Source organism: Ischnura elegans, chromosome X, assembly GCF_921293095.1.
Source record: "Ischnura elegans chromosome X, ioIscEleg1.1, whole genome shotgun sequence".
Taxonomy (NCBI): domain Eukaryota; kingdom Metazoa; phylum Arthropoda; class Insecta; order Odonata; family Coenagrionidae; genus Ischnura; species Ischnura elegans.
The window spans coordinates 44,355,710-44,427,798 of NC_060259.1; the positions used below are offsets into that span (position 1 = coordinate 44,355,710).

The window sequence follows — 72,089 nt, forward strand, 5'->3', positions numbered from 1 at the left end:
AATCAGGCAATCATACCATCATGAACCATATGATGTGATATTGTTCCATTTCCAACTTGGTCGTGTGTGCAGGAAAAAACAATCCAGAAATAGCTCTTCTTTGTATTTCCTCTGTGGGTTCAACAATAAAGCATCATTTTCGAGACAATAACCCCTTGTTGGCCTCTTAGCTACTCCCTTATTAGTCCATTGAACGTTTGCACTTTGGTGTTAAAACCGGTCATGCGAAAAATAGCGAGGAATAATGTGAAGCATTTAGTTATTGGGCTTTAATATTATCGCAATGGGCGCCACAGATAGAATGCTCGGCGTAATTCCTCAGGATCGTGGGCTAGGGGAATCCATAAAGGAGGCAACATTCTATTCCGAAGAAGCTTTATCTATACTGCATATCTATGCTGAAACACTATGACGCTTTTTAATCGGCTTTCAAAAATTTCCGCCTCATAGTGTTTGCTGTCGCGGGGAACAGAATTGAAAATTCACCAGTTTGATGGATTATATCATCGTGGATATAAATATAGATCAACAGCCTTTTTATCTCATGCCCTCGTGAAGTCTGGTGCAGAAATACTTAATCCATGAACTTAACGAAATACAAAGGAATGCTGCGCGATTCGTCAAAAACTTCTGCGTAGGTTCAGAAAGCGTTACACAGATGTTAAACGAATTAAGCCGTGAGCCGCTGGACACACGGAGGATGCGCGCTAGACTTAAATTGCTTGAGCGGTTGAGAATAGGTATCTCTAAGGGCGACAGTGAGGAAATCAATTCAGAACCCCTTTACATTTCCAGGTGCGACAGAAACGATAAATGAAGAGAGATAATTTTCTGAACGGATAGGTATGGGAATTCTTTTATCTTCGAGCAATAAAAGAATTTTATGAATGCTAAGCGTAATTTCTTTAGAGCATATCCTTTATTATTTGCTGATTTTTCCTTTAATATTTCCAGCCCGCACGACCCGCAGCACTGAAACTTTAAACCAGCCCAAATTCTGGCTATAAATTTCCTGAGGATCCCTTTTGTACCGATAACCTTCTTTTTTCAATTCCCTATCAAATATATCTTCTCTTGACATCTTTGCCTACTGCGCCAGTTTCAACAGTCAACCGCAAAAACTTTCATTCTGATACTCACCTTTTTGTATGCGTTGCAAGTGTTAAACATCATTGTCATTCTTTTTACATCATATTTTTATTGTATTCAAATAATTTATTATTGCTTATAAAACCCATTATAAAGGCCTCTGTGCTGCTTTTGGCGTTAAATGAATAAATAACGCCTGGTGACCTAACAACCCCGGCAACGCATTTATTGAGGCGGCTTGCGGGGTAGCATTTAAATGTAGATGAAGCCCGGATCGCTGTGGCACTCAATTTGGTGAATCCATTTAAGTGTGCGGTGGATGAATACACGACAAGCGGCCCGCTGGAGAATCCTTTATTTTAATACTCGCGATCGTGGGTTTATTTTCCTCGTCGTGTTGTTTCAATGTGGCTGGGTAAACAAAGATGACCTTTTACAATGAAGGGTGATTTATCCCACGAAAGGAGTTGGACCTCGACAGGTTGGACGGGTTTCCGTGCTCCAATGAATCATTGAGCTTCGCTGCTGGGAGCAATGATAATTGATCACGTTATTGCCGCCAACGGAAGGCAATGCAGATGAGTCGTGCGATAGCCTTCCTCGATCAAGGGCACGTTTTCTTAATATTCAGGCAGCCATCATTCTCACCATTCTTTCACAGTTTATTACGGCAGCGAAGGGTTTTGTTCTCGCTACGCGAAACGAATCTCTCATTTAATTTGTTGGCTTTGAAAGACAATGAGGAGCGGGGAGTTGTGCTCTGGTAACTGTGTAAGTGATAAAGTGAAGGTAAGCGGGGACGCCGGAGTAGATAGGGGCTCATTGGCCTTGCATGCATGTTCCTTTTTTAAGAAACTAATGAAATGGGAATAGTTGGGTCGTGCGTTCTTAATGTTCATGCATTTGTGTTTTTGCGTTCATGTATTCAAATGTAATTGACAACAGGCGTGTTGTGCATGCATAGGTGGTTCGTATTGGTCGCGCGGTTCAGCCCACGCCGTCTGAATAGCTGAAGAAGTTATAAACGAACGGAAATTCTATACCGTTCGCTTGCGCTGGCAGGGGTTTAGTGACAATTCTGAGGTTAGAATTACTAGCCTTGTTTTATGATGACAGTTCATTAGATTTTTAATCCGTTTGCATCCAATGAAACTCTGGAAATTTCGTAGCTCTTATTGCTTGTGTAATAGAGAGCCATTGGGTGTGTTGTGATAAATTTCAACAAAATGAAGACCTATTTATATTTCAAATTATGAATAATTAATTATCAACCTAGGTTTCAGTACAGTAAATTATAATTGAATGAAATTTTAGCACTTCTGTTACTATTGTAGTCCCGAAAATTAGGTAGGAATTTTTGTATTTATCGCCAGAAAATTACGTCTTTAATTATGTAATGCATTTTAGAACTCATCCAAGATTATGATGGTAACTCGTAAAACTGTTCCAAATTTAATCTAGGAAATGATGCTTACTATAGTCCAAAGTTAATGAAATTAGTTTTGAAGCTTGAAATGAAATGGAAAAATATTTGTTGGCAATAGATATTTTCTCCTATGCTATCCTCATCTTTATGCTGTCCTTAATTGGGTAAGGAGTCGAGTAATTTGGATTTCTGAATTTTATAATTTTATTCTAAAATAATATTCGAATATATCACACATTCCTCTCATTCTAAGTCGAAATGTACAGAGTCCATGTTTTTCCATTCTACTTTACTAAATGCTAACTAGAGGAGAAATTTCTCAACATGCTGCCCTGACTTCTTTTTCATATCTCGCAATGACGAACGAGTTCAGTTTTACGTCTATACTGCTGTCTCGTCCAATTCTGAGTATCACTCACAGGTTGATGGATTAGACGGTTACTCTTTTGCTAACTCAATCATGGCTCCTAATCTATCGGAATCCTTTTGGTCCATTTGCACGATGCAGGTCCGTACTTGCATTCATGTCCCTTCTAAAGTAATTTATCGAGCTAACGCAGCACCGGGTGCGAATGTATTCAATATCTCACGAAGTGGATACCTCGTTCTGATTCGTGAATGCCGTGGGCTATTCTACTCGAACCAACCAGCTTGGAGTCATGAATTGAGTAATAAGCCCTTTGAATTTACTTTTCCTTTTGATTCGGGATTATAGGCATGGTGAACTGTTCAACTGTGATTGCTCTAATTTTTTGTTCATGTCTTATATTTAGGAGTGGTTTATTGAAATGCAGTTTTATCAAAGTATTCCGATTGTTAGCATCAACATCAAAAAAGTGCTAAAAAATAATATCGGAACAAAATACTAAAGTGTTAGTCATTCTACAATTTCGGAGAAATACTATATTCGGTACATTTACAGAATATTCGATATACCATACATTTGATATTACCATGTAAATTTGGAAACATTCTGTCAATCGAACCCATATGAACTGTTTCAAATCATAGCCAAACTTTTTCTTTACTATTTGTAACATCTTAACACTCTTTCGTTAATTATAAATTTAAAGGAAATAATTTTTCACTAGGAATTAGAAAAAAATCACCGCTGTTCATCATTCAGTCAAAATAAATCGGGAACAAGAGAAGAAAACAGAAAAGAGGAAATTTTGGTTGAAAATTCGGTGTTAGTGGCAGTAAAAAAGTTTAAAATATTCCTCTCCTTTGCATTCAATATTGCTACCCCTGCTTGATCGCAATTTTTTGTAACCATTGCCTTTTTATAGGAGAGATGCACAAATTCAGGCTTAATTGAGTTAAATTTTCTTTATTGGAAAATAAATCTTCCTTGAGCTTACTACAACGGTTATGTTACACCCGGATTGCACCAGTTGACATAAATTGTAGAAACCTCGGTCACCATTTTATGGGCAGTCATTGGCTTTGCATTCAGCATTCTGTGGAATTCTCATATTCTGGAATTAATATCATATTTTCCCTTCTATTTTCTGGGAACTTCTTACAATAACGCTCACACGGAAACTAGCTATCAATTATCACCTCTTCCGCAGATCATTCGTTAGTCCCTAATTTAATTCTTTTATAATTCTCATAATTTGATGTATCCAAGGTTTTCATTAGGGTTAAATATAAATAAAGTACACGAAATATTTATTTTACTCGAAATTTATTTTTGTTTATAATTTTACAAAATCGGAAAAATTCAAAGCTGATTCTTATACAACATAATCGAAATTTCAGTATTAACAGTGTTTACAAAATGACGCATTTTTTAGTTATATTTAAAAATTTTCGACGCTTAGTGAGCATGTCATAGTAAATTTTTAGAATTTTATTTTCAGTAACGAAAATCATTTATCTTTATAATTGATTCAGTTGTAAAATCCTAGAGGAGAAGATGATTTCAGTCTAGTTTTTATCACACTGGTCTGCGGACTTGAGCTCATAAGATGTCACGAACTCTTTCACAGATCTTGCCACTCCATTGTCAGGCTTCTTGAATTCGTCAACCAGTTGGCCATCATAGTCACCACATAGACCGCAGAGGCGACCCCTGAGACTTCGCTCAGCCTGAAAAAAGCAACAGGTTAGCAGGCATCATGTCTAGTAAGTAACATTTCTAGCCGGCAAAATATCTACCCAGTGTCCACCTTGTCTTTTTTGATTGGCCTCAATACATATGTAGGATAATCTTTTTTAAGTAAATGTTAGTACTCAAATATATGAGAATGAGGGTTACTTAGGGAATAACATGTAATATAATGGAAAATTACAACGTCCCTCTCTGTCTGGGAGTATATAATGGGAGAATAGAGGGGCGTTCTCACGTGTAGAATGTGCATTTTACAGTGGGGACTCTTACGCTCTATAACTGAACTCAAAACTTTTCTCACGTTCGGGACTTGTAGCCATGCATTTTCAGATACACTTCCTTTACTCCTTTACAAGGATACAAAAACAATTCAACCAAAAGTATATAGAAATTTTTCAAAACTTTTGGGGGGTCATGAGCCCTGTGACCCCTCTAAATCCGCCAATGGTTACACATGCTTTTTTATTGAATACATGAATACTCTCATCAATGCGTCTACCAGAGACCGGTTTTTGAATGCCAATGGGTTAGCCATACGTGTCGATATTCCTAACGGCACGCTTATTGTAGCCTGTCAAAACATTAAGACGCAAGAACATTTCAAGCCTCCTTCGCTGTCATCGAAGTTGGAAGAGCCCGAAATTTCCATTGGAAAGAGAGCAAAATAAATGCGTGAAAATATTACACAGGAAGAAATTCGGGTTTCCTCCTATGCTACTTCTAGTAAGAGTTGTGATATACCGTGCAATTAGATGGATCTGCGGACCTAGAGGCTGTGTTGCTCGAAGAGAACTACAAAACGAAGTGTGGGGGATATTATATTCTCAGATGAAAAACTTACGCTGGAATAAAAATCGAAGATGATAATTCCACCCCTTTATATTCGAACAAAACTAATTAATTTTTTCCATGTTAAGCTGGGAAAAGATTGATCAATATATAATCTATCTGTATTGTCTCAGAGTGTTTTGAAGAAATGGTGTGATTGGCTCTAACCCTTTCTAACCCAGCGCTGCATCAGAGAGAAATAAAATTTCAAAACTTCCCATTTTTAAAATCTGAAAATACTCTACTCAATCATAATTGTTGTGGCAGCTACAGATTTCGTCATTAAAATTCACAGCACAATAGAACACGTTGTATAAATCTTTCCTGAATAGAGCTGAAAATGCATAAATTTTTTATTTTACATTGAAGCAACATTGGTTGTAATGGGTTAATGCTCCAGTTATCAAGTGAGCAGTTTTTTAACCTGTAAAGATTTGGAAGGGGTGATAGTTGAGGTACTAGTGTGGTAGGAATTATTTAGTATGAGTATATGTATAACTATTGGTAAAAGTCATCCGAAGCACATAGCTGATTATATAGTTTGCTGAGACTCTCACTATCCAGCGGTAGAGGGAGTGGCGTGGACTTGGGGAGCGTCGCATAAAATGAGCTCCATCTTGTCAGCTCTTTCAATTTCACTGACCTCCACGCTCACGGCGTGCGTAAAACGTCAGATTGATATGATGTGTGGGGCTAGTGACCTACCACGAGTAGTGCGCCAGAATCTGCGTAAATGATGTCAAGCCCGTGGGATGGCAGCTTGACCCCGATGGCTTGGTCCACGCCTCTTGTGATGACCATGAGCGTGGTGTTGGCAAGGTCGCTGACCTCGGCCATTTTGTTCACGTCGATATCCACCGGTTGCCCATTCACTTCCGCCCTTGGGCCGGGAAGAAGCCGGAGTACCCGGTAATTATCCACATTCACCTCCAGCTCCTGTAAAAATAGCCATTTCTTAGGATAGCGAAATTGAGAAAATATTTCCACACCTGGGACAGGTTTTCCTGGTCAAGTGTCGGTCTTCGTTTTTCAATAATTTGTAATTTTAATGAAAGACGCTCGAAGGAATCCAACCCTGGAGGAGCTAGCCTCGAGCACTCGTGGTGAGCGGAGAGGCCGCAGTGTTGACTACGAGGTTTGAAGGCGTTGGATCGTCCTGGAAATGGAACTTTTCGATCTCATAATGAATGGAATATCATTTGCATGCTGAGCGTACGAAGAGCGCTTCCATTTAACGGCTGATTTCGTTGAATGGCGCACAAACGCTCTTTACATAAATAACACAGTGAATATTGAATATGCAATTGAATACAAAAATTCATCCTGTATGAGTGAAATTATATGAAAGTAAGATAAAGCTAAAACTAATTACATATATATTGAAATATCGTTTATAAAATTGGATAAAACAATGGATCCCGTAAGAATGAAGTTATATAAAAATAATATATAGTTAAAACTAATTATATATACAGTGAAATATCGTATATACTTACTATTGGATATAAATATTCATCCCGTATGAGTGAATACAGTGGGAATAATAACAAATATCTTTGAATGGAATTTCTTTTGCATAAGTTTAGATATTTTTGAGAGCAGTTGATAAGAAATAGTTTGGGTTCACAGCATTTTGGCAAAGAGTTTTGAATAAATTTTTAATCTAAATAAAATGTTCTATGCAAAATGTTCTACGCACGGCCAGATTTCTGGAATTCCCACTCTAAACTTACATTTAGATAAACATCTTTCGCTCTATTTATTATTTGTCTTTTTTTTAAAGTCAGTCAGAATTCGGATTTCTTAGAAGCTGTTTCCGAAAAACCTCCGTTGAGCCTAAATTTCACGAACTCCAGTTTCGAGGCTTATGTTTGCAGAATAGCGCGGAAAAAATTGAAACCATGCACGCTTGCACCCACCGCGAGATAGTCATTACACAAAATATTTGACTTTAGATGACGATGAAGTATTTCGCCCAATGTAATGATGTTATCATTTTCATTCTCGCACTAGCTGTGCCAAACATCTGCTGGCTCAAAATCAGTGAAAAATTACCAAGCCATTGATTTCCAATTTCATTTTTCTTTTTCGAGAAGTAAATTCGTTCCAACTAATTATGCTCTTTTATAATTAAATGTAACCATTGCTGTTGTGATTAATTACATATTTCCAACATAATAAGAGAGGATGGAGTTATTTTCATACTATTTATACAAATAATTATTGCTGAATGAACAAGATTTCTATTATAACCCCAGTCTATTGGTCTAACTGGTCATTCCGATAAAAGCTACTTTTTACCAAATTAAAGGATTGAAAGATTTAATTTTTGCAGGCCATATTCTTATTTCTGATTTTCATTACTCAATATTTCCATTAGTAAACCATTCATGGTGTAGTGATTATTCAAATATATTTTTATGAGAGTTGTATACAGGTGAAGGGAACCGTCATTATTTCTTTAGCTTTAAAATACGTGGCTACTTATTTGACCAGGAATCTTTAGATAATTACATTTTTTTATGTTCCGCGAAAATATGACGACCTTAAATTTTATTTATCTAATATAGTGCAAGATTAGAATATAAGATTCTATTTTTTCACAACTCACCGTTCCGTTGTTATTCTTTTGAACTAAAACAGCCATTCTCGATACTCCAGAGCAGTCTTTAGCCATCAGGTGCCAGCAGTTGCTCAGATGTGCTTCAAATTTCTCTCCATCAAACGTCACCAATCGTTTCTGCTCCAAACTGCATGAGGCTGAAAACGAATGACTCTCATATGTAAAGAGCTACATGTAATACGCTTTGAAAAGCTTTTATGGGAGCAGATAGATATTCTGGTTCATAGAGAGACATAGACATTAGGGCGGATCGGAAAAATCGATTTTTTTCGAATCCATATGGCCCAATGAAAAAAAGTTGTGGGTCCGATCAAAAATAAGGTCTGAAAATTTTGAGACCTCTAGGTGAACCCCTGACCCTCGCTCAAAAGCAATTTAGGGGGGAGGGTCAAAATTCGAAAAATATAATATTTTATGGTCATTTCCTATAGATTTTGCCGAGTTACTGTCCTTCCTGGGCAAATATTTCGTGCATTTTTGACGTATCTGCCACCATTTAGCTGAAAAATGCCTAATTTTGGTCCACGTCTGCGAAGAAATATTCCAACGCCCACGCAGCGTCGCGGATACAAGAGCGGCAGGCTGATCCCTTCCTCTCCCCGCTCGCTTCTCCCCCTCAAACGCCTCGAATACAGCAAAATTCATCCCGCGTATGCTGCTAGGAGGGCGTTCATCTTGGGTAATATAAATCTGAACATGGTAGAAGTTAAAAAAGGATGCGTAGTGAGACGACTTGTCCCTTATTTGGCGACTAGTCGGCGTTAAACAAATCAATATATTAGATATGTCGGCTGGTCGCCAAGCGTCAAGGGCCCCGAGCTTAGGGGCCCCCTAAAGACGCTCTTGTTTATGGTGAAGCGTATATGGAGAGTATAATATAAAAAAAGACTCGGATTACTTGAACCAAAGTTTTGATTGCAATTATAAAATTCTACGTTTGGTTACTTAATATACAACATACTGACTACAGACAATATAAAAAATAAGTAAAATTAAAGTTGTCAGAAGATAAAAGAGAACCTGATACTTTTTCGAAAGGGTTCCTCGAAAAGGTTATCATAGAGGTAGGTCTTTCAGAGTTCAGTGCTCTTTCATGGAACAAATTCACTAAATAGATAAAAGAACGATAATACATTATTAGGAACTAAAAGCAGTGAGATTTTCACTTATCAAAGTATTTTTCTTACGAAATTGCTTTTTATTAACTTTTAACTAATTTTTTTAGAGCCCGAATAGCGTAGGAATATATTTCGAGGCACACAATTTCTTAAAATTTTACGGGGCAGGACTCCTTAATCCTCCGGTGAGGAAGATCCAATGCGAGAGCACCCAATCTCAACAGACCACCTCTGATAATAATATTCATTATTATTAATCGATAACCATGCATTTCTGTGGAAATAATTCCCGAATTCACTAAAACACCTCTACTTTTAAGGAATTTAATTTTTTTAACTTTTAAATTAAGAAACATCAGCATCGTGAATAACTTATTCTAGGTGTACCACTCCCACACGCCTGTTTTTGTGGCATATTTCTTGTTTTAAACTTACGCAATAGTATTGTTATTTTCAAGTTATAAAAAGAAAACCAATTACTAATACTTGTTTTAAGTATACCGGAACTAGCCACGGTGATAACTTTAACGGGGTTCACCCGAAATTAATACTTTCTTTCATTTTAAACTTGAAAAGCTTTCATCAGTATGTTCTCGGGGGTAAAATGTTCAAATTGAGATGCAGGTGAATATTGACTAGGGTTTGCTCTACATCATATTAAATATGTGTGTTTATTATCATCATAAAGGAGGATGAACACATTTCCTCTATTTTACCTGTCTTGCATGATTGAAGGCAAATAATAAGGAAAAATACTTGCTTGTTACATAATTCTACTGCCTTTTCAAAAATGAACAACTTGTCGCCTGAATCAATTTTTTCGGTCACAAAAAAAATCGAACATTTTGACCAGAAAAACTCCTGATTTTTTCATGAACCCCCAACATAGAACCATCACTAATGAAAAGTCTTTCTCTGCTGTCAGAGCACGATTACGGAACACTATTCGAAAGGATTTGAAGGATTCTGTCTTTTGTCAGTTTTAACGGAAAGATTTTTTCGCAGCATAGGAACCCTCGAAAGTGTGTAACTTCTGTTGTTACCTCTTCTATTTTATATTCTCATGTAATTATCAAATATTCTATCCACCCATCCCTATATTTTTCCCATATAAATTTTTGTTAAGTGCCTATCATGAGATCTACTGTATTGTATAACCCCTACATCTTCTAAATGGACAAGTCCAAGAACAATTAATCATATTCTTATTATGTGCCTTGAAATTTTCAAAATATTTACTTATATAAATACTTACTTGGTATTGTGCTTCAGCGTAGATAAAAATAGCATTTCTGTTGTACATTTCTTTGAAAAAATATTTTTAACACCTATATTTACATAACATTTTATTTCAGTTACTGACAAATGATTAGCGGAACTGAAGTTACAATGGGCCATTAGATAACAACTACTACCGGATGGGTTCAAACTACTGGAAATGTGCTCATTAAAATTATATTTATGCTATAATGATTGGAAATTAAAGTGAAAAAGTGATCACTGGTGAGTTCCTGTCAATCAAGATGATCTTGCGAGCAATGCCTAGATAGGTCATTAGCATTGACTTCACTTTGTGCTTAAAAAACCAAAATCCTGTTCTAATTTGGATGTTAGTTCACCAGCAGTTTACCAGAAAGAGAGTACATATTATTACGAATAAAGTAGTGAGTTTTGATTCGTTTGATCATCGCCTAATTCTCACTATGGTCCCTTATTATGTATTGGAGAAAGGAATTCTAACATGCATACCTTCGGCGATGTGTTATACTTGTTTGACTATTTATATTGGACTTGGCATTATGTGTGGTTCCTTATGATGTTTTCTGTTCACATTGAAAGTTTTCTCTTCTCAATCTTTCTAAAAATGCAACTCAATGACGTGTAGTCTTCGGATTTATAACAATTTCGAACTTTATTCATGTAAGCGTGATGCTCCATGCTTGCTCTTCAGTAGTTTCTAATGAATCACGTCATATCATCTCGTCAATAAAGCTCCTCCCAAATAATTCTTCTCTTTGCCTCTTTTCGCAGCAATGTCATCGTACTTTGGGTATGTAAAGGCATGAACCTACCTCACTAACTGACATGATTTCCTGGACATTTTTGATCTAGCACCGGGGATGAACTTTTCATGGAAAGTAATTGTTTGCCTTATGATTAAGCGGAGGATATTGCCTAAAATGCCTATTTTTTCTTTTACTCAGGTAAACAATTTTTTGAAGTTATAATTTCATTTAGGATCATTTATAGCGAAATTAGGGCTATTTATTATTGCCTAAAAATGCCAATTTGACCTGTTTATGCCTTTTTATACATCTATTGTCTTTATATGGGCTTAAGAAGCAAACTTTTTCCAATGTCTAAAAAGTGCGGAGCTAGTCTGTTATTTCAGTTTCTTTTTTAATCCATCGGCGTAGAAATAATGTCATTAAACATATATAACGAAATATCACCCAATGAATTATTATTTAAAGGGCAGAAGAACGACTATGGTAATTTTACGTAGTGCCTACATGCGATGGTTACAATTGCCAAAAAACTTGTTTTTTAAGGCACCAATCAGTATTATGCAAACCGAGCGAGAAGAGGTACAGAGTAGATGGAAGGAATATGTGGAGGATCTGTATGACGGAAGAAACAGGCCGGACAGATTGACTTTAGAGGAGGAAAGTTCAGTGGAGGAGGATAATCTTGGGCCGGGGATATTAGATTCGGAAATAGAGAGAGCACATCGTGGTATGAAGGCTAGGAAAGCAGTAGGCGTGGACAGTATCCCGTGTGAGCTCCTGAATAATCTAGAGAAGGATAATAAGAAAAGGTTTTTGAACTAGTACGCAGGATCTATGAGGAGGGATGTTGGCCGGCGGATTTCGTGAAGGCGGTTTTAATTCCGCTACCGACAAAAGAAGAAAGCTGTGGAATGCGGAGATTTTAGGACTATCAGCCTAATACTTATCGCATGCGGCGAAAGTGGTACTGAGGATATTGAACAGGCAAATGGAGGTGAGGGCAAACGAATATTTGGGCCAAGATCAGTTTGGTTTTAGAAAAGGGAAGTCAACTCGTGATGCAATTGCAATAATGAGGTCCCTCGTGGAGAGGAACCTTGATTATGAGCAGGACGTGTATGCCTGTTTCGTGGATTTTGAAAAAAGCATTTTATAGGGTGACCTGGGTAAAGTTAATGGATATCCTCAAGAGAATAGGTGCAGATTGGAGGCAAAGACGACTAATTCGTAATCGGTATATGGCCCAGACTGCGCAATGAGGGTAGTGGAGGGAGAATCTGAGTGAGCAAGCATTGTCCGAAGTGTGAGGCAAGGCTGTCCGCTATCGCCGCTGCTTTTAACATATACGCTGAGGAGATGGTAAGAGAAGCGTGGGACGAGTTGGAAGCTGGAGTGAAAGCGGGAGGAATGATGTTTGAAGCGGTAAGGATCACGGATGATCAGGCGCTGATTAGCCAGTCAGCGAGGGGACTGCAGGCTTTAGTGGATGCGTTAGACGAGCCGTGCGAGGAGTATGGGACGAGGATTAATCACAAGAAGACTAAGGTAATGCGGTTTTATAAAGCATCGCGAGCGAGGAATGTGAGAATCAAGATAAAAGTAGGTGGGAAAACATTTGAGCAGGTAGAGAAATTCAACTATTTGGGCAGCACAGTAGAGGAAAACGGACACAGTAGCAAGGACATCAGGAAGCGAATTTCACTATCAAAGGAGGCGTATATGAATAGGAAGGGGCTTCTGAGAGGATCGTTATGCAAGAGTTTAAAGAAAAGGTTAGTGATGAGTTTGATCAGGAGTGTAGCTCTCTACGGTGCGGAAACGTGGACACTGAGGAAAGAAGACGAGAGAAGATTGGAGGCATTCGAGATGTGGGTATGGAGGAGAATGGAGAAGGTGAAATGGACGGGGAGGAAAAAGAACGACGAAATGCTGGATTTGGTTGGCGAAGAGAGGCAGCTTTTGGATGAGATGCGGAGGAGACAGAAGGTATGGATGGGAGGAGTACTTATCGGGGAGGGGATTTTAAAAATGGTGTTAGAGGGTAGAATGTTAGGGAAACGAGGGAGGGGAAGGAAAAGAATGAGATTTTCAGATAGATTAAAAGGGAGTAGGCTTTATTCTTAATTGAAGACGGCAGCGCTGGAAGGAAAGGGAGGCTCCCAAATCACTTCTTTAGTACTCCATAGAAACCTACCTTAATCGGTAGAGCACTATAATAATAATAATCAGTATTACTGAGTTTAAAAAGATTCTGCCCGAAGTTTTTCTGCCTTAACTGTCAGTATCTATACCATGGGGAGCATGGATACATACTGTATAATACTCTGATCATAAAATTATTGAAAAGCGTGAGGTATGTGAAAGGAATTATGTGCGCCTCCGATATATCAGTTCGAACTTAAAGTACACTATTGTAACCGATTTCGCTCAGCTCAGATTTTATGCTGCGTATCAACTCTGTCTATCAGAAAAAGAAGCCATCATAGTGAATGAGTAGGTTTTCTATAGGCATCAGAATATCTGGATGAAGAAAAACCAAACTGCATTGTCAAATCCAAAGCTGCAGAGTGACTGCCAAGTTCCGGGTTCTCGAGCCGCGCCTATCGTTTATAGTTGACCACAGTTTCTGAAGCCATCCTGCTTTCGTCTTCAGGTCAAAGGTGAGAAGTGTTGATTTTTCGCCGCCTCTCATGGCACTGACCGTCCTCCCCCTGTGCGCTGATTGGTCAGTACTCTTTTCCACACGTTGCTGACTGGGTAGCCATTGTCCCTGTTAATATTTGGTGTTTCATGGATTTCTTATGCTTCCCTGATCTCACCTTCGACCTGAAGACGAAAACAGGATGGCTTTTGAAACTGTAGTCAACTATAAACGACAGACGCGGCTGGACAACCCGGAACTTTGGATGTCATCATGTAGTACATACAACGGCACGGAAACCTACGCATGAATTCCAAAGCTGCGGAGTTTAATCTCGATGTTGACGCAGATCCTACGTTTATCTGATGCAATTTCGGTTAGTTAGAATTAATTACGTCGTTCTTGGAAGCAAGAGAACACCCTCTTGCAATGGATACTGAGAAAATATGAACTGTGGAGAGTGACCTTTTTGATATACAAAGTGATTTGGGAAAATCCATCGCTCAATAATTTGAAGACGTTATACAAAGAAACCCTGGATGGCAATACATTGGTTTAGGTTGAAGACATTTTATGAAGAAACAATATGGCTCTATTACTAAAGAAGAGCCCAAAAGAGCTGTCATTGCTGCTGCAATATATTACCAAAACTTTTGAATGTTTCTTACTTGGGAAATAATTTTTACGAATCTAGAAATCCATTCGGAGCTAATTATAGCGAAAAAAATCAAGTTGTAACTGAATTTAAATGCCAAGTTTATCGCTTTGCCCCTTTTAATGTTCATATTGACGATGCGAAGGTCTCAAATTGCAAGAATTGCTTACCGTCACAGATTATTTTATATTTGCGTCTATAAAAGTTGTTATATTTTTTTAATTCGTCGTACCTATTATTGCCGTTTTTCTTTCTGACCGGCGAAAAAGAACTTTCAAATTTAAATTCATTTTAATTGCAAATGAACACTTCAATGAAGCTGAGGTGTACACGTCAGGCTCTTCACTTTCATCATGATCCTCACCCCATTCTTGTACCTCGCATCGCACTACCCTGTGCAACACGACTTTCAGTTACTAGTGCATGTTATTAAAATAATTACTTTCAAGGGAAGTCCTCCAACGTCCACCAGATCTCTTTAAAATTTGGATAGAAGATAGAAAATGGATGCACACGAGGTGTATTTCTATTAGGTGCCAACGCTCAATTCTTTTCGAGATATTAGCGATTGAAAGTACCAGGGAAATTCCTAAAGTGATGCAAACCACAACACAAGAATACATTCTCTTCATCCTAGGAATGGAGTATAAGGGGCCATTGCCGCGCTGCATAGGGGCATAAGAAAGAATATCTGCATATTCGATGGCGTTACGCAGTTCATACTTACATCCCACTTTGATGTTTGGGAATGAAAAGGTCAGTGGGCTCAAGAGGGCGGTAGACGTCATGCGAGCGTTTGTTGGTACTCGATCGAAATGAATGGTGTTGTCCGGCATCCTCAGAACACCATTGACACAGTTGTTGCTTCGGCAAACGTCCACCGTAATGCTCGCTTGGTCATCGGAACCCGCTTCATCGGGCCTTACTTCTGTGATGTAAGGGTAATACCAGTATTTCAAGGCGCTCAGAACGTAGGAATTAGCCGCGGAATTGAACTGAAACAGAAGAGTTGAAATATTTTTATAACTATTTCTTACCCCTTCAACTTAGTAGATGCAGATGTCATAGAATCTTCAGCAACCGAAAGTTTATAATGATGTGATAAGGTATGGTGTTTTGAACGAGAGTTAAGTGAAATTTGTTGTTATTTTACACCATGAACTTACTCCTTCCTTCATATAAAGAGTGAAGTTGTAGCGGTCAATGGCTCCTGCTTCCTCAAATATGGCTCTGCATTCTGGCTGCAGGTTGTATCCATTTTCCATGCACTCGTGAGCCTCTCTCTTGTTGTAGAGAACAGCTGCCTTACGCGCAGATCGTACCATAGAACCCTGTCGAGGAGAAACAACACATCAGTATGGAAGGTGTATCGAGTAATCATCGACTCCAAACAGGAATTTATATCTTTCCTTACTATCCTGTTAGTATTTTAATTAGTTCCTTAATTTGCTGAATTTGTTGTTATGTAGTACATTTTGATTACCGCCGTTTAATACCTGATTTTCACCAATATTTTCGTGAAATTCCCAACAAATCGCCGATAGCCACGTGAACACTTATAAATGGGAAAACTCGACAAGAACGGAGATACTATAAATATTTACGGAGTGGCTTCAGTAGAATAATAGACTAAAACATGGGCGATCCCAAAATCACCATTGTTTATCGTTGATCGTTCAAAATCCGATCGATTACCGATCAAAATCACCGTTGATAGTTAATAGAGTATTAGCAAAGAAAAAATAAGAACATTTACCAGAATGAGACTGAATGGAGCAAATATATATTGGTCTCATGATTAAGTTATCGAGAAAGAATAACTTGTAATAGTGAGGATAACACAGATGAGTAAATTAACGTCGAGTGAAAAAACATCGGGAGATAAATGTTTCCAAAAAAACGTAAAAATATATCACCCGATGAACGAGAAGAATAAGTTATAAGTTTACCGAAAATATTAGGATAATTTCACTGATGGAAAGAAATTTATGGAGGTCTTAAATGATAACGCGAGAGTTACACATATTGCAGTGCGCATGTGGCAAAGTTTCGGCTGCTGAACTTGTATGCGATGGTTATTTTAATCCCTCATTTTTTCGAGGCAAGTTTTCATTAACTGTTGGATACTCTGTTCTCCTTGTGAAGAAATTACTCACGTGAAAAATTGTGGGCAATATTTGAGATCATATAATTTATAAATCCTCAGCGCACAAATTCTGTATTTTGAATTTGGAAAATATCAACAAATTTATTTATCAAATAATTTCCCCCTGATAGCGATAATATTATTGGTTAGCCTATTTATTCATAGCGCAGTTTCCGCTTTCATTTCTTCAAACAGTAGTCAGCCAAAACATTTAACACTGTAAAAGTGTTAGATGGAAGATGGGGCACTCTATTCCCAATCTCGCCAAATAAAGACGAATTATTATTATTAATAATAAAATTTTTTGGAAAATACGATATCTTCGTTGATAATTAGTTATGTTGCTCCACGGAATCTCTCTACAGAAAGTTGACTTAATCTGAAATAGGTGTCAGATCATACTTACTTTAATGCTAAGAGGATCGCTTCCGGATTTGGTGACGTCAACGTAGAGCCGAGAGCTAAGGTTTGAGCGCAGCATTTCCTCCAGACTCAGCAGGGGGGTGGCTGGGAAGCTCAACACTTGAGTCATTCCGAGACTTGTCTGAGGAAAAGAGAAATATGCACTGCTGAATTAAGAAGACACTAAAATTTCAGGGAAACAGTCTTCGTATGACATTGAAAATCTTAAATTAATTTATTATACATATATAATAAATAGTGGAGAATAAGTAATATAATAAACTGAGTGGAGAGGTGCGTCATACCAATCATAGGATTCATGAATTCTGTTGATGATGATAATGTTAAAGTCTTTGAATTTTTTAATTATTTCATACTCAGTGTGCAAAATAATGTTACACTGCAAATTACTATCATTATAAGCTAGGAAAAATAACAACTTTGCTTTCCATACTGTAGCATTTAATCGTAGACAAGCCTCAATACACTGCACCATTTTCATGACTAGTAACACTAATCTTGAAAATGATGCAGTGTATGGAAACTAGTCGACGATTGAATGTTTAATTTTAGCAAGCAAAGTTGTTATTTTTCCAAACTTAAAATGGAATTCTACAAATTTCATTTGAGTGCACTATCATTTTTTCTCTACTTCTAATTTTTCTCTGATTCGTGCATGCAAAGCCTTGAATTGAATAAAGACAAAAATTCATAAGCGTCGGCTGAACATAAATGCTTTACAAAAACACTCCACGAATTATGATTTTACGAGTCAAAGATAATTTTTTAAGTTTGTTATAACTCTAAAAGAAGTCAAAAAATAAAAATTTAATTTTGGAAATAAGAGCAATATCAAGTAAATAGGCCATCCCTTTTCAGTGTGAAAGGTTAAAAATAAACCCTTTCATTATATGCTCATGTCAACTGAATTTATACTTTTTTATTAAACCAATGAAAAAATGTTTCTCTATTTCTATATGGAGCATGTTTCTCTATGGCAGTGAGGCTTTGACGTTGACAAAGGCAAGGAAGTCAAGAGTGGAAGCATTAGAAATGAGATGCTACTGAATGATGATGAAGATACAATAGATCGACCGTGTAAGCAACGAGAAATTTCTAAGAAGAGTGGGAGAAAGTTCTCAAAAACTTAAGCAGAACTTAGTTGCCAATATCATGATACACGATAGCTTGGTGAAAACAATCGTCGAAGGACATGTGGAAGGGAAGAAGGGCGAAGGATGGCCTCGAATGAGTTAGCTGGGACAGATTATAAAGGATGTAAAACAGAAGAAATACGTCGCTATGAATAGGCTCGCGAAGAGGAGAGAGGAATGAAGAACTGCGTCAAACTAATCTTAAGATTGTTGACTTATGATGATGAATATATTAAAACCAAATCCCTTGATAAAACCCATATGGAGGAAGCTCATCGCCTCAATATCTATTGTCTTGTTAATATAATGCGAGTTACTTACTCCGTTAGCGTTCTTCATGAAGATGGCAACACGAGTTAACCGCCCTCCAGTCTCCCGAGCCATGCCCAAGTACATACTTGCTGATGAATTCCGTGGAGACCCTCCAGCAGATGCTTCTAATCCCACCACATAAGACCGTCCACCTGCAGATATTCAAAATTTACAATCAGATTCATCGATGTGCTGCGCTCTTCTTTATATATAGCTATTAAGTCTGTAGCGTGTCAGTCTGTCTGCATTTTGTGCAGTCACTCTTTAGGGTCTATCTCGACCGTAGCATGTTCTACAGAGATGGGGTTTGGGGCGTTCGACGCAGAATCTCTTCACGCACCTTGGTCTTAGCGCTTTTGCTCGGCATTGTGTTACATTACGGGCAAAACAACTCACAAAAGTGGGCCGAAAACAGCCTGCCTACAAAAGAGGAGACAAACAGTGGCAAGCCACAGTTGATTCCTGTCTCCCCACTGCAGTGGTTTTCTTTGCAAAACTCTAGTAATCACTAACAGGTGCAACACTAAGACAGGCAACAGCGCCACAACGGTACCACATCGAATTGATTTCATGCGTTAATATTTGAATTCTCAAAATTCGTAGAATACTCCAAGACATCGTATCAGTAGGAACTTAAAAACTGCAAATTTCTCTGAAAGGTGGCATTTAGGCGTGACCACTCATTGTAGACAGCATAATGAAAAATACATCTTGGAAAATATTTGATGCCGCAATTCTTTCTTATCTTTCTCCTTTTAGTGAAAATTTAAGCCATAAACTGTCATAACACAAGATTTGCTCATCTATTGTTAAAATACATAATATTTCACATAACAGCAGGGCACGTCCCGTTTGTTCTCTACTCATGCTGCCGTCATGAGCTCACGTGAACGTGGCCAAGGACTTCTCATTAGTATTTGGAGAGGGGGTGGAGAAGGCTATAGCTGCAGTGCTATATTTGACATTATAAGCATTGCGCCTTCAGCAGACGCCAGTTTTTGGGCTCGATTACCAATTAAGTAATGATACAATTTCCGCATCTATATCCCAGCCCAAAGTAGCATATTTTGGGAGATAACCACAGTGAAATTTAAGATCGGATGATTGCGCAACCATTGAAGCTGCTTCTTCTAGCGTCACTAAATACTAACAGCCCCATATTGTTAAAGCGCTGAGTTTACTTACTTCGAATTCCAGTCAGACTTTTCTCTAGGATATATCGGATACGGCTGCCACTGTCTGCAGCTCCGAAGACATCCATTGTTGATGCATTGAATTCTCCAACAGGACTGTCGGTGTTGATGTTGAACACTTGGAAGGCAGCAGAGGATATTTGCTGCTCTTGACTCCCTGGTCCTGGTGCCTCAATGGGAACTTCGATCGGGCTCAACGTGATTATTTGGTCAGTCGTGGTTTCAGTTGGTTCCTCAGTGGTTGAAGGCATCTCCGTCGTGGTATCTCCTACAGGGGTTGGTGTTGAGTAGGCACTTTCACCGACAGTTTCAGCTGAATTGTGACCGGTCCACTCGTGCATTTGAATACCATCAATACCATCAGGATTAGCAGATGCCCGCCCTGCATGAAAAAAGCCATTTAAAAACCTTATTAGCGAACAAATTCTTTCCAATCGGTAACTTGGTGAAAATGAAGTTGATGGAGGGTTTCAACTTTGTGGGAGTTCTGCATGCTAAAATAAAGATAATTCAAATCTGTGGCCATTATCACCTTTTACGATTAGAACATTTGAGAACCAATATGACCAGCGTTATTATGTAAATCCTAAATTCTCTCATACCGCAAGGCAATTGCGCTTGAGATTGACGGAGAACAGTAGGAAACCGGTTGCCGAGTATTAAAATAAGTGTTGAAAGTGCAAAGTGTCTTTTATTTTCGTACGTGGTGAAAAGATGTATAAACTGGACTAGTCTTAAGAACGAGTATGTTCTTAAGTGTTCAAAGTGCGGACAAAACACATTCGCCAAAATTTGAGGCAGATGGTGGGTCATTAGGTAAAAATTCTCAGAGGCCACCCAGCCATCTTAAACTTTTGCCTTTTATTTTTGCATCTATATCCTACTCACTATAAACCTCCCTCAGTTCTCTATTTTTCCTGAACCTAAAAACTCCTGCTTCATAAATAGGTCTAAATATTTTCCTCAGTACTTTGTTTTCAAAGGTTATGAGCTTTCTTTCTTGAGACTTAGCAAGTGATCAAACTTCAAGAGCCTTAGGATGTGACCTGCATCAGTTTACGAATAATAAATAAAATAAATTTATATTTTATAAATCTGTTTACGAATTATTTAACTTAATATTAGATACTTTTATCGTTATGGTTACTCGAATACCGACTATCGTACATTTCACATACCCTCAGATTGCACCAATGGCTGGCCCTACAAATCAAAGGTCCTGCATCACGTGCATTGTTGGAGCAGGATGGCAAAAGAAGGGCTGTTTGGTGATCAAATGAATGGTAATAATAAAATTTCCATCGGCTATCTGCTCAGGATAACCACTTAAGGGACCTAATATCTATTTATACTCTCCTTTGTGTATGGGCGAATGCGCTGCAGCGCGCTGATGGCCGCCGATACTTAAGAGGACGTAAACAATCTTTACCCTGAATTCAAGAGATCGGACGACGCCATTTGTGGCCAGTATCACCTTTAGCGATGAGAAAAATTGAGAACCCATATCACCAGTGTTATTCTGTCAAGCCTAAATTCTCTCGTGTATCAAATTCAAAGATTACGTCACCATCAGATAGACGGAGTAAGTCACTTGGTACGTTAATTTTTATAGATCATGAGTAGTGATCAAATTTAAACTCGTAAATGTAACAGACTTCGTTCATGATTCCGTTTAAAATCCTTATTGTGGATATTATAGTCTGCAAATTTGCCATTATTGCTCTTATATCCATAATGAAGTGATGAATTCAATGAATTACGTGGTACGGTCTGAGAAATTGAAGTGAATATCGTGCGATGTAAAAACACAATACGGATTTGAATATTTTTTCCTATTAAAATTATTGTTAAATCTCCATAAATAGTTTGGTTATTGTTTAAAATGTGCGATATCGCAAGCTCTGAGTCGGAGCTTTCTAACGGAGTTATCCTCTGGTGAATGCTATACGCAAATTTAACCTGAGATAATTCACTCACCGTGATATGGACTTGTTTCAGGATTCCATGAATATTTGCCGATAGCTTTGACTAATTAAGCGTCCTATCCCTGTCCGAAAACTGTTTCGTATGGTTTCTTAGTAAATAGGGTCATGACCCGATCAAGTCAAATGTTTCCTCGTTGACATTTCTCTCTCTCTCTATGCACTTATTTTCGTGACAAGGTATTAAAGATATAAAAGATTTAATGGAAATATATTTCTGAGGCGTGCGAAAGAGTTACCTATCACCTCTATATCATCTGATATTCTGCTTTGGGTGCTCTTCAACCGAAATGAATCCGCTGCCAATGCCAGCTCGTTCCCTGATGCGGGAAGTCACTCAAAAATCTCAACACCATCAAATAGGCATCCAGCTTTTGCGGAGTCTTCGAATCCAATAAATTGTGTCCGCGTGATTTACATTCAACTGCACCTATAATGCCTTATTTATATCGAATTTATGCTTCAATGCAATGACCAGATTCCGACGGGGATAGCCTAGAAGGAACCTTTTCTATTGTAAATCTGACTTGGCTATGCTAAAACGACAAGAAAGAAACAATCACTTAGAGTACTGGTCTCCAGTCTTCAGAAGTTTTCGGACCACCAAGTCTTACAAGAAATAACATGTGGTCCACCCTTTCTTCCCGCCTAAGCCCTACTAGTAGAGTATTTCCTCGAAAAAATCACAAAAATCGAAGGTCATTGAATCACTCAGTATTATATACCAATTCAATAATTCTTTCAGACTCCTATCGAATCCCTGATTGTCTGTTCGCTAAGCATTTCCTTACGGCTGCACATATTGCACATAAAGCTAGTATTTAAGCTAATTTCATTCTCCCAAAGCCCGTAGTGCTACTTTTGTTTGTATCCGATGCGTCTTTGCGTCGTTTTCTCATTAGCGTATTTTATGTCACGTCAAACAACTTCTGTGGTTGGATATCCTGCTGGGTAGGCGCACCTTTTGACACGCTTAAATGGTAAATGTAACTCAAAGGATTCTACACCTAATTATTAATCCTCTCGGTGCTAATCTTTTTGCTGGTGTATGAGCTCACACGACGTTATAGGTCTACGCACGTACGGACACACATAATGATCAATGTTGTGGAGCGGGTTATGTATTGATACACGGTACAATTAAGTTGGTTTTTTCAATTGTTTCCTGTTGCATTATACCATCATCATACCTACTTTGTTCCTTTACCTAAAAGTCCTGCCATGTGACCATGAATTCCACCTTCCAATATTCCCATTTCTCTGGGCACTCCTTCGCGGGCAACGCCCGGTGGCTTGCTAGTTTTTTTTATTTAGGAGTTGTTATCAAGGATGTAAAACAGAAGATGCACACGCCGGGTGGTCTGGTAGTCATAGATTATCGAGCAAAATGGAGGGTGTCTTGGTGGAGACTCACCCAATCCTATCTCCAGAGTGACTTCATCGAAGTTCTTCATTTGCAGCTCGACCGTGGAGGCAGCGAGGCTTGGCCAAAGGATCATGTGACCCATTACGAAGAGGGGATTTTGTGGGCTGAAGTTCATTTGGCCCACTGGAGACGTTTCCAGGTCACGGTTGAACTTGAAGGTAAGCGACGACATGGGCGACATCTCTCCCTACAGAAGGAGAAAAGACACATGGCAAGCGTTAACATTTACCCATATCCCAACTAAATATTCCATTCACAAATGCAGCACCAAAGGCAAGTCAAATGAATCTAAGCCGCTAATCTCGAATTGACCAAAATATCATATTTTGCAGAAATTTAGTGAAGTGGTCGCTTAATAATACATAATAGCTATTGGATTCTTTTTGTGCCACTAAACGCAATAAATCCTGAACCCCAATCACAGAGATGATTAGGGCGAGGGAAAATGGTTGCGCTACGCTACGCTGCTTTGGTAACTGTGATTAGCAGTTATTTTCTCGATATTCAGCTGTTGCTGGCAATCGACGTTTTGTCGTTAAGTGTAATCTGGCGTTATTGTGTTATTTGGCTATTTTGTGTGCATTATTGTGTAGGATGTATAATTGCTTCTTTCGGCCTATTGTATTTGAAGTGTGGGTTTTCTTTGTAATAGTTCCACAGTATTTGGAGTACAGTATTGTGTGTTCTGTTTTACGAGTGAGCAAAGGATTTTATGATGTCGTGCAGGCATTGTGTAAGTGTTTTAATGTTTAGGTTTTCGTGAATGTGAGTGTTGCGGACGTAGAATGCTTCTAATTAAAATGTACAATCTGTGACGGCCTGACGGAATGTCTGGAATCTATGAATGGAATATACCGGCATCCTGGTGGTGTTTCCATGATAACAATCGCACAGCTACGAAAAAGGCAAAAACCCTCACCCGATCGTTACCCCTGAACGTATTCGTTTTATTGATAGAAAAAAAACTTTATCTAGATCATTGTCCTTGACCAAATAAAGGTACTACAACGATATACACTATTTAATATTTAAATTGACGAAATTTTCTTACGTTTTCATGCATTCATATGGCGTTGTCTTCAAAGCCGGATACTTTTTCAGAGGAGACACTTAAGGGTGAATTATGATATAAATGCAGCTGCAACTTGCATTTTCGAGAATTCTTGAGCTTTCTTTAAGTCATCTGATCTATTGGATACCTTTTACGAAAAAATTTTATTTGAATACTCTTAACTACCCAAATACAACCCAAACAGTGTTATGAAATTTCTTATGGCTCCAAAAATCAAGGCCAGTAAACGGTGCAAGGGTGCAATTAAGATCAATCTATTTTTACGACCGGTAACCTACTGACATAGCTATAGGCTGTGAAATACGTAAATATTACTTATTAATACCTTCGAGACACTATTGAATGCATGTATTAATGGGCGTATTATATCCATCGTCTTGGGAGGTCGTTTCACTACTATTCATTGGTCTGAGAGCATTAATACTTAACGAATTCTTAACGAAGTAGGGGCTCAGAAGGTTATCCCCCAAAAGACAAAAATAGAGGAAGATTGTGTGTGAAACGTATGAGCTATGCATAACGAATTGATGCAACAAAAACTTCCATTGGGGAAATACATAAATCACTTTCTTATTCCGTATTTTCTGAGAAATCATAGATGCGATCACTTCCTCCTCCCCTTCCTGATCACTTTGGAAGTTGGTCCAAAAAAACAAAAAACCTTATCGGACATTCCGAATTCCCATTCAAAATATGACAAAAAGTGGGTAACTAAACGGGGTGTGCCTTTTGAACGGGTCAACTAACGCATATGCTATTGCATCGTAAAGTGGTTAATCCGCCAGTTTTAGGCTCACTTACACCCGTGGTGTCCTCGAAATGGATTTCCTTGGCATTTCTGTCGATTTCGGCGGCGCTTAGCTTGGAGGCATCCCTCTGCATGGTGAAAGGCCGGTTAATTTCCTTGTACACAGTCTTGGAGCGATCAAAGTTGGTCAGTGGCCACATGGACACTTTGTAGGCGTCGCCGGTTTGGTTGCGCGCTCCAGTGATTCTGGTGGAGGGTGGCGTAAACAGGCGACTACTCTGGTGAGCGGCCACGTGCTCGACGCCGTCAAATGGCGTATACACGCTCAACTCGGCGTCCAACTCCTCGCCATACCTGTTTAAATGAAGGGATAAAACCTAAGTATGGCGGAAATTGATGTATTTGCTTCTACGCTGGCGACCCTCGATGGGGTATCAGAAAACGCGAGACCTATCTTCCCTCGAGAAGGAAAGCCGGTGACTTGTTAAAGCGTGATTTGTGAGTTTGTATTTTTTCGAGGGAAAATTTTGTTTTTGACAACTTTAGGACTCAAGTTGGTGAGTAATTTCCATGCTGCGACAAAAAATTAATTTTTTAGGTTCAATTTTAATTTCTTCGTCTTCCCATTGTAAAATCAGTATTTCTCCGAGACCACGTAGCTCTAACTTTAGCAACCACGTTAAGCGCTCTATTCATGACTACCGCAGTTTTTTCCACTGTGTCGTTACTTTTTTTATTGCTTATTTAAGGGAAAGTTATTATGAATGAATTTTGATGATAGTAACATTATTAGCTTAAGGTGGATGTAAATATGTACTTTAAAATTGTTTTATCTCTCATAAACAAATGCAAATCAACTGAAGAAATACAGACGTAATTAATTGTTTCAGGCGTGACTTTATGGAATCTACTTGACATAATTAAAGGTAATGAAAACCTTGCACTTATTTATTTATTATGTGGTATTACAATGTTTTCTTTGCTTTTAATACAGACGCAACTTGGTGGTGCCTTATTCTTACGTAAAATAAAATAAAAATATTTCGTGCATTACACATAGTGCAATTTAATTTACCGGCCCGAATTTTAACTACTTACTCCGTAGACATTTTCAATTTCAACTAGTACGTAAAACTCGAGTCTGTGTATTAATTTGCATTGTGTGGTACATAAAAAGTGTTTTATTTTATTATACGTAAGGCTGCAAATGAGTTCTTGGATGCAAAGGAGAAAGAAAATTAAAATTTTCAGCAAATACTGCTGAACTTACAGGAAGGACATCTCGGCTGTGATTCTCTTTGCCTGATCTTGGTTTAAAGTTGCTTTCCCTGTGGCACGAAGCATCCAAGGGTTGTAAACCTTGAACGATACGGGGAATCCAGTTTCCGTTGTGGTGGAAAACTCTATCTCAGTGCCATACATGTGCTGCTTGTGGTAGCTTAATCCATTTTTCAGGTCTTCTGGAAGTTGCTTCGCGGCTGTAAATTAAATTTAAAAGGACGATTGGAATTAGCTTAGACGAAATTAATACAGGAACGGAAGATTATTTCATTCGAGGCGAATGTATGGAACAAATATCGGAGTTTAAGCTAGGAATAATAGCAGTTTAATATAATTTCATTTTTCGAGGATTAGTTGTTATTTCAGTGTTAAAACATTTTGAAACGCTTTTTCTCTTAAATTTGGGGTATGAAAATGGATTAGTTACCAGACCTTAGGATAGAAATGAAGACGATATTATTGTGTTAAAATACTTATCGCGGGTTCAATATCGATTATGGCTCCATTTAAGTTTTCAAAATTAATCCATTTTAAGGTAATGCATGTTTTTGATAAGTTAGATATTTTTGTGCACGTAACACTTCATCAATTCGATAGGTATGCATTATTATGATCCGAAGTTTTCATAACCAACCCTTGGTCCACTCGGCAACCTTTCCTTTGGTCAGAACAGTCATGGTTTCAACCAGCTTCTGGAGGCGCCACTGGATGTCGCCTTCCATCTTGGGCACGGCTCTTGGTGCGATCTTCAGGGTCTCGCGCAGCCAATGGGTGGCGTGATTGAGGCCTTGAATGGGGGGCCTCACCTCGGCACGGTCATCAATCGGCGAGAAGAAATGCATCATGCTCCTAATGAAAGCGTCCGGGTTTGACATCCACATGTCAGCCTGCGATAGAAAGTTCACTTCATGAAGAATCTGAGTTTTTCCCGCTGAATGACTTGAATGAATACTTCTCGGGCTACCAATAGGGCTAAGGGTCTGCATGTTGTAGGTCGACGTTTCATTGGGAGAATTTCCCAACATCTTCAGGGCACGAAGCATTGGCCCCACCGGTGATACAAAACTTACCCCAACCAGCCAGTTCACAAACGCATTTAAAAATGGCGCATTTGTAACGTTGACAGTACAATGTGGTGTTTGTGTGAAATAGGAAACTTAAAAACGAAGACATTTTCACAAATTATAAACAATACAGCAATGTATTGAATGAAACATTTATATTATACATTTGAAAATAATTTTCCAATTTTAATTATGTTTTCTTAAACCAACCTTGTTGCATTTAGTATTTTTTTATTTTTTTGAATTTTGACAATGCATAGTAATGCGGTGCTGCGAATATTGATTAACATTTACATTAATGTTGAATTTACATTAATTCTTTTTTATTTAAAAAGAAACATTTCATTTCTAATTATTAGCCTATGATTAGAAGAAGGCGAAGATATACTAAAGACCCATTGAAGATGACATGAATAGCCAGTGTAAATTGTTTACTAAGTGTCTGAAATAAATGTGTTAATAAATGCCACCAGCCTGGACGTTAAAGCAGTTTGAAGAAGTGAAAGTTGATATAGAAGGAAGGATTTTTCAGTGATACTAGTGTACCGGTGTATATACACTCCTCATTTATCTTGATGGTCCCTGATTGATCCGTACTGTTGTTGGCTTTCCCACCTTTTTTATTGTTCGATTCCAATTAAAAAAAGTGGGAAAGCCAGCAACAATACGAACGAAACAGAGACCTCCTAGGTGAAGGAGGTGTAATTATACCGGAATACTACTTACTTCGGCATCATCAGCCCTGAGGATATTGAGAAAGTTTCCCAACGAAACGTCGGCCTACAATATGCAGACCCTAACCCGGTTGTAAACCCGAGAAGAATTCATTCAAGTTCATTTCTTGTTATTGTCTTAGGCGTGGTGTTTCCTCCCCTCCATGGAACAATAACATGATTGTATTTTAGGCGATTAAGCAGATATGGGAATCGTTATTTACGTTAAATTCGGCGAAAGCTAATGGGCGCATTATCGGGGAAGGAACGCTCAGAGCTATCGCTTACCACGGGAACAGACAGCTACCAGCCAGTATCATAGCAGTAGCAGTATCCTCTGACTCCATAAATGGGGAACTTAATGGGTGCTAATAATTTATTTTACGTAACTGCAATTGTATTTAGTAGAATTTGGCTAGGCTTGCTTGCTCACAGTTGCAATGGAGTTCCACAAAGTATCGGCCACTATAGCAAATTATATCGTGTATGTTACGCCTCGAAAAACGGAAAATGGAATGCTGCACTTGAATTTCTCGCGACAATTTCACCAATTACGGATAAAATTCTGGTGAAATACACTTCCATATATGTTGTTTATTTCCACCAGCTGTGGGGGACAAGTACCCATGCCTCCGCTAAAGCATCGATTCGATAGGATTATCGCATACAAATGTTCGTACATTTCGCGGTTTTTAGGTATGATGAGCTAAATTAAACATGCGTTCCATTTGTGATCAAATCATACCATGCGTCTACGCAGTTATTAAAGGGGATGAGATTAGTGGTTATGTGAGGGATGGGATTCAATTCGTACTAATTCAATTTCCTGGAAATCCGCTTTCTCTGTCGTTATCAATGCTGCATTGGTGGTTAAATTTCACCTTTACTGTTTATCTTTGTTCTTATCCAAGTTCTGCCTCTTTCTTGGTCCTTAAAAGAAAAGTGCTGTGACAGGCCGCTTTATTATCTCTCCGTACCCTTTTCGTTCGACAAATGGAACAAGTTCAATTCCTTTCGCTTCTTTGATATCGCATAGTCAGTGCAATTTTGTGTACGAAGTTTTGGCTTTAACCAGCACAAATTTCAGAACAATTAAATTAGCTTCAATGCACTTTTTTTACATCAGCTGAAAAATTTCTGAAGGTGATTTTATAAAAATGTCATTTTTTGTTATTTTTTATTTGTGCTTGGCTACTTAGGTTATTATTCATCGTTTACCACCAGTTTATCTGGAGTCATCAACCTGTTTGTTTGGCATAAAATAATGCTTTTACGCCGAAAAAGAACAGCTGCAATGTTTGTACTATAGAATTCGTAGACGTAGGCGTTGAAATAGACGAAGACGGTGAAATCGGGTTCTTTGGAAACGAATTGTAATAGACTTAGGCCTCTGCTTTGGGCAATTACTCATTAACGTAGACGCAGAAGTATAAATAGAACAATAGAAAGATTAGCGTGCACTTTTTTTTTGAGGTTATCCCGGGGAAAATCAAATCTGAAGGAGGCCTTTCGTTTCACACTTGGTGGAAACTAAACGTATTCATTCCGGTTCGATTACTAGCCTTGCCCTTTCCCACTTCTTCGCTAAGCCCATTGATTCTCTTTAACAGTCCAGCGTGAAAATGAATTCGAGAGTTCACTCCATGGTTCCCGGGTTAGCTGCGTCGAAGTTGATTTCGGATGACGTTTCGTGGGCTATGCTGGCCACATCTTCAGATCAGGTCTGAGTTCCGGAAGATTGAAATGACCCTCTATTTAATTATCACCCTCAGGGTTACCCACCCAGTGACCGCAAAACAGGGCTCTCAAAAATAAATGCTGTGAGCAATTGGCAGTTGTGGAACATGCTTTCACTGATCCCGGTTATCAAATTATAATTGAAAAAGCAAAAGGCCTTGCCAAAGAGAAACATTATTTCCCACGCATCATTCGGGAGGTATTAAGATTGAAAAACTTACAGATTTTCAATATTGATGTTGGGCAGAGGCTTAACGCAACTTGGAAAAGACTAATTTGCATAAGCGCGCCAAATGGAGGTCCTCGACGTTAATAGGTTGCATCACTGGTAGGCCATCCTGAGGATGATACATATTGAGGGCCATTTCCATGTATCGTCACTCTGACCTGATCTGAAGATGTGGACATTATAGGCCACGAAACGTTATCAGAAATCAACTTCGACGCAGCTAACCCGGAAACCATGGAAGAGAACTGCAAACCAGCGCTGCGAAAGCCTCAAGCAGAAAGGGCATAGCTGTATAAGGCGCAGCGCGCACGATGCGACTGTTCTGCAACTACAGTTGCAAACCAGTTGAATGCGCAACTGTCTTATGACCACGAAAATGCATTGGATTTGGGAGAGGCACACGACGCGACTGGTTTTTAACGATCCCAAACCAATCTGAAACCAGTCACATACAATTGTGGGCCCGCGGTTAAATTTGCAGACTTCAATTGCGCGAGACCACGCAATGTCTTGCCAGTGTTTTGACAGCCGTATGGTGTCAATCTCAACATTAGTGATCAAGAACTCAATATGAAGCTAGTTAGAGCAGAGAAGAAGCGTATAGTTCTGTACAACTATTAACTTTATATCGTTTTCGGTATTGATAATAGTTAACAACGTCTTCTTCGTCTGAGTCGGACATAGTAAGCGCACACAGCCAAGCCAAGGCCTTAAAACCAACACGTACCGTGCTAAATAAACACTCCACTGATTCATAACCAGCCCTATTACAGCACACCCGTGTGCAAACAGAAGTTATGTTTTAGTTGGAAACTGGTTGCAGACGCAACTGATTTCCAACTGTAGTCACAAATTTGTCGCTGCGTGTGCGCTGGACCGAAGAGGGTGAAAAGTCCCCTGCCCAGGATTTTTTTCCCACTTAAGGCATCTGATTTGGGATCAAAAAGGACTAACCTCCCCACAGTTCCAGCCCGCTGGAGGTCCATTTGATCGAAAATCCTTTTTTCTCTGTTTTTTAGGTATCTCGGACAAGAAAGCATATTTTGAATGCTGTTTGCGGGATTTCTCCTTGTGCCACTGAAAATTCTTTAAAATAATTGTCGGAGCGCACATTATAAATCTGCTCCATTCAAAAATCTTTCAAATGCCGAAAACCGCATTAAAAATATGCTTTTTTGTCCGAGATATCTAAAGAAAACAGAGAAATTTGGATTTTCGAGCTAGTTGGCCTCTAGCGGATTGGAAGTGTGGGGAGGTTAGTCCTTTTTGATCCCAAATCAGATGCCTTAAATACGGAAAAAATCCCAGAGGGGGGACTTTCCTCCCTCTTATACAGCTATGCCCTGTAGTACCCTGTAGAATACCATACAGTTACTTTGCACTCGAAATTCTGGGAGAGATAAGTCCTGAAGTGTGTACATTTAACAACTACACGAAATCTACATTTGCAGCGTGAAACATATAGCATAAATATATCTTACTGTAACTCACCTCAAATTTGATCTCCGAAAATCCAGCAATGCGATTTGTTTGCCTCATGTACGCGTGGGAGCCTGTTATGCCTCCGAACAAAATTACATGATTTTGCAGCACTTCCTGTAAATCACTGATAGACTTCGAGAGCATAAAGGTGTCCATATAGTGTTTATTTTGGTACCCTGAAGGTCTTGCTAGGGGTAGAACTGCTGCAGCAGCCGCTGACCTGGGAATTCGGAAACAATGAAACATTTTAATATAATTTATGCAAAGCTGTGCCCTTGAATTTAGCAATAACTATCTTTTGGGTATCATAACGTGTAAGGTCCTCGACCATAGTTTCAATGGATGAAAAATTCATCGTTTCTTCGGCGGGGATGAATACTTTGACTTGATTTCACACTTAAAGTCATAAGGTTCACACATGCGCTAAAAATAGTTCATTATGCCGGGGAACTGTGAGTAAAATTTGAGCCTTCATCCCAAAAATAAGGTTTTAATAACAGATTCATATTGAAACTGATCTAAATCTAAATGAAGATAAGAATATAAATCAAGAAGCCAAATGAATTTTAGCGAACTATCATTAGGAGATGGACCACCAAAGTATGATAAATTTAACAGATGTAAGTTAGCCGTGATTTAAAATGGCAATACCGGTGCAAATAACTCATTTTGGTGATCATAGCTTCATACAAATGCATGATAAATGCTGCCCCTTGGTTAAAGATGAAAAAGAAGCACTATGATTTATATGCTCAAATCCATGGCTTTAACCGATTTGATGTGAACAGCGGAAATAGCAAAAATATGATCATCCAGGAAAATGGATGAACTTGAACAGTGAATCAGAATCAACTATAGCCAAACTGCCGTATCCTTTCTTACTAAAAGTTTATTATCATAACTATTAATACTATTTAAATGTATCGTCCTCTAATATTTAATGTTATCTACCATAAGACTAATCCAGTATTCTAACTGTCTAAATACACAGTACTGCATTATTCGGCCGTTGATATTTCGTTTCACTAACGCCAACATTTGACAGCCATTTCGAGATTTTTTTATTTTAAAATTATCTGTCAACGGTCATTAGCTCATTGAATATTTCCTTCCTTTTTATGAACTGAACATGATAATTTCATATCAAATTTTTCACTTCATTTTCTCTACTAGAGTATATTCAGGCTTAATTAATTTAATGGCTTGCTGTACCATAATTAAGTTTCTGATGCTATTTTCTCTCCATAATATCAAAAACGATTTGAAAAAAAGGTGAAAAACTGTAAATACAGAATAGCTCTGAAATTATTATATAGATAGATAAAAATGTCCCTTTAGTAGAAAAAATGGAATCCGCTGTCTAAAAATAATCGATTTTACGATGACTCTTGCTAGATCAGCAAAAAATATTGGCTCGTCGCAGGTAAAAGACTCAGGATCCTCGACGAATAAACCATGTTTCTCTCAAGCATAGCAGTATTTGCCAAAAGGGAATGAAATACTAACTGTTCGGCCATCATTCCGTTGGTGGAATCAGCAAATGCTTTGAGGGACGTCCAGATGAACTTCCTTATGCTAGAACTTTTCTCGAACCAAGTTCCCACCGCGATCCGATGCCAAACCGGCATGGTCGGCTTGGAGAAGAACAGCATGGACACTGCCGTCAGGCGGACCAGCTCGGGCATCTGCTTGTCGCCGTACAAGGAGAGGAGCACGGGGGCCGTGGCACGGGGTTCGCTCAACACGAGGTGCTTCATGGCCGTGATGGCCCGGGCGCGGAGGTACGGTGTGGACGATGAGTCTCTGGCGGCTGCGGTAAGGGTCGGCAGAGCCAGGAGGGAGCCAGTGTTGCCCAGGGCCATGAGCACGGCTGGTTTCAAGGCTGGGTCAGCCCTCAGCTGGCTTGCCAAGTACGGAATGTATCGAGAGGCGGAGTCGGCTGGGCACGGGTCACCGTACACGTTTGTAGGGTAGCGCATCTTGCGCTCGGCTTGGTTGACGCAAGCCACGCGCAGGACGTTGGAGAAAGCAAGGAGAGAAGCCGTACGCAGATCGTAGTCGTCTTTCGTGGCAGCGTTTCGTATCAGCTCCTGTGAATAATTAGAGAATGGCGAGAACACTTAGTGGCAAAGAATACAATGAATAGAGACGCGGGTTTCAGCCTGATCCAAAACATGGAATCCCACTATCCAAAGAATGAGTAAGTTAAGAGGAAGAAGGGGACCGAAAACGGACCAATCAGAGAAGACTCGACTGCCCCAACTGTGTATATAAACCCGGCACTAACCAGGTCCATCATTCACCCTAATGACGATGGTAGAGAAGGCTATCGAAACTTTGGTGGCATAATCCATCCTGACCCGGCAGATTTCCCGAGATGAGTTCATCAGTAAGATTCGCCGGGAAAGCACCAAATCCTTCATACTTATTGGCATTCATTCCCCCTGCAGAGGAGGCCTAAGTTCGTCCCGCAGATCCTTAATTTATTATATTATACAAGTTACAGGTTGGCTATTTGCCAGGTGGTAACAGTTAATATGTAATGAAAATGGAATTGATGAAAATTCATCACCAAAATAAAACTGGATCAGTATAATCGAAATTTTAAAATAAGCAACGAAATTAGTTTTCCGAGATCAATTTTTGCACCTCCTCTTAAAAATCTTTATGATGCTAGGATAGAGCTGAAACAGTTCTGCCAGGATTCCAATCATTAATCGTCCTGTTGAGATATGATAACTTGTTTCACATTGGTCCTTTGTTGCCGGCATTTCATCTTGTATTGGTGATATTTCGTGCCTATATAGTTGGGGTTTTCAATCTTATATCAATGCTCGCACGCTTTTTTCATCAGTTTTCAAAAATTTCCTCTGCAAGGCAATCGGCGCAGAGCGATCTATTTTTTCTCAATATTTGCAGTATAGGATTTTCATTCCTTAGAATTAAGATTGATAAGTTATGGATTTGATAGATCATATCATCACGAATATATAATTTAGATTATCAGCTCTAATTACAGCTCCTTTCCCCTTCCATTACAGTCAGCGCAGCTAGTGGTGACTATTTAGTAGGTTTGGGGTTACGGGTGCGTCGACAGCTAAGGTCATTATCATCACGCGCATTCTAATTGCATCATAATAATATATTATATTCCCAATTTAATGTATTATATAATTATTTGGGATTTTATGCATCCCAAAGATGTGTCTTCTTTCTGCCCATTTTAATGCATGGTACGTGAACATTAATCTAGTATACTAGAAGAGAGTCCTCAAATCTCTTAAGTTTGCTGACTGGGTGAGACGAAGGTCGAAAATAAATTGTACAATACGCCTCAGACAATTAATAATTATGGCTTATCAAGCATTATTATCATAAATAAAATATTCCACAGCTTATACTCAGTTCTTGACCGGTTTCGGAACATTGGTATCACCATTGAGGGACTCACAAATTCCGAGTATGGGCGTTGTCCCTATTAGTGCACTGGAAGAGGTAATTATGCTCTGATTGCTAGCGCAATATACAGAGTCACTCTCGAAATTTATTAAACAATTCATTACAATCGGTTTGGAACACAATAATAGCTATCGAATATTTTTATAGCGAAGAATTTTTGTTTTAATATCAAATCGGAGAAAATAAAAGAAAAATGGAAAAAAAGAGAGTTCTTCTAAAAACCTTCTCTAAGGAGAAGACGCGACAACCTAGTTGGCCACATTATGAGGCATGATAGCCTGATGAAAACAATCGTAGAGCATATTACAGTATTGATGTCAACCAAGTTAGCAGCCATGAATGACACAGAATGTTTTTATGTTCATCTATAGATTAAAAAGTATCTAAATCCTTACGACAAGCTGTGATTTTGGCATTTCCAAGCATCTTCGAATCTCACTTTTTGAATGATGCGCATCACATTTAGCAATACCTCCAATTATTTTCAAAATTGAATGCTTTGAAAAATTGGAAAGTAGATTTCAAGCCATGGTCGCATTTCATCTAATTGTTGATACTTATTCGCATAAATAATCTTGCAGGGCTATCAATAAAAAAGGTCATTATAAAATTTAGAAGAATGGGCTCGTTCACTAAGACCGCAATTCCTTAAAAACCGCAATTCATTTCAAGGATTAGGAAAGGAAAGGAAAAGGAAAATGAGTTACCACAGTCAAAATATCTTCCCCAGTTCACCATTCTAACTTAAGTTTAAAATAAAAAACGCCAATGCTTCCGCCCACTTTTTTCATGAGTTGGTCCCGTCATTATAGTTCAGATTCTGTAACTCGTTCAAAACGAGCTGATTATTGAGAGAGGAATCGCAGGCAAGAGTATAAACAGCAACGAAACACAAGGGGTCGATGAGCGAGGATAAGGAGCAGGGGAGAAGCGGTGACACTCGGCAAAGGCTCGTGACGTCATCCACTTATCTGCGAAAGGGTTAGGCGATCAATGTTTCACCGAAAATAGCTCATGAAGTAGGCGTCTGATCGTGCAACGGATAAATACTGGTCTCTTTATCTTTCAAACTCTCTAAGAATCGACAAGAAGAAAAATTTGGCGAACAAGCCCGTTAGGCTATTAAAAACATATAAAAACTTGAAATTCTTAAGGTTCTTGGGTTATTAACCAGGATGAAAGGGCATGAGTGTTAAGCATATATACTTATCTCGTCATGGCTAGGAATGCTACTCACATGGAATCGATCGACAGTTCTCTTGCTGGGGGCTGTCAGGTGAAGAGGCACATAGCTTATCATGTTAGCTGCTTCGTCACCTTTGACCTTTCGCTCTTCAATCCAAGAGGCAATCATTTCAAAGGCTGGGTCTGTGCCGCACATAACCATGATGTCACGAATCACCTTCCTGGAATGCATAAAATCAGAAACGTGACGGAAGGGTAAGTGCTTTATAAAGAAAACAAAGATGCTGGTAATATATATTTTGGATTAGGCCAATTATGTGCCATTGAAGAGAGAACATTCCATGATAATTTGCCCTCTGAATTTTCTTAGTTTTTTCTATGCGAATTGCTCCAGTAATCTTTATTCAAATTGAAATATTTTCCGAGTTGATTCACATACAAAGGCCATTCAAGAGAAATTATTATTCCCCATTGAGGAATAATAGATTCCTTGTGAGCTTTTGATAAGACTATAGGTTTCAGCCACGCACGAGTTGTTTGTCCGTTGTTAAAACGTTGCTTTAATTGAATGATTTTTTTTCATTTTCATCAGTTCAGCCTGGTGCCATGATGAATTTATGTGGTGAAAAGAGAATCATTTCCTTTATTATCTTTTAACCTAAAAAACTGACTCACCAACCAATTCACTCAGTTTGACATAAATTACTGGGTATTGCTAATGCAGTTGTAGAGATTGAACTTTCAGGGGAGGTTTTTATTTAAATGTTGAGTCCGACAAAAATTTCAAATCCTGACATTTTTTATATTTAGCTAGAGAACATATATGATTTCATTGCTATTAGAAATCATTGGGAGAAATGGAGGATATCCCTGCAGGGTAATTTTATTTTACTAATAAAATATAAACTATTTGATACTTTAATTTGTAGACAAAATTGAATGCAAAGTATGAATGTATTTAATTTATGCAAGGCGTTTTGGAAATCCATCGACTAGCTTAGAATTTAAAATTTATCGGGCATTGACTCTTTTTACTGCGAAGCTATTTTTCATTTTTCTTAAATAGCTTCGCTATCTAATACATGTAGATTTAGGAGAAATTAGATTCCACGCCAAGTATTCACTAGAAATGAATTAATCAATTGTTTCCGTACTCGTTCAATCAATATTGAAACCAGAAATGACTGAGGTTATTCTTTCATAATTCATAACTACCGTCATCACCGTGTAAAAGACAATCACCAATTAATCAGTTGATTAAACGAGAGTATAATTGCTAAGTATATACTAATTTATGAACAATGGTTTACACATAGAATCTTAAAAGTGGATTCCCCAGTAATGGCATGGAATACTTCCGTTTTCGCTTACCTCTCGCGCAGTGTCGCCATTGTTGATATCATGTTACGGTTCCAGTTTATTTCACTACGACATGCCAATGAAAACTGGAAAAAATTCGAAACCTACCGTAAACCACAAAAATGCAGCGCGGGATTGAGCCTTTTGTACGAGCTCCATAGCTATCTCAAATCCGACGAATATCTGTACAAAATTCTCCAATGGTTGGTCATAAACGTTTACAAGAATAATGAGCATTTTAATCCTCAAATGCATGATGGTGAAAGGAAGCAAAATATCACAATCCCAGCGTCTTATAGAATTAGTTTTTTAGCTGCATTGCATTAACATAATTCAAGTGTAATCTGTATTCATCCTCCTAGTGCCTCATTTCTATAGGCATTCTTTTATCAACATCTTCTACTACTTCATTCTACGCGTTCCTTACAATCCCTCGTTCCAATTGGCAAATAAAAAAGCAAAAACTCAAAACTCCATCCCGCGTCTTCGGCTCCTCATAAGATTCTTAAAAGCTTTTACCGTCAATGGCTTTCATCTTCCTCTCTGCTAGTCTTATGTTCTCAGAATGTCTTCGAATGTTATTGGGGTAGCTGGTGGCATACCTCTATCTCTGGCAAAAGCCACCATATCGCATTGCCTACTCTTTTATTTCTTTTTTCCTTTAATCCAGCACAGCAGTTAATTGCCTCTGAGACGCAATCGGATTCATCATTGACGCCTGTAAAGCCTTCAGAGTTCAAAAGTCTGCCATTAAACTAATACCAATCACGGCGTCTTCTAATCAATACCTCTTGGTAATACCTCGCAATCTTATATCCTCTCCTCTCGACGTAATTCTAACTTTGTCCACCATCGTTTCTTAATCCGTTATGGTGATATCATTTTCTGATATTATCTTCTAATATCGACTTTAATTCTGTCTAAAATGTAATTAGTTTTTCTTTTTTTCTCGGCACCTAAACCTCATTTACTTCTGAAGTTTTTTGACCTTCTAACGCTCCGCACTGCATCTCCCATAATATCTTCGTGCTACATTTTCCACGAAATACCACTTACTTCTCTCAAATCGAGACCATAGCTCTTGCCTACCATGAAGCTATTTTTCTTATTAGTTGATTTTATTCCTCCAGTATTTTTATCAAAGCTTGTATACTTCGAAATCATTTCTCGTTAAAATTTCGGGAGTGAAATAAATCATTTTATTATCATGTCACTTACATTTTGTTGAATTTATGTGTTATGTGTCTTAAAACCAGTATTATTACTAGTTTTTACTACTAAGTTTCGTGACAAGGCCAGTAGATTGTTTCCGATTCCCAGCGATTCACTCCCAATGGGCGCAAATATACCTATTGCGATAATTTTTCCGGCTTTTTTTTTTAGCAAATGGTGTTTAGAGGTTTGGATTATATGATTTTCAATAGAAAATAGTTCGTTCGATAGCGATCGTTCCCCATGATTCTCTGTTACTCTCGGTTTCATTCTAGGAATCATTTTAATGTAACCACAACTAATATCGACCTTTCAGCACGATTTACTGCAGGGAATCAAAGATAATACGTCTTATAGTCTCTGTGAATTTAGAATTTCGCTATAATACTTCTCGGTTACCTTCAAATATTTTCATCCAATATTTGGGCAAATCGTTTGATAGGAATTTTTTGGTAACCTTGCCAGGCTGGATTCGGACGTATCCATGATAAAAGCTGAAAATGGCAATTACCACAACTAAATTCAAAACTCAACTACTGACCATGGTTTCAACATATTATGTCATTTTCATGGTGATACAACAAGCACTCTCTCAGAATTTATACCCAGAGAAAAGTTAGGAGATAGGGGTACATAGACATGGCGTGAGGGAAGTGGGGGGAACAGTTTGGGTGAACAAATGAATGAAGCCCGATAACAGGAAACAGGCAACAATTGGGGCGTGACTGAAAGTCAAGGTTTTGTCCAAGGTTAACATTTGCAGGTTTTATCATGGATGTATCTAACTTCCTTCAAGTCAAGCCTGAAAGGATTTTATACGTGGATTCGGATTGCTGGTATATAGGGGCATACCTTTCGGGGATCATCATCCAATTGTGGCGCATATTAGGGTCCATAAGAGCTCCCACGGCGGCCTTGAGTTCGCCCAGGTTCATGTTGCGGCACACCTTGGTCGCCAGTTGTAGTTTCCTCAGCGTTGCCTTGTCCACGGTCAGTTCATGGCTTTCCAGGTCGTTGGCGATGTCGGCGACGAGGTCCCTCAGGTGTTGGCTGAGACAGGGCTTTTCACCGAACTTGCCCAGGGCCAGGGAGAGGGCGTCGAAGGGCAGAGGTTGGGGGTGGGAGCCGTCGGAGGACGGGTTCTCCCAGAGTCCCTTGGAAGGGTCCCAGTCTTCCTCGGAGCTCCCCTGGCTGCTCTCCTCGGACGAGGCCTTGGCCACCTCCTCCGACTTGCTCTTCTTCGATTGCGAATTCTTCTTCTTCGATCGGCTCTTCCTCTTGAAACGCTGCTTGTCTCTCTCCTCGTCCGAGAACTGCGCGGGCGTCTCGTCGAACGGCAGTGTCCTGTCCCTCTCCTGCTGAGGGCTCTTGGTTGCCTTGGAGCTCACGATGCAGTTACGGGTCTGCGGAAGAAAAGCAAAGTAGAGTTCTCGCGTGCAGGGGCGCAGCTAGGAATTAAGGCTAGGGGGGGGGGGTTTAGGCGCAACTAATACTTACGGGTGTGGGGGTATTCCATAACTACCAGAGTAAGCAGGAGTTGCGGGGGCCCTCCTCCAGAAAAGTTTGAAGAGTAATGGTTCAAAATGGCGAGTTTTACGGCTTTCTGAGGGACATGTGATAATTCCTATCTTTATTCTTTAAGTAATACTGATCCAGACAAGTAAAATGGATTAAACTTTAAAATTTCTCTGAGCTCTGGGGGGGGGGGTTTATCCCCAAAACCCCCCCTCGCTGCGCCACTGCTCGCGTAGATTTAATGCATGATTGTGAAAATCCGTGGGTCTTTTTAAATTGAGTCTTCTTTTCAATAGAGCTAGTATTCGTGTACTAAGAGGTTTTGTTAATAATATATGCCGAAATTGCTGGCCTCGGTAACGGCGGGGTAAAGTGCTTCCATACCAAACCGAAGGTTGCAGGCTCTAGACCCGCCCATGTAAGTTACCCTTATCCAGGGTTTGCATGGTTTTTTATGTATTATTGTTGAATGCTATAAAAAAAACCCGATCTAAGGGCCAAATAGTGCTGTTTTCGGTTGTGTGGAAATAAATAAATATACAATAGCAGGTGACGGCTCTTGGTCACCCAAGAGCCTATGATGTAGTTGCGGGTCTGCAGAAGAAACGCAGAGGCGAGTTCTCGTCAGGGGTGGATTCAGCATCAAATTTGGCGGGGGGTCATGACCTGGGTCCGGAATTCCAACTTTAATTTTGAACTTCTAGGGTGAAATTGTGAAAGCGATATTTTAAAAAAATGTAATCGAGGGGAAGATGGAAAAGGTATTTTTGGTAGCCTGAGTCAGGGCCGAAACTAAGAGTTTTGTCGGGGAGGGGGGGAAGATCAGTTTGCAGCCCCCCCCCCTCCGCTGATCCCCCTCACTACCACTCCCCCCACTACTAGAATATAATACCTCCGTAAGCTATTTTTGAGATGCGGTAGTTGAAATTACGCACCGTATGTTTGCTATTAAGAAGTTTTATTAATATTAGTATTTAAAATTCATAACTTTATAATTGTTGTTTAATAATTTAATTAGGTAAATTAAATAACTTTTTAAATAAACCTTTAAAATTTTGCCGCCCCCTAAAATCTGCCGCACGGGGCACATGCCCCGCTCTATCGGCATCAAAACGATGTGCCGCTATACGTTGCGAATTTATATCTGGGCTTCAGTGCATGCTAAAATATTGAATAATACGTTTTTTTCCATAAAATTTTATTCTAAATTCTAATTTATTTTTGTTCTGTGAACATTTCAAAAATTTAGACACGCCAGTGCAAAAGATGACTCCGCGCACCGTAAATTTAGCCGTTTTGTCAACTTCATGAACTTTGTAACTCCATCTAGGGAAAACTACTGTATATACAGCATTTATCTTCCACAATATGTTGTAAACATTATTGTAGATCAATAAATAGCTTTTTTGTACTTTAAGAATACATATTTTTTTGTTTATTAACGAAAATGTTTAAACATCATTTAGTCCTACAGTTTACCCCGAAAGAAAAAATAAAACCAGTAGTAAGTAGTTCTAGGCCTGGTACGCGTCAGTGGCGGATACATATGCGGGGCACAGGGGGCGCGCGCTCCCCTTTGCGGGGCCGCCCCCATTCCATAACATTGCCGAACCACAATTTGAACTTTTTTATATCATAAGATGGCATTGTCTTATATAAGTCTCCAACGAAATAATCTTTGGATTTTTCTCCTCATGGAAAAATCTTACAATTTCGTTGGTAAATCAAGTAATGGTTTCGCTAGTAGTGGGCCCAGTCGTCCTTCATGGTGGCGAGGGTTTTTCCCTATCCCCTCCCTTCCATTCCTATCCTCTCCCTGGAGGCGCCGACGGGCTCCTATCGCGGCGGCGCCTCCCTACTTTCTCCCTTCGCATCCATCACCCTCCCCGGATGATCGGGTGTATCAGTTGAATTACTCGCTCCCGGCCCCGAAGTGTTGTATCCTTTTAAGGGTCCCCTTTAGATCCTCATGCGATGTCTTGAATAAGTGTACACTCAGTTTAAATAAAACTTTCTTAAAATTTGCATGCGACTTATTTTTCATCATGATAAAAGTAAAGGCAGCTCAAGATATATTTTGTACCCCCCTTGAGTTTTTTCTGCATCCGCTGATGATACGATGTAGTATATATTGGAAAGTAGACAGAGAAACATAAAGGTTGGTATGATAATGACATTGTTACCACTTCTCTGCAAAGGTGTCTATGAAAAATGTGCAATCACAAATTTCACAGGAAGCAATCTGAAATCCACACCCTCAAGCTATATTCTATGTATATAGCTCAAGATATATTGTGTGCCCCCCCTTGAGGTTTTCTTTGTGTATCCGCTACTGGTCACCATATTTATCTCACCTTGGCCGTCCCTTGGGTGAACTTGTACTGGAGACGGGCGATGTTGAGCGGGTCGGACGGTGGCATCAGCTTCTTGCCCATGGAGCGCACGGAGATGAGCGTGGCATTCTGGTAGGAGTTGGCCTCGGCTCGGGTGCCGTTGTGCAGGTGCAGGTTGGCGAAGATGCGGTTGCTCGTGGTCGACTCGAGCATCAGCAAGTCGCTGCGGCTCCCGCACCCGATCGTCCTCGTCACCGTCGAACGCTGCAAGGAACGAGACCATAATTGAGGCCGTCTTACACACAGCACGTTATTGCGCAGGTTAGAACTGCATTAATTTATGTTTATGGCATGGAATTGCGCAAATGCTAGAACGGATGTAGAACAAAGGCTATTTCGCCATTCATGTCCGCATATTCTCGCATGTTTTCTAGCAATTTACCGCTTTAAACGACGAAATTTAGACTGCGCCTTCGTACACACGTCAGATGTACGAAGTGCGTGTGTAGAGTGCAATATTTCACAGGCATTATTCTATGCGCAATACGTTTCGTAGTATTCAACAACACTTGAGGCTGCACTTGGGACATCTTCACTATCATTCCATTTCTAAAGTTTAAATAGCATACTTTTACCTGTGATAGGCGCATTGTCCACCCTTAACATAACCTATCATATTAATTACTTTCCAATACAGAGTTGTGTTACGAAACAGATAAGTGCTGAAAAAACAAAGAAACGCATCGTGGGTATAATGAGCTGTTAAGGATAAAATTTTCATTTCACATATTAAAAAATAACTGAATGCAAATGAAATTTTTCATGTCCACCTCGATGTCGCCCTTTACTTATATTCATTTGGGTTCTCAATTTTAGTCTCCAATATTATCCAGTTGCACTCTACACGCCCTTTATGTCGTGGCCGATATGGCATTTCACTCACATAGTGATTCAACCCGAAGGTTGGTTTTGATAGGCGAGGGTAGAGCTCACCCCGAACATGCGTGAGAAAATCACACCTTCAGGATAGGGGGACCAGTTCCTTTCACTCGGCCACCTCAATCTTCAAGGGTTCTGTCTGGGAGTGACCTAAAGCTTCACTCAGGGTTTGAACCCGGAACCTTCGATCAGCGGCCAAGGGCTCTACCCACTAGGCTACCACGGTCCAAATTACTTGATTTTATCCTTTTTATTATTATTATTATATGGGCGGTTTTTTAAAAGGTTTAAAACATTTTCATCACCACCTTGTTTTATTCATCATTTTTTTCCCTTTCATTTTTTCCATTTTCATTTATTAATTTTTAATTATCATTTATTTGATAATTTGATTAATTATCATCATTTTAATTATCATTTATTAATTTATTAATTATTTTTATCTGCGTGAACGTTGACAGCTGCATCGGAGTGAAGATTGGAAGCATTCGAAATGTGGTGCTACCGAAGAATGATGAAGATAAAATGGATCGACCGTGAAAGTAATGAGGAAATGCAGAAAAGAGTGGGAGAAAAGAGATTTCTTCTAAAAGCCTTAGGAAGAAGACGGGATAATTTAGTTGGCCAGAATTTGAGGCATGCTGGTCTAATGAAAAAAAATGGTAGAAGAACAGATGGAAGGGAAGAAGAGCAAGGGAATTCCCCATTTGAGATGAAGTCAAGGCTCAAAGGCTTCCTACCGCGTTATGAAAATTGTAACGGGATGATAATGTAGACTAAAACTGAAAACCCAAATGAATATAAGTAAAGGGCGACTAGTGAATAGTGAATGAATGACCTGAAACGTTCGATACCGTGCTATAACTCGCATCCTGAAAAATTAATTTTAAAAACTCTCAATTTCGTCGTGAAATCTTCTGCTTATTTGAGCTACCATGGCAAGTAATTTCCTCCGTCAGCTTTCATGATATCTCAACATTCGTCCATCGATCCTGGTTTCCGTTATTAATGGATTGTATTTATCACTGTTAGATCAGCATCGAATGGAAGCATTGTTATAGCTTATTGCCATCAACACAAGCATATTTCATCCAATAACATGTTATGGCATGCCATATCTGAATGTGAAGCACATAGTTGACTCGAGTTGACAAAGTTTCATGACTCAGTACTTCACTTTTGTGGAATCATCTCTCAGGCAGCAAATGTATTTAGTTTTATAAGTATCTCATCAGTCGTAAATAATAAAGAAATTAGGCACCTGGTCAGATATTTATCAGAGATGAAGTAAAGGCTGAAAGGTTTCCCAGCGCGTTATTCAAGTAGGAACTGGATAACATTGGGGACTAGAACTGAAAAGCCAGGTCGATTTAATCAAATGGCGAAATCAAGTTTAATATAATGTAATGATTCCATCTTCTTATATCAGATATCTTATTCGGATTTATTGGAATAGGTAACAGGGATAATCGAATAGTCGTTCAATTCTCAACGGGTCTTTGAAGCGATAATCACTCAGTAAGTTACATTTTAAAGAACATCAAATATAAATGTGTAAGTCGACGCAAAAATTGATTAGAGGAAATATATCAAAACTATTTTCGGAAAAGGTTTTACAAAAAGGAAGTAATTCGTCAGTTTCATTGTCGAGCATCATCATTCCGTCTTTCCATCTCTCAACGCTCTCTTTGCTACCGAGTCCCCTCCTTATTCAACTCCCTCCCTTAAAAAATTCCTTAATTGAACGTATTTTCCTCTACGACTATTTTCAAATACTACCTAAAATGCCATCAAAACAATCCGCCACAGTCGAACCCATAATACCCCACCTTAAGTTCAGACATTTTGTTTTCTGCATGTTTTTTTATGTATTGTGCTATCTTTAAGGTGTTATTTATTTATTGAGAACAACCAATTTAAAAGAATTTGTGCCGTTTTTGGTGGTGAAATAAATAAACATAAATAAATTCGTTGCTCCTCAGGAATGCAATAACTGAGCACAAGTCACAATTTTCTGAAAGTTGATTTATATTCACTCTCTAGTTCGTATCAGTCTTTTGAAAACGTTGAAATATGCATTAACGACGAAAATACACTGAGGGAAAACTAGCAAAATTATGCCAACAATTTTTAAATTTCGAAACTCCAAGCAATGTAAGCATCTATTTCCTTTAAGGGAATAGTCATGTAATTTGGCGTTACAGGGTGATTGGCCGTCTGGGCCCTATTATTGATTTTTGTCTGGCCGTGTTTCCCCTAGATGGCGCTGATTATCTGATAAATAAGATTATTCTGCAATGGATTCTGTTGTTGGAGATGCAATAAAAAAGTACATCTGAAATATTTATAGTTTTATAATACTTGTGGCTACTCTCAGCATTGGGTAATGCATCTACAAATTGAAATGAAATTGTCCTACGATTTCAGCGTTATTGAAGAGGTCATGAATGGTCATAGAGCGCGCTTTTGCGATTTTTTGATATGAATACTTTATAGAATCCAGGCATTTGTCATGTCTTGATATTTTTTCTTTATTCATGCTATATTTATAGTATAGCATATTGAAAGTCTTTTCTAGAAAAAGGAGTGATAATGACTCCAAAACTGTTTGTATTAATAGGTGAGGATAAGTAGATTAAATTTTACACTGTTTATTTTTAATATAACATAGACTACTGATGAATATTCTTTTGGTATCTCAATTAGCTTAACTCGAATCGTAAATTAATTGAAGTTTTCGATGGAGTTGAAAATAATATGCTGGGAATATTCCAAAAGGTTTTACCTTTACGTAATATCTAGTCAATAAATTAAAATAAGTACAACCAATTATAATTTTTGAATTTTATTTCCATTTTAGTGCCTTTCTTTACACTTTTTGGATTAATAACGAGCCGAGTAAAAAGGAATCATATTCATTACAGTCGACTTTCAATTGAGTTGAAAAGTTATGAACATAGTTAATTGTCATTATTTTATATTTTTTGATTTATTTCGCTCTCTAGTTCGTATCAGCCTTTTGAAAATGTTGACTTATCCATAAAGGATGAAAATACACTGAGTGAAAAATAACAAAATTATGCCAACAAGTTTTAAATTTCGAAACTCTAAGCAATGTAAGTATATCTATTTTCTTTGAAGGCATAGCCATGTAATTTAGCATTACAGGGTGATTGGCCTTCTGGGCCCTATTGATTTTTGTCTTCTGTTTTTCGAGTGATAAAGAGCCTTTTTAAAAGCACAGAGGAATCGTATTTGTTACAATCGACTCTTAATAGAGTTAAAAACTCGTGAAAATGGTTGATTGACGTTATTTACTTACCGTCCAGAATTTTCCACATTGATTTCCACTTGGCTGGCAGCGCATGGTTCCGGGGAATCCAAAATGATACTCCGGGTTCACTTCGCAATTGCTGTGATTACGGGTCTTCGTGATCTCGAGAAGTGGCCGGCTCCCGCATAAATCATCTGAGTTATCCGTCTTGAAGCCCGGCAGCGGGGAGATCTCGTAAAGAACCTCACATCGGCCGGTAACCGAGTCCTGTGGATGCCACGAAAAGTTAGAAAATATTCATTCTTATATATTCAATAATAGAATACATGATTCATGATGTTAATTCTGCATTGTTATTCATTTTAATGTCACGACAGTTTTGAAATATTTTCCCGCGCAAAATTTCTTCAATGTTTTTCTTTAGCTAATGAGTAGTTTTGGTTTTATGTTTTTCATTTTAACCCTTTCTAATTCAGAGCTGCTTCTGGGGGATATTAAATTTCAAGAATTCTCATTTTAAAAATGTGAAAATTCACAATTCGCCAATAAGCTTTACATCAAAAGTACACGTATTATAAATCTTTCCTGAATAAAGCTGGAAATGTATCAATTTTTTATGCTACTTTTAAGCTCAATTGGGTTATAATGGGTTAATAATTTTGAAGTTAGCCTAATTACAGGCTACCTTACTTCCCAGTATGGAAATAATTTACTGTATGAACAGATGTATGGAAAAATATATAGTATTATTTCCCTAACGACGCATGCCCACTTGATTAAAATTTGAAATGAATAGTTTTCATGCAAATGCACATGCATATCCTTTGTGCTACCATTTCCATTATACTTCCATTTTTTCTATTAATGGGTGACAAATAAACCTCGCGCGGAAAAGCAGGGGAAAAACGTAGGAAAGAATGATTCAGGTATTCGTAATATTTTCACAAATATTTTAGGTGTCATTTATGTGCTATGTTTTCACATTCTGAAGTTATTACCCTGCTGTAGATAATTCCAGATTTTAATATGTTGATTGTGAGCTGCATAATGCGCTGCTTGCTAAAACTACCTCTGATAACATTACCTGAAGTGATGAAAGATTAGTGTTAATCCTCCGTGGACTAGGCTAAGAGCTCTTCCTAGTCTAGCCTAGCCCTCATCAGGTTGAAACGTATTATAGTCCCCATAGATGATTGCATAAGTTAATCGAAAAAGTTGGTTTTGCAGATATTTATCTTTTCTAACTATAATTGGCATTTGTATCTTCTAGTCGTTGACAGTTTCACTTCAGCCACTTAGGAGCTCCACTTATTTAGCCTAAGAAGAGTTACGTTGCCTTGTATAGAAGATGCAGGTTTTACAATGGCAAAAATAGACAATGGAAATAGTACCAAGGATGAAGTTCGTCATAAAATAATATTTGGCTCAGCCGGAACTCGAATCCGGATCACCCGGTTTCCGGTTAGGTAGCGAAAGAAGGCTTTAGACTTACTAGGCTGTAGACTGAGCTCCAATGGAGGCTTTACGTGGAGAATTCGGTTGTAGGCAGTGATTCTTCTGAGCAAGGGGACTGCACAGAGGAGGCCCGATTTAATCCCATAAAATGCTAATTTCCGTTGTCACTTCGGTCACATTTTAATTGGTTTTCAAAAATATCCGCAGCGTGTTGTTCGATTCGATTATTTTGCATCATAATGTTTTTAATTGCGAGGAATAGCATTGAAAAACTATGAATTTGATTGATAATATCATCATGTATGTAAATTTCGGTTAACATCCCTAATTATACCTTATTTTATCGTAAAACTCGGGTCATTTTGTTCGTCAGCGACGCGAGTGGTGACTTTTGCGAACACATTGAAATTAGCGGTGGGTGACAACCGCAGATATGTACAAGTTACCATTTAAATTTCATTTATTTAATACATTTGATAACTTTCCTTGGCTATGCCTTTCTAACTTTTACGATTTACCTTCAAAAATGTTTGAGGTTATTTAACTTTTTAAACCACAGATCGGCGTGGTAACTTTTCTGACTCTTTTCAGCCACAAGCGATTATTACATGGAGCGGGTGCCGTAATTCTGTTGAGGCAACTTCCTTAGTCCCTTCGCCATCAACAAATTTCGACAATTATAACTCGTTCAGAGTTTAACTTTGATCGGAAGGCCACCTATGAGGATATCCTTATAACTTGACGGCGCACTAAAATAATGGATGCATACGAAAACTCATTGAACGAAATGTTTTTATTTTGTTTACAAATCCGTTAAAGATACCATTGTCAACTCTATTGTCGACTGATGGTGTTTCCTCATTTGAAATTCTCGCCTTTCCCGAGAGTCTCGGCGGGTGCCGAGAAGTCTTGATGGGTCGACATTTCTCGGCTCTCTTCAAGACTCTCGACCCAGGCGAGACTCTCGCCGCGCCAAGAGTCTCGTCCCGACCATGCTGGGAAATGAAATTCTCGTCTCGACTGCCGAGATTCTCGGATGGTCGAGAGTCTCGCACAACCCTAGTGACAACACATTTAGAGGCGACTTGATTGTCCTCTTTTGTAACCTTTTCTTCGTGAGAAATTGATTTCAGAGATATTCAACTGGTTAGAAGTGGCTTTATTTGTGGATATTATTGGTTTCGGTGTTGTGGCGACGGTTCTTACCTCCATGGCGGTGAACACGGCGGGTGGGGTATCGCGTCCGCTGATGACGTTGGAGCTGAGTCGGCGTCGGATTGCGTTGGTGCCCGACAGGTCGAGCTGCAGTTGAGCGGCGACGCCCTGCAGGAAGTTGACTTGCCAGTCGGGCAACTTCCGACTCACCACCAGCGACTCAACCTGAAAGAAGACCAGACTTAGCGCGACTGCTAGATCGATGCACAAGTACACTTTATGAGTCTTATGCCTGACAAGGAATTATATAGACAGTCCTTCAATTATCTGGAACCAAAAATATTTTGCTGGCTATGACCAAAATAAGTAGCAAAATGATGTTCTTGAAATCGTTAAGAAATTGGTTCCTTGATACTGTAGAGGTTGAATTTTTTCTCACTCCTATAAAATAGGAGCCACCTCCCAGGTACGATTCTTGACATTTTTCTAGTGTAAACGAATGACATTCCGCCCCGCCCCCTCAAAAATAATATGAGAGGTAGAAGGGATTCTCTAGGGATACATTAAAAAAATGCAAATACTTAACGAATAACAGTCGAGACTTAGATATCAGCATGAACTTATGACGTGCTTGGTCTTATGTATCGAATGTGATATTTTTAGGCCTTAAAATTCAGCACTTAGGCGCCCCCTTTTGTTTTTCTCAATTTCTCTTTTTGGGCCCTGTCTTTTCTTTATATGTGTTTTGTATCTGTTTTGTTTTTTTTTCCCATCGGCATCCTTTCAAACTTCCCAAACCCTTATTTAATTCCCCTACCGTCTCCTCTTTTTCGCCCAGCGAAGAGTAAGGCCTTTGGAAATTTTATTTCTGTAAATATTTCATTGCCAAGTAAGGTATCAGGAGAAAAATCTGTGGGCCATCTCTATTATAGGGTGGTTTTCCCTTTCCCTAGGAAAAATAAATTTGATTTCTCTCATGGTAACTCGCGACTCCACAATGGACGTGAGAGATTCTCCCATTCCAAAACTTTTCAAATCAATCCGAACGCATGGGCTTTGTGGTCTTCATGGTGGTGCTACTTTCCTTCAATCCTTCCAGCCTTTCCAGCCCCTTTTAAGGAGACAGAGTGAAAAAAGTTCACCAATAATAGACACAGCCTATGAAGGGCAACCTTACGAGATCGAAAGACTTCGAAAGCCTTTCCAAACCGAGCTCTACTTCAAATCCTTTATAAACCTGTGTGCAGAGAAAAATGCCAATATTAGGTTATTAAAGGAAAGGCGGAATATGATTATTATATAACACCGCAATATGACCTGATGAGGTTGGAAAAAAGTTGACAATGAACCCGTTAACACAGTAGTCTTTTTAAATACGCATTGAGTTTCAAATTGAAATTGGACTGCTAATTTTACTAAGATGTATCAGACAATCTCCTGCCCGGAATCAGATTTTACTTCTCCGTTTTCTCATGAGATTTACGCCAGTAAATTTTACTTTTGAGTATGATATTGACCAAATAGGTATCAGTCTGATATTAAAAAGAAAACGTCGATTTTTTTTCGAATAATCGATCTTTAGGTCCAAATTTCTATTTGTGTTGAAAAGTCGAAATTTTCTTTTCGATCAAGAATCGATTGCTCAAAAAATCGATTTTGGTCGACATTTTTTTAACACTTTACTCACCCTCCCTTTGTTCAGCTTGGCGATGAAAGTGCCCTCGGAAAGGGGGAGCGGATTGTAGTTGGCTCCGCTATCTGGGATGTTGTCCCACCAGCCGCCTTTCAGCTCCGTGTGCACTTTCGTGTACGTCATGTTCTGCAGCTGTAAATGCAAACGTCAAAAGGTCAGAGGCTGAGAACAGTTTTGCAAATCCGATTTTCAATTCAACCACCCTATTGCCGACACCAGTTACGTTTTCTTAACGATATTTTTGGGGGCGGTAAGCCATCTTCCATTTCGTGTTCATAATGGCGTTTAAATATTTTTTGGGACTTAGCACTACAAATATTTACTATTATTTACTTGTAATGCAAATTTTGTAACATAATTGCTTTCTGTACGAACATCATATCTACCGATTTGATCGATAGATTTTTCTTCCTCATAGGAAAATCTACTAAAATTGGTAGCATATTAATTGCGTAAGCTTGGTTTCGCTTATAGTAGGGCCCGCCCGCCTCTGTGACGGCGCGGGATTCCTCGTCCCCTCCCTTCCTTTCCTTTCCTTCCCCTGGAGGTGTCGTCGGGCTCTCATCGCGGCGATGCCTCCATTCCTTTTTCCTTCCTCTGTCCTCCCCCTCTCGAGAGGCACGGGTGAATAAGTCTCAGACTTGGTTCCCGGTCCTTGAGTTGTACCCTCGCGGGGCCCGCCCTGGGACCTCCGAACCCACTGTACGAACATCATATCGAGGTGGCGCCTCCTTCCTTTTTTTCCTTCCAGTCCTCCCCCTTCTGAGGCGCAGAGATGATAAGCTAACGCTTCCAGACCCTGCCCCCAGAAGTGTAACCTGGAAGGCCGCCCTAGCGTTTCATATCCACTGTACGAACATCACGATCCAACGATTCGATATTTGGATTTTACTTATTTACTATAAAATCTTCCAAAATCGCTGGCACATTAAAGTATGGTTTCGCTAGTAGTGGGCCCTGGTCGCTTCCAAAGCGGCGAGGGTATTCCCGTCCGCCCTTCCATCGCTATCCTTACCCCCGAGGCGTCGCTGGGCTCCTATCGCGGCGGCGCCTTCATCCTTTTTCCCTCTCTCTCACTCCCCGGGTGTGCGGGCGTATCAGTTAAGTTACTGGGTCCCGGCACCGGTGTGTTGTCACTCACAGAGGACCCCCCTTGGGTCCTGACACTCTGTATGAACATTACGTTGATTGGTATTATTGTAATAGTATGCAAACATTTTTGTTTGCTGGAACGTATCGTGAATGTCTCGCAAAAAAATCGTCGTCTACAAGCGATACAAGTCCCTCATGCAGTTATTTACAGAAGAAATCTATTTTTTAGCCTTTATCATGCCATTATCAAGCGTTCGACAACTTAATGCCAGGTACATTAGTTCCCATACAAGACGTGTTGCAAAACCTTAAATACAGCTTTTTTAGAGTATGTCTAAGGCTTGATATGCACATTCGGAAGTCCAAATACTCCATAAAATGTATTTAAGATGTGTAAAGCTACGGCTGTTGTTATATCAGGTTTTTTTCTTAAATATTCATCATTCTGTTTGTAATCCGGGATATTAAAGCCATTGGCACATCTCGTTCTCGACTTGCAAAATAGTCTTCGATAAAAACTCAAATGCAGAGAAGCTTTTTACATTTTTATATCAGTATTTCACGTGTAATTTATAAAGGGCTCTCACGAGATAAGCTTTCGTCTGAATCGCGAATCCATTCCAGCAATTATTTGCCCGTCGTGCATATTCAAAATCATGCTGAGCGTGAAGTAAGTGTCACACCTATCCACGCAGCGATGTGTGACTTTTTTACTCAAAATATACCAATTTTATGTCACCAAAATCACTTTAATGCTTAAATTCCGTAAGGGACGTTAAATCGGTATAATTTAAATATCACTTCTCATATTAATATGTGATATTACTTCAAATGATGCACAAGTGATGCCAAAAGAATTACCCAGTGCATAAATATTTGATCCAGCGGGTAATAATGAAAAAGTGATATGTACTAAGAAAATGTCTATAGATAAAGTAATGGTAAATGGCCAAACTTTAGACTGTTAATATTTTTCATAGAAGCCTACCTAAGCAGCTGTCAGATGAAAAAATATTTCTTTTTGGTATTTAAGTGGTATGACCAAATGTAACATATTTTTAATCAAAATGATTCAACTAGTAAATATAAATTTGGCGATAAATAATGTTATCATTTTCGACGCATAATTGAAATCGCCCGTGATACCTTTTTGAAAAGTAACTGATAAACAAAGAGATAACTATGCTGCCAGGGCTTTGACTAAAGCAGACACCCAATCCTCAGGTGTATTCATTAGAAGTTGTAGAATTATTTCATCCTATTCATTACATTCAGAGTCGTTTATAAGTGATTGCTTTGCGATTATAGCATGATGTAGCCTCCACAGTTTAAAGAAGAATTGAGCCAATTTGTCCAGAATGGTGAACAAGAGCTCTAAAATGGAATAATTCGGCAAATTTGATTTCATGCTCGGCAAAATTTTATTCACCATAATGAAAGCGGCTCTGAAGGCTCGAATTCATGCGCGAAAATATTTCGCTATCTCTCTTTCAGCGTTTGATGAAGCATAGTCCAACCCTAATGGAGACAAATGTTGATTATCATTCTTTGATTCTGGGCATATTTTGCGTGATCAATGAAGAGTTTCACACCATACGCTAAATAATCTGAGAATTGTTCTCTGAGATTTGTAAATATTTTTATCTTGTATAAAATTGCATACAGCATAATTAATTCAATATTCACTTTTTATGGTCTCCAGTATTATTTTTAAGTTTTTATTTCGAATTATAGAGCCTAATTTTTTACATTCATTTCATTTTTTTAACTATCTCATACTATAAGCCTTATGACCCAGATTATCTCCTTTTATGGGAACTGCAATCTTTTAAGATGCATTAAAACGCAGTTATCACGTCTTTGTCAAGCGCTCGACAACTTTGTATCAGGCTCATTAGTTCCCATGTAAGACGTGTTGCAAAATATTAAATATTGCTTTTTTAGGCTGTGCCTAAGGTTTGATATGCACATTCGGAGGTCCAAATAGTCCATAATAGGTTTTATGAGAGACGCTTTTAGGTGTCTGCTTAATCACCCTTTCAGGGTGAAAAGTAATGCCTACTTTAAACCCTGAAATGGTGATTAAACACACTTAAAGCGTTCCTCGTAATGCCCTTTAAGGGGTATATGGCCTTCAGAATGTGCATATCAAGCCTCAGCCACAGCCATTAATTACTCGATAGGAAGATGTACGCCATTGAAAAACGGAAATGTGAGTTGAAATGAATTTGAATGACCGTATTTCGGATTTCCTAATCATTTTCATGTACATTGTTTTTCCGTAGTTTTCTCATACTCTGTGGGTTATTGGACTTAATTACCATTTGCACCTAACTTATAATGAGAAGGATGAATTTAAGGTGGCGACTTGTTATAATACTGCCGATGTTTCCAAATTGTGTAGGATAATTGCTATCTGTATTTACATCACGGTGATTGGCATTATTGTAATAGTATGGAAATATTTTTGGCTGCTGGCACATATTTTGAATTCCTCGGAAAAAAAATCGTAGTCTACAAGCGCTGCAGTTTATCAAACCTCGTATTCGCTCAAACTGTTCTATTTCTGGAATTGAAATTCAAAAAACACAATAAGCTGACTGTAGAAATAGAATAAATTTTTATGTTAGCGGCATTTGTGTAAAAATGCCGCCAGCAAACATATCCTCTACCTCAATGATAGACGTTCAATTACTCTTAAATTACCGTTCATCTTACCTATAAGTATCTCTATAATTTCGCAATGGTTATAGAAAAGTTGAGTTTATTAGGCATGGCGCATTGTCCTTTTTGAATATAAACAGTGACTTTATGCCGGTGGGATATTCTTTGAGTATGATGGGTTTGAAATTTATTTCATTAGCTTATACGTTGTATTCATCATTTGACAGGTAGAAATGTACTAAGAATGTTGCTCACCTTCATTGCCAGAACATCCGAGGCTTGACTTTGAACCAAGAGGGTTCCCCGGTAGTGGATTCCAGTGAACTGCTGAGTTAAACTGCTTACCCCGGCCAAGCTGCGTCCTTCCAACTGGAATCGGTAATCTTGGCGCGGCCTCCAGTCTGGTGTGTTCAAAAATTCAGTCACTCTTTCCATGACTTATAATTTATTATAATCTTAATAGTTTGCTAATACTAGCCGTGAGTACTTTTACGAGGAGCAGCGAATGTTACTCAAGTAAACGCACTACATAAGTGCAGAGAGGAAGGGTAATTATGTACACCATTCTTCTCCTTTAAATACATCCTTATATTGTCATATTTAAAATCGTATTTGAGTAATAAATAGTTGAATACTTTAAGCACACTATTTATATTTCGTGTCGAATTTTGGTTCATGATTAATATTTTATGTTATCTCAATTAATTAAAATTCCATTTTTAGTGAGAAACATATGATTACATTGAATAATAGCTTCAAAATATGATTGTTTACCAAAAGTTTATTTCCCATGCATTGCTAGCAAATATTTGGCTAGCAATGTATGAAAAATGCAAAATTATCCAGTTCTACATGAAATATGAGATGGTAAAATTTTTTTCTTTATCTCACCTATTGTGCCTAGATTATAAATGAAATATTGGTTGATAATTAGTGCTAATACTTATGACTTGTTTAGATTCCACATTTCTTGTGTATACTCAATCTACATTTTCATTAAACTCACCATAATCAGCAAATACTCCGCCTGAAAATTAAATAAAAATGATATTAGGTAAAAAGAAGTGAATCATACGAGTGTCAATATTATTTCACTCTTTCTAACGTAGAGCCGCTTCTGAGAGAAATTAAATATTAAGGCTTTTCATTTTAAAAATGTGAAAATTTTCTTCTCAATCATAATTGCTGTGGCAGCTACCTGCGTATTTCGCCATTTGAATTTACAGTACAAAAGAACACATAGTTTACATTTTTTACTGAATAGAGCTGAAAATGTACACATTTTTGATGTTACTTAGAAGCAACAATGAGCTATAATGGTTTAAAAATGGATGCAGCATACAAGAAGCGCTCAGTTTTCATGTAATGCGTGGTGAGTTTTCTTTGCCGTATGAGTAATGTCTATGCTCGTTGGGATTTCAGGTACCCTTATTTTTGAGCTTAAAAGAGTGACTGGATCTTTTGATACTTGCAACGCTCAAAACATAGACTCTCGGTTAGCATTAAAAGGATTGTATTAACAAAAACTCTTTCCGTTTGGACTATGTTCTTCTCAGTCCATAAAGTGTAATTCCAATTAATTTATTAGTTTTACTTAATATTAAGTTTTTTGACATCCAAAATACCCTTTTAGGTTCTACTTTATTTCATTCTCGCTCGAAATATTTCAAGCTGATATTTCATAATCGTTATCGCTTACACTCCAGTCGTCACCATGGACGGCTTAAGGGCCGGGAAACCCGGGCGACGACGCTTCGTAGCCTTGGGGGCGACCAATCGCCAAAACAGTAAAAAAAATTTCCCAATTTTATAAATTTTATATTTTGTATAAAACTTCCTGATAACTCTTTTGAACGAAAAACGTACAATGTAATGTATGCAAAAAAAAAGGTGATGGTATATCCACATACTTTCGCAAAAATTGAAAACTCACTATTTTAAATTTTTTTTTTTAACTCTCGTGGGAGGTTCCCCGGTTTAGCTGTGGAATATTCTACAATAAATCCCCCGATAGAGGGGCAACACAACAGCAGTTTTTCCGGGGATTCATTTTGTCTTGACCCGTCCCTGGTCTTCATATCAATCAACTCGAGTTCATTTTAAAACAATTCACGAATTATAACACCTCTGGAAGACGATAAATTCCTGTATTCTCACGTTCCAAAGATTTAATGCATCCAAAATTTATGATCTCACCCGTCGCTTGGGGGCTATAGTTATGAAGACGCTACTTGCATCATCTCTCAAAAAGATCCCCTCAAGGATATCACTATTTTTGTATGCCTCTTTTGTATAAATAATTATTTAAAAATGTAATAAAAATTAATTACTATAAGTGTTTTTCGTAAATCACAGCTAAGAAAATTATTGAAAGGAATAGTAATTTTATAGCAAAAATGTTTAGAGATCGGATTGGCTTAGGTTAGTAATATGGTGATGTAATTTCTTCGGCTCTGATGTTTTTGCATTAATGGCAATGAAACGGACATTTTATTGTACTGAATCGTTGAAATAATCTGCTTGAAGATATGGAAATTCTTTTGGATACTCCTGTCCCATGTTCCAATCGAAAAGTCGCCTTTTTACGCAAAGCCGTAGTAATAGCCAAAATGCAAAGAAATGTGAATCGGGATGTAGATGAGGAATTGAAGCTTCTTTTTGAAGAGTTACTTTGCTCTCACGATAAACTAAAACGAAACCGAGCGAAAGAAATTATTCAACTTTTAATTGGAACGAAGATCAACGATGCCTCTCTGTAAGAACAAGAAGACGCTGAGAACAAAAAGAAACGTTTACTAAAAGGCATTCGTGGTGAGGGGAGAAACACGTTGAATATTTTAAAGACTATTGCGACGCAGCAATTCCACATCATCTTAATGAGGCTAGGGCTCGTAAAATAGGCGTATTATAAATAAAATCGCACAGCGAATGAGACTAGATTACTTTTTGGCTGAAAATTCTTCTTTCACACAGTGTTTGAAACTGCAAAATATCCCCAGAATTATGCGAAAATTTAAAAAATGTAATTATGCATCTCTTTTCAGTAGAAAACACTCTCTGCTGTCAAAATACTGATTGCTATATTACTTTCACATATGGATTAATTGGGTAGAGAGGTTTAAACACCTAACATATGGTTATTGCTATTACCAGCAATTATTCAACCGATAATTATTTTTACATAGCTTTCTTCATGAATAATTGCAATTTACGCAACAATTTCTTTAAACCTATTTAATAGATGCACCGTTAGACATCGGAATGATATATTTCTACTTTGGCGCTTCATGGCACTGTTTGGGTCTTTCATCTGTCGATTCATTTTTCTCTAGTAATCGTAAGATTAAATTGACAAGGATACAATTTCGTTTTAGAGGATTGACCTTTTGATTTGTTGATTGATTATTTTCAGCGAAGTAATGAATCCTCCTTGAGCATTTACCATTGAGTGAGCGGTGATCTAAAAACGGTGTATAATTTTAAATTGCTATAAGTTAAAACTATTTCATTAATTGAGGGGGCGAAAAGCCAAAGAGTACAAGTGATTTTTTAATCTAAACAGAGTTAGGTACACAAATTAGATAAAGAAAAAAACGAGATCAACTAGATATATTGATGTGCATTTGATTTTCCACTCGATGTCAGCACATGAAAGAGACTCACTCGTATCCCTTGGCCGCCAAGATTTTGCGTATTTCTCTTATCAATTTCTGTTCCTAACTCTTATGAGAAAAATATCACTTGTGCCCCATGGACTTCTCAACCCCTCAATTCAGAAGAATTAGGGTGACTATGTAACCCATTCAGTCCAGCAGGGTAGAACGCTTTTTATTCTATCCGTAGCTCACTACCTCATCGACACTACAGGTTAGCACACACTCGTTCGTAGAGAGTAGCTCGCTTGAACCAATCCATAGCACTTAGGGAATAAAACAGTAACTTGAGGGCTTACCCAGAAGGCAGAGTATCAGTATAGTCCTCATTGCGCTGGAATCCTCAGAACATGCGTGTCGATTGGAGCGAATTAGCCAGGAGACTGAGGATTAACATGAACCAAGCACGAGCGAAGTTCATTATCGATAAATGCTGATGTGACCTCAGTTCTTTTCGCTGTTGACCCTTTGCAAAGTAACACTTAAAATGTGTGTCGCGTGGATGCTTCATTGGCACATTTTTCTGTCTATTTTGCACCAAGTATCTTCTCACTTGATTGAATGGCCGCACGCGCCGCCAAGGGCGGCCAGGGTTGCAATGCATCTCGTCCGCCTCACGTGACGGAAAGAGCCAGACGCGAACGGATGGTGTCGCGAAAAAAGCGCACAGCGAAAAAAAGCGCACAGTTAACCCTTTTGGAGTTGCAAAAGGAATCCAGCCTCTATCTTCTATCTATAAGGAACGCCAAAAACTATTAACCCATCTATCTTCTTCCTAAACTCTCCATATTGTACATCCGCTATAACGTGCCACAGGTTTACCCTAGTCGGTAGTAATGACTTGCATTAGTAAACCATGTAAAAATACAAAAAATAATTTAAATGTTCAAAACACTATGTAAACTTGTAACTAAAAATTTAACACGAGTAAGTTTAAAACGGTTTAAAAGTAGCGGTGATAAAATCAGGGCCCAGCTGTGAAGAAGCAAGAATTAGGAAAGGAGTGCGACAAGGCTGTACATTGTCACCCGTAATTTTCAACGTTTACATTGAGAAAGCCATTAATGAAATCAAAGAAAATGCATTGGGAGTGAATATTCATGGAGAAAAAATTAGCATGCTAAGATTTGCCGATGACATAGCCGTTATAGCAGAAACAGAGACGGATTTGAAAAATATTCTAGTTAATATGGGTAGGGTAATGGGTAGATATCAACTGAAAATAAGCACAAAGAAAACCAAGATATTAGTATGCAGCAGAAGAGAAGAAGTCAAGACCAACATTAAAATAGGGAAGCAAAAACTGATAGAGGTGGATGAATTCTGTTATTTGGGAAGCAAGATAACTAGTGACGGGAGAAGTAAGAAAGAAATTATCAGCAGAATAGCCCAGGCGAAGAGAGCATTCCACCAAAAGAGAGACCTGCTTACAGCAGGAAACTTAAGTATGGAAGTAAAGAAACAATTTATAAGATCCTATATCTGGAGTATGCTCCTATACGGAAGTGAGGCATGGACAAAGACCGCAGCGGAGAAAGCAAGGATAGAGGCCTTCGAAATGTGGTGCTACAGAAGAATGATGAAAATCAAATGGATCGACAGAGTTAGTAACAAAGAAGTCCTAAGAAGAGTAGGAGAGAAAACCTTAATAAGAAGACGGAACAACCTTATAGGCCACATCCTGAGACATGATGGCCTGATGAAGACAATCGTCGAAGGACAAGTGGAAGGTAAGAATGGAAAAGGAAGACCTCGAACAAAATATATGGAACAAGTGAAGAGAGATGTGAAAGAGAAGAAATACGAAGGTGTGAAAAGATTAGCTGAAAGGAGAATAGAGTGGAGAGCTGCGTCAAACCAATCCTAGGATTGTTGACCAATGATGATGATGAAGTTTAAAACACTGAAACAGACGATAGCTGCTTACGAAGTGATAGGAGACTCACCCGGACAGTGTTGACATAGCTGGGTTAGGTGAGGTGGTGCGGATGCTCGGGAGGAGTATATTACCTGAGCTATTGTATTGCGCATTGGCGGATTTATGGGGGGCACGAGGACGTGCGCCCCCCCAGATTATTAAAAAAATAGACAAGATTTTTAATACACTTATCATTACGTTCGCTTTGTTTTGTATATTACGGAGCCTTTATAATTTAATTTAATATTAATCACTTTCATATTTAAATAAAGAGAACATTTCGCACAGTTATCGCTGTATGTTGTATTTAATCTCAAATATAAAAGGACCGTTTGTCTGTCAGGCGCTTGTGTCCCCCACAGAAAAAAAATCTGGTAGCGGCCTTGGTATTACGTGATGACATTCTTGAAGGTTGAGGTGAATTGTGGTGGATGGTCAGGAGGAATGTACCTGAGCTATTGTATTACTTGATAACTCACCTCCAAGCAGCTTCAAGTTTACATTTCCGGGTAACGTAACCCCTAACCGAAACTGTCACATTGGCCCTTGTGAGCTTTCTTATCGCCGCGTTCCCCGAAACGCGAATGCGGCCTGTTCTGCCAATTAATGGAAAAGGGTCATCGCACGCCTCGGATGTGTTCTCATACATTTTATCTCGTGGTCTACGATGCCGTCATAAAATCAGATTTGCTTGAAGTGCGACAATTTTAAAAGGGGAAGAATACTTTCATGGATCAGAATTAGAACCCGTATTCACCGAATTTGCGCCAGTTACCACTTGCTAGTCAAATTAGAAATTTATAGATTGACATAGATTTTCCTCTAAATTTATTTTTTCCACGACGTGTTTCGTTTCGACCTCAAATTTTTTTTAATGACGCAATTTCTTATTTGACGTCCTATTTAATTCTTATTTAATGTCTAAGATTTTCTACCATATCATACCACAATGCCACATACAATGTATGAGTTACCACTTGAACTACCTAGTCTCCTTCCCATGCGAATATTTGTGGGCCTTAGAGAGCAAGGTTGTTTAAAATATGGCGGATTCGGGCAATCCGGTTCAAGGCAAATGATATTTTATTTGCGAAAAATTTTCACTTGTGGGCGACTCCGTAAAGGTATGCCGCAGGCTATTCCGTGATTATTTCCTTGAGTAAAACAGGATCAATTGGTTAGCAATGAATTCATTAATCTGGGGAAAGCTGCAGTCTCATCTCATGGTTTCGGATGCTTAGCGGTAAAAAAAAACAAAATCGTCCCGAAAAACCAAAATAGTTCACCATAATCCGAAAATACTCATGCATTTTCCGCCACTGTTTATATGTTTATAAGTACGACCAATTACGAAACTAAACTTCCACATAGAGCATTCCCTACCGAATAGATTTCATAATCCTATCAGCTTAGCAATTAGATTATTCGGCTACTAAGTAGCTCAGTCATTTCACGAGTTAAATTAATGGCGAATCAATATATTTAATTTCTTTGCTATAGTTCATCACAGAAAATAAATTGATATTTTGGTTGACGGGCCGTCATAGACGATAGCTAACGACTTTGTTGAAGGATAACTTTTCCTTACGCGGCCAACCTCAACTCACCCGCCCTCGTGTACCATAACTTCATGGTGTCATTTACATCACGATCACTTTCAATTTACTTTGGTGAAAAAGCAGCCTATAGGTTTATTGTGCATGAATACAACTGATTAGAATGTTATCGCGTGTTTTCGATTGATTAAAGTGTAATCCTGCTTTTCCAGAATACACAACTCATCTTTTCTCATCAGTATTCCTCATCAGTATTCCTTCATTTGGCTAAGGAATAACGTCATTCCCTAGCCAAATGTAAGTTAAAATGTCAAAGTTTGCTGTTTTTGGAAATACTTTATTATACAGTTAATGACATCGAACCTAGCTTTATGTAGGAGGGCAGTGATTCGTCTCCTAAAATTCATGAATTGACCATCAATAAAAAATTTGATTGATCTGAAAATGTCTGAAATCTGGAGTTAGAGAGAATTCATTTACATGCTATTTGAGGTTTGAGGTATAACTTGTGAAAAATACCGTTCAATAGCTTTTAGAGCCAACTTTATTCTCAGAACTAGATAGTAAAGAGCTTAAACATTGTACCAATATAGTTATATGTGACAGCTACGACATTCTAATTACTTATTTTGATATTCAGTTTGAAAATTATTTTAACTAATAAATATCCCGGCTGCCCCTCACCGATCGAGTATCACATCATGTTGAATGTATCATTACTCCATGAAGTAACCCACTCATGTGTGGTAACTCCTGAAGGTCCATGTCCTTTTTTATATTACGTAGAAAGGTTTTGTTTCTGTACTATAATTTGCATCTACACGGAGATGTAAGAATTATGAATTGGCAAATTTAGAGTGAACAAAATTTAATTATGGCTTGCAAAATGTACAATAACTTCCACGACTCCTTATATTTCAAAATGTAGTGCATCCATTATTGGATAGTGGATGAACAGGTGGATTTTCTGTAATTTACGCAGAATAATTTTAATTTATGCACACATATAACTTTGGGAACAATGCATTTATTCAAATCAGTGCAGTCAGGCAACCAAAATAGACATAATGATGCCATTTTACATAGCGGAGCCGAGGATTGTATCTACTGGGTGAATAAATTATTGGTACCACTTCATTGAAATTCAGTAGTGTTATCACTGAAAATTTTCTGTACGTTAATAAATGATCTCGTTTATTTATATATTTTCTCACGACGACTATAAACGACTGGCAGAAAAGAATTTTCATAATCATGGACACGGGGCTACCTGTCCATTTGACGGGATTTCATCTAGCCTTTCAACGGGGGTACACGGGGGGGCTTTTATCAACGCTTTTACCTTCTGACCCTTCTGACCACCTTATATCGGGGACGGTGGAATCCAAAAAATATTATTCGCGGAATGAATTGAGAAGAGAGCAGCAGGAGATAGGTTTAGAGAGCGACACCGCTTAGCTGTAACTGGTACTTTTTCGTGTACACTAAGAGAAAATGGCTCAAGATGCATGCATTTACATTTACAAGCTACCCCGAAAGCCTTCTACTCATAAAAAGCAAATGCTCAAACAAAATTGCGTCTAGCATTTGTTTAAGTCCTATATGAGTCGGGAGAAAGACGAATTCCCATATCTATCCGTTCGGCAAAATATCTCTCTTATTTACCACTTCTGTCGGACCTGGAAATATAGTGGGGCTCTAAGATGATGTTGTTCGTGTCGCTCCTAAAGATATCTATTCTGAACTGTTTAAGCAATCTAAGTCTAGCGCGCAGCGTCTGAGCCTATGGCGGCTCCCAGTCTAATTTGGTTTACGCCTTGGTAACGCTCTCTGTATGACCGCAGCAGTTTTTGACGATTCGCGCGGCTCTCCTTTGTATATTATTCAGTTCATGGATTAAGTCTTTCTGCACTGGATCCCATATTCTCGCTACATATTCAAGTTGTGGTTGACGAGTGCGAAATAGCACCTTTCTTTTACTTCTCATCTTCCCACATTACGCTTGACGAATCCTTATTTTTTCTGGGCTATTCCGCAAATATACCTTATATGTGTTCCCCACGAGAGGTTCTAGGTTATCGCAACTCCCAGGTACTTCACGTCGTCTGTTGCCTTAATGTTAATACCATGCAATGCATAAACATGATTATAGTTGGACGAATTCCGCAAAAAATGTACCGTCATGCATTTGCTCAGATTAAGTTCGAGTCCCCACTCTTGGCTCCACAAATGAACGTTGTTTAAGTCCGTTCATAGAATTTCATAGTCAGTGTGATCACTAATTTCGCCGAATTGACGAATCCTAACTCCTTCAGGGATCTGCCACAAATATTCCTAATTTGTATTCCCCATGAGAGGTTCAAAATGGTCACGGGGTCATAGGAGACTGCTGAGTCAATTCGCTATTATGAATGCGAACGAAGTTAAATTTAGGAGATACAGCACTAATACCAACCGCCTGCGTAGAGAGGTAATGAGATAACGAGGGAAAAATATTGAGTAATTCGGATTAATGAGGCGGAGATCATAAAATCAAACTGGTAGAACCTGACATGGCTCCATGTGTTTGAAGAGGCTTACGAGCAGAGGCGGTCTGGGGTGTTTGGGGGCCCTCGGCTGGGGCTCTTCACTGGGGCATTTAGGGGTCCTCCCCCGGAATATTTTCGGAAACTGAATGACCGGAAATGGATTTTGGGTTATTCTGGCTCTTTAAAACAGGATAAAAGTTAATAAAAATAGCAATTTCATAAAAAAATAGTATTAAAAGTGAGATTTTTACAGCTTACAAAATGTATTATGTTTCTATTGTCTATTTCGCGAATTTATTCCTTGAAACTGCAGCGTGCCAGTTTTTTTTCACGTTTTCCTCATTTCTTGTGGGGAGCTCGGATCCCACGCCCCCTCTACCCTTACATATGCCCAAATCTGATCATTAGCTCTATTTTCAAATGTACCGAAGTCGAATTCCGGTAACGAAGGAGATTTTAAAGAGATATCGCTTAAAACCTGCTTGGATTCTACGTGTGGGGCAAAGTGATTGTATTATCCTCAGTTTATTGAGTTAGATTATACATAACATGCCTCTCGGCTCTTTTAATTTCATAGTTCGCCCAATGAACCCTTAAAGCGGTATCTGATGATATTGGGGAGAAGTGACCTGAATATTCATTTCGCACCTTGTTCGCAGGAAACGTTTTCTGGCTCCAACACCGTCTCTAGTTTTCCCATTTCATGAATCATAAAATTAAAATTAATCGTGAAGCCATTGTGACGATAAAAACAAACAGTGTCTATGGACAATAAGACAAGGATGGGTACTCGCACAGGGTAAAGACCTCTCAACACAAGAAAAAAACTGCCAGTAATCTTTGTCATGAAAAGTTGTAGCTCTCCGCCAATGATACGTAGCATACGCGATACACGGTGTATGTGGAAAATACGACATTTAGCATTAATTTAGTACCACTTTGATGTTTCCATTAGCTTGAGCAAGCCCAGATTTTGGGCCAAGTTGGCACTTAAAAGTGGAATCATTTAGCGTGAGCAAACAAATTTAAATCATTTTCGAGTGTATGTTTCAGGGGAATTAATTTAACTCTGATATTTTCACTACCTCCGTTTTTTTAAGGGGAATAAATTCATTCGCCTCAAAATACCGGCTACAGCTGCAAGTTACAGTTTATCCTTTAATAATCCTAATTTTGCTCAGCTGGCACACGAGCTTATTTCGTGCACCTCATGAAAAAATATCTACACAAAAATCTGGAGTATTTTTTTCCAATACCGCTGATTGAAAAGCACTGCATCATATGTGAGTGTTTAATGGTGACTTCGGGGCTTCGCGCTGCTAAATAGCGTGGAAGGTCCTATATATATTGAAGAGAAGCCCTACATATATTGATGTATGCGTGACATTCCGATCGCCATAAAACGTAGTAAGTTGTTGGGTACATTCCCCCAAATGTTTCTAGCGTATTACTGAAATCTATCCTGCAATAGCTACCATACAAAAAGTTCAACTCAATCGCATTTTAAAATGAAACTTCATTTCATGGGTAATATAAGTCATCTGCACTAAAATTTCATCATAAAATATCGTTTTAAATACTAGCTCACCCGTCGCGCGTAACCACAATCTCAGAAGAAAGGAAATCCAAAGAAACTCGTAATGATAAAATTCAATCATCCTCAAGACATTTAATTGAAACTTAATCCTGATGAAATATGAGGATACTCATGGTGCAGTTTTAATTCTATCTATTTATACGAGTGGTTGAGGATACACGATATGTTTTTGTTTTTCATCTGGAGCGTACACGACTAATCGGAAAGTTATTAGACACGTGAACTGGCCATATGCAGTTGCCCATGTGGGAAACAAGGATTCTCCATATCTAGCCTATATACACGCAGCGGTTGTCATTGGAGCTTGTTGATGGTCATTGCATAAGCAAGTCTTACCGAAAACTGTAAACGTATTACTTTAAATGGCGTATCAGCTGCATTTATTGAAATACGTATTCATTAATATATTCATTTTTTTCATTCATAATCCTCCTAGAATTTCCCAATCCAAAATGTATCTCCAATGACATCGTTCATCAATTTTCACCACTGCACAGTCGTAGTGGATTCGTGTTTATTGAAAAGGCATCGGTACACCCATTGTCAGAGTTAAAATGTATGCGCTACTGTTATATTAAGTGTCGCATCCAATGGAGATTAAATTTTCTTGGAATTTTCGATAGCATGCATGAATTTGGATTGTAATTAGTGTATCAGAAAAATTTACTTAAATTTATTTTAAAATTTCCATCACTGAAAACAAATGATGTTCGCAAATGGGTCGAGAGCAAGTTTATTATCCATATGAGCCGAAATACAGTCAGATATGCACGCGCTATCATGGAGTTGATCGTCAAAAGCAGACTGATAAGGATAAAAGGACCTCTTTACAATGTTTTTCGTGAGAAATAGCTTCACTATAATAATATAATAACGTGCCTTTTTACAATAAGGATATTTTTCCTAAATATTTAGCTTTAATCAGTAGACATACCGTAGAATCTACACATATAAAGTAAAGTAACAGTACAATCCCTCGTCGATTTTTTCATTTTGACCCTCAGATGTGCTTACTCGCAAATTTTCTTGAATTTTTCCTCAGAAAATAATCTTGCATTCATTTTTCATTTCAAGCATTCATTACTTTTAATTTTACTCCTTCTTTGATATTCCACGCTCTTAGTCGATATGAATCCCTGTCTAGCCTTATTATTGAACATACTGAGCCATCATCAAGTGGTTCTCTGCCCACTGGCAGGTCCCAAACACCTACGTCGCGACGTCTCCATATCCTCCTGTCCAAGACCTCCTATTTTGGTTCGCTTACACGTTCTTCCTAACCTCACTGCGTCTGTCTACTTCAGCCTTCTTCTACCTCTTCTCTTCTTCCAGTGTTCCCTCGACTGCTGTGTTTTAAATCCCCTTTCCTCTTAGAATATGAACATTCTAAGTATAAAATGAATATTAATTGGGTTTTTACTTGAGTAAAAATTTGATTAATTCGTTGCAACCAATGGCATCTTCCTAATGTAAGATCAGATTAAAGACTGAAGTATACCAACTTCACAGTCAGGTTTTTATCTTGTAAGATAACTAATGCCCTCTCAACTGCTAGCATAAATTCAGATACCCTCTCCTCTCTACTGTGACTGTTCTCCCATCCAACTCTTGTAATCTTTGATTAGGCCATCTCTTTGCAATTTCACATCTGTGATCGATGAATAAGTTCCACCATTACATTTCCTAATGGCATTTCCAAAGTCTTGAACTTTATCCAGGGATGTAATCCGCAGAATTATTAAGATATTCAATGGCAGTACTAATAGAGGTAGTGTAGATTAAAACTTTGATCCTATGACTGAATAAAAACAGAAAACAGAGGCCAAATCTTTACATCAACAGCACTAAATTGGAAAAAATGAACAGCACCGAATTTAATTGATGGCCATATCTCAGCGTATTTATTATTTTTCATTAAATTCTATAGAAACAAGACCCTATTAAAAATGCCTTATTATCCTATGAGTCATGCAACACATCAAACTCCGATAGGCATTCTACGGTATGGTATGATACTTGGAAAAGGCGTCCGCTGGTTAATATTTATGAACCATGTGGAAAGGTGGCTACGATTATGAGCAATTACCGAAGCGTTCCGATATCTTGAGTTATTTATTAGCTGCCTCGGTGTCCTCCCCGGAGTTCACTTCTCCATTCCACTTTAAATCCATTTTATTTTTATGCCAAGATGTATTCTTCAATGATTCATGATTTGCATCAACAAAACATGCGTAAAAGGCGCAAAGCGCATGAAACAATAAAGAACGACTGCGACACCGCACGTTCAAAGCATTTCACGCAAATTTTACCCGTTCTTCAAACTCGACCAAACCCACGCTAACTTCACCAGGTTCGACGCTAATTTTTAATACGAACGCCGTCAACGACGTATTGGTACTGAATCCCCAGGATAGGTGCTCCCTGCGGGTAATCTATCCATCTATATTGTGGCATGACTCAGCGCGTTACGCGCACCCTTTGTTTTTTGTCGTCTGCTCCGGCTCCCCGTTGGCCAGGACGGAGGTGCTGACGGCGGGAGAATAAAAGGGGCATACAGTGAGAGGCACAGGGCATTTGTGTTTCTACATTTTTACCTGGCTGGTCTGAGTTTAGATGTTGTGTTTCTTTAAAAGTGCATAATTTTCTTTTTATTTTGTGACTGGGAGGTATTGGTATGAGAGGTTCTTGTATTTTCTTTTATTCTGAATATATTGGTTACTACGAACTAGAATATCACAGATGTTTTTTATGTGTGTGTGTGTGTTACCCTTTTTTGGCTTCTTCCGTCACCCTCGCGCTAAGCCTGCGGTGGATTTCCCTCCTAGTGACATCTTTATGCATTAAACAAGTGCGTTTTCACCCGAAAGTCGGGGTTTATGGTTACAATATTTATAAATTCTGTCTGTTTTTCTGTCCGCTATGCATTTCTTTACGGATGCACGGATTGCAACCAAAGTTACTATGTATGTAGGTGCATCTCATGCCCTCAAAACCTGTTGTGATACTTTCGGTTGCGTCCGACGTTTCTTTTTCTCATGATCGTTTACGTTAATTCATACAAATTCGGCTGTTGGAGATCCTACCGGGTAGGCGCACCTCTGAACGCGCTCAAAGGCAAAACACATCTTAAAGGATTCTACAATTAACTATTAATCCTCTCGGTGCCAACCGTTTTGCTTGGATACGCATTCACACGACGTTGCTTGGCCTACGCACATACGGACACACATAACGTTTATAGTGTTGTGGAGGGAGGAATAATCACCGTGCAGGATATGAAAAACGTTTTATTTTTATTTCTTGCTATTCAGCGTCTTCCGCTCACCTACTTATTTAAATTTTGAGTCAACCGTGGGATATATTAGGGGGGGCGAGGTTTATCAGGTATGTATATATAACTTCACTACACCTGCTTTGCTCCTTTACCAAAAAATCCTGCTATGTGACCTTGAATTCTAAGTTTCCCTCTCCTTATGTTACTATGCTTCCCGAGCAACGCCGGGTGGCCTGCTACTTGCTAATATTTTCAATTAGCCGGCCTTTCTTGAAGAGGGTAGTTACTGACTGATATCCCTGTTGTTTGGAGTAGAATAAAAAAGAATGTTACGAAAAATAACTCAATGCAATGCTTCTAGATTTATGACCATTTCTTACTTCCATACCTACGAATATTCTTTACTTCCCCCACTCCAGTTAAAAATTGACTAGACCAAACGCCATTTGTACCTTAAAGATTATGTAGTAACATTGAAACCTTGGTCTTAATAAATTTTATAGCAGTGGAAAATTGCAAGTTTTTTTTCAATATGGAAATATTCCACTTCACGCTTTGTTTGAAATTTGCGGATTTTATTCTACGACTATTACTTTGAATCTGTGATTACATGCTCCTAAAATCCGTCGCCAAATGGCCTGGGCCCTCCCCGTGTAACCTCAAGAATGGGATCGGAAGGATGCGTCTCTCTGAGGGTTTGGTCACAATCAAATATATCCAGGGGATCGGGTTGGCGTGGTTTCCGCATACGTTTTTTTGTCCGCATATTTTTATTTACGGACCCAGGTTTCGGCAAACCAAAATTTAACTTCACCTTGAAAATGAACTATACCTAGCTATCAGTTGGCCTAGCTACGATATTCGAATGTTTAACAGACACGATCGCCCATGCCCTGGGAGGTAAAATATCTTACCCTGAACCCCTGACCTCAGCTTTAGCAAACGAGGGTTTAAACTACCCACCACAGAGGCTAACCAATAGTAGATGGCGATATTTTTGGATCCATGTAACAGGTAACATAATCACAGACGAACGTTTTATTTTGTCCACATATTTTAATTTTCGGACCCAAGTTTCCTCAAGCAAAAATTTGAGTTTACCTTGAAAATTAAACTTTCGTTCGTCCAAACTTGAGTCGGTAAATAAAAATATGAAAACTATGAAAACTATGATGACTATGAAAACGTTTTTCTGAGGTTAAGTCACGACCGAGGACAGCCTAGTATGAGAATACGAGTGCGAAAGATGTTTAATGGAGTAGATTCTGATCAAGTAAGCTTTTGATAAGTTGTCCATGCCCTAGTAGGTAAAAATCTCACCCTGACCCCCTGACCTCAGCTTTAACAAACAAGGACTTAACCAGCCACCACAGAGGCCAACCAACTTGAGAGTGGATGGCGATGTTTGTGAATCCGTGAAACAGGCGGCATAATCGCAAACGAAAGTTCTTTTGTTCGCATATTTATATTTACGGACCCAGGTATTGGCAAACCAAAAGTTCAATTCCCCTTAAAAATGACGAGGTTTTTCGAAACCTGGGTTGGTAAACATATATCTGCGGACTATAACAACGATTTTCAGTATTTTACGTCCGAGGCCAGCCTAGCAAGAGACCCTGAGTGCAGTGGTTGTGTAATTTAGTTGATCAAGTAAGCTGTGAAAAAGTTAATAAATAATTCTCGGTTTTCTATCCGAGTAAGAAAATATTTGGCTGACGTTTCGATGCAACACTCCTCCATATTCTTCAGAGCAGTTTACTACTCTGAGGACGATAGAAGTAAACTGCTCTGACGATGGAAGAATATTCCATTGAAAAGAAGGATCAGGTTGGTGTGGTGGCAAGAGTGTTGGCTGCCCTCTCCGTAGGCTCGGGTTCAAATCCCGGCGAGGGTAGAGAATTTTCAGAGACCGCCCGACCCTTGCTTCAATATTAAGCGGAGGACATTTCAAGCGCAAGACACCGTCCGACGGATGGGACGTTGATTTGTGATCCCCTTGGCCTCTTTCGTTAAGAGCAGGCTTATGCCAACGCTGGGTTTCTCTCCACCCCTCCTTTCATAAACTTTCCTCATTGCGCAAATTACCTCAGCCGTCGGTCGCCTCCTATAAATAACATATCATAGCATCAAATATTTCCAGACGCAGCGGAAGTGTTGGAAGCAGAAAATGTCGACGCCAGGTTTCTCTCCAGCCTTCATACCATACCCTTCCCTAATGACGCAAAGGACGTCAGTTGTCGGTTGCCTCCTCCAAATACCATACCACACTTTTTACAACATTGTTAAGAGTTTTTATATGAATTCTAGTATAGGTTTATAGTATTTATACTAGTTCAGTTTTCAAGTATTTTATATGTTTACTCAAGCGGATATTTTTCTGAAACTTGAATTTTTGCCCTCTGTGTTGTCTTTTGAGTTCTTTTAAGAGCAGGATAATGTCGGCACTGGGTTTCTCTCCTCCTTCTTCCCCTACTCATTCCCGAAAAAGAAAATTACCTCAGTTACCTGAAGGTTTTTCCAACACATTCAATTCGCAACAGAAACAAATGTATATGCAGGAGAACATCCTATTTGAGGACGTGACCGTGAAGGATTTTAAACTATCTAACTCAGCTCCTCTATGTATCTTTTCTTTTATTCTCCCTTATTTTATTTTCTTGTAAATACTTGTTAACAGCAATTTATTTTAAGCAAATCATAAACGAGTTGTAAAGCTTTTCTTCTATAGATGACTAAATTTCATCCTCACATAAAATACGTTATCTCCGTCTAATGTTAGTTA

The 72,089-nt window shown here is 38.7% G+C and overlaps 1 protein-coding gene across 1 annotated transcript; it reads right to left on the minus strand.

The window, feature by feature from the left end:
* Positions 1-4,188: 4,188 nt before the first annotated feature.
* LOC124171932 (vitellogenin-1-like) lies at positions 4,189-58,836 on the minus strand. The gene is made up of 23 exons (XM_046551368.1): positions 58,734-58,836; positions 55,788-55,808; positions 55,037-55,182; positions 51,020-51,157; positions 49,384-49,557; positions 46,771-46,989; positions 42,531-42,773; positions 39,514-40,064; positions 36,143-36,311; positions 32,953-33,536; positions 31,456-31,666; positions 26,856-27,108; positions 26,211-26,418; positions 24,994-25,294; positions 23,109-23,307; positions 19,705-20,094; positions 18,529-18,671; positions 17,058-17,195; positions 15,672-15,836; positions 15,233-15,500; positions 8,071-8,219; positions 6,165-6,395; positions 4,189-4,609 (listed from the first exon to the last, which is right to left on the minus strand). Exons 1-23 carry the CDS (start codon positions 58,762-58,764, stop codon positions 4,448-4,450), a joined length of 5,094 nt encoding a protein of 1,697 aa, XP_046407324.1. The 5' UTR covers positions 58,765-58,836; the 3' UTR covers positions 4,189-4,447.
* Between the last annotated feature and the right edge of the window lie 13,253 nt (positions 58,837-72,089).

Excerpts from the sequence above, each read along its gene's own strand:
- LOC124171932 (XM_046551368.1), bottom strand. The coding sequence starts at position 58,764 with ATGAGGACTATACTGATACTCTGCCTTCTGG. Across the intron at positions 55,183-55,787 it reads CGGAGTATTTGCTGATTATG|ACTGGAGGCCGCGCCAAGAT; the intron begins GTGAGTTTAATG and ends TGAACACACCAG. Across the intron at positions 40,065-42,530 it reads TCACCCAAGGGACGGCCAAG|ACCCGTAACTGCATCGTGAG; the intron begins GTGAGATAAATA and ends TTTCTTCCGCAG.